This window comes from Apium graveolens, chromosome 6 (assembly GCF_009905375.1).
Source record: "Apium graveolens cultivar Ventura chromosome 6, ASM990537v1, whole genome shotgun sequence".
In the NCBI taxonomy this organism is placed as follows: Eukaryota; Viridiplantae; Streptophyta; class Magnoliopsida; order Apiales; family Apiaceae; genus Apium; species Apium graveolens.
In genome coordinates, this window is record NC_133652.1 from 22,027,106 (window position 1) to 22,099,194 (window position 72,089).

Sequence of the window (72,089 nt, forward strand, 5' to 3'; positions counted from 1 at the left end):
CAATAACATAAAGAATCTAGCATAGTAGATGTTATGTGGTCTATTAGCTTTGTTACCTAATCTGGAACCTAATTCTAGCATAACACAGTTGCTAAAATTAAAGTACCTATCAGAAACTAACATATAGAGCATATTAACAAGAGATGAAGTGATAGCATTAAAATTGCTAATCTTCCCAGAGAAAACCTTAATAAAGGCATCTCCAAGAAAACTCCATTCTTTCCTAAGGCCTTTCCTTCTAATACTACCTAAACTAGCAGAATCAAAAGCATAGCCTATGGAATCTAGCATAGCAGAGACATCTTTATCAGTGTGTGGTGTCATGGCATTATTCTCAGGCAACTTAAAGCAAGATTGTAAATCATCACAATTAATGCAATAGTCCTTACCTTTGAGAGAGAAGGCAATAGTCATATCTGTGGAGTTGAATTCTGCAGTTGTCCAAATCTCCTCAATCACCTCACAGTAGATGGTTGGGGCTTCCAGCATTGCATAGCTTAGTTTGCAGTTTTTGATGAAGTCCATCATCTTGTGATAATCAGAATGGGCTTCATTCTTTTCAACCAAGGCTATGAAATTATTCTTTTCATAAACAAATCCTGTTTGAGACATAATTTTGACTACTGGTGCCATTGTTGTGAGTAGAGGTTGCAGAGAAAAACTTGAGAATTTAGAGAGAAAGAGAATAAGAATTGCAAGAAAGCGTAAAGTGAGAATAAGAGTTCAATTGGGCTTTTATACTTTCTTGAATTAAAACGTAAATAAAATGATTGAATGATAATTTTAAGTAAGTTACAGCCGTTCAAGAACAAATAAAACTGTAGAAATTCTGAAAACTACCTTAAATACAATTACATACAATACTGTATATCTGTATCAACGGTTGAGTAAAAGAATCAACGGCTGTGACTCACTTATAGTAACTGACGTGACACTTCAACGGATAAGGGAAATAGTTATCCGTTGATGAACAACACCATTTTATCCGTTGAAGGATAAAATTACCAGAAATGTATTTGTCTTTCAACGGATAATGAACATCCGTTGATAGAACAATTTTGGCTTTCAACGGATAGAAAATATCCGTTGATAGGATAAGTCTTAATTAAAGCCAACTTTGTTCTTGCAGCAAATTTCATTTCAGGCTTCAAGACAGATTATATAGATGACATAGATTATGAATAATTAAGCATACCTAACTCACTTACTAATCTTGTGAATGTTGATTCATCAACTGGCTTGGTAAATATGTCTGCAATCTGCTTTTCACTTGGAACAAAATGAAGTTCCACTGTACCTTTCATCACATGTTCCCTAATGAAGTGGTACTTGATATCAATGTGCTTGGTTCTTGAGTGCTGCACTGGATTTTCAGTAATGGCAATGACACTTGTGTTGTCACAGAATATTGGAATTTTGTCAACAGTCAGACTATAGTCAAATAGTTGATTCCTCATCCATAGTATCTGTGCACAGCAACTACCAGCAGCAATGTACTCAGCTTCAGCTGTTGATGTGGAAACAGAATTCTGCTTCTTGCTGAACCATGATACAAGCTTATTCCCTAGAAATTGACAGGTGCCTGTTGTGCTTTTCCTGTCTATTTTGTAACCTGCATAATCTGCATCTAAGTAGCCAATTAGATCAAAACCAGACTCTCTAGGGTACCAAATTCCTAGATTTGGGGTCCCCTTGAGATATCTGAAAATAATTTTAATAGCCACTAAGTGAGATTCTTTAGGGTCAGCTTGAAATCTAGCACAGAGACATGTAGAAAACATTATATCAGGTCTACTAGCAGTTAAATATAAAAGTAAGCCAACCATGCCTCTATAACTTGTAATATCCACAGACTGTTCAGCCTTGTTTAATTCAAGCTTAGTGGCAGTGGCCATGGGAGTTTTTGCAGGTGAACAATCCATTAAGTCAAACTTCTTTAAAAGATCATAAATATATTTAGTTTGACTAATGAAAATTCCACCACTAACTTGTTTAACTTGTAAACCAAGAAAGTAAGTTAGCTCTCCCATCATGCTCATTTCATATTTACTTTGCATTAATTTAGCAAACTTTTTACAAAGCTTATCATCTGTAGATCCAAATATAATATCATCTACATAAATTTGTACAAGTATCTTAGAGCCATTAACATTTCTAAAGAAGAGAGTTTTGTCAACAGTACCTCTTGTGAAGTGATTATCTAGAAGGAACTTTGACAAAGTCTCATACCAGGCTCTAGGTGCTTGCTTTAGTCCATAGAGTGCTTTCAACAGATAATACACATGGTCTGGAAAATTTGGATCTTCAAAACCTGGAGGTTGGCTTACATAAACTTCTTCCTCCAATTCCCCATTTAGAAATGCACTCTTGACATCCATCTGATAGACTTTGAAATTGGCATTAGCTGCATAGGCTAGAAAGATTCTGATGGCTTCAAGTCTGGCAACTGGAGCAAATGTTTCATCAAAATCTATTCCCTCTTGTTGAGAATAGCCTTTAGCAACCAATCTGGCTTTATTCCTTATGACAATGCCATTTTCATCCATCTTGTTTCTGAATACCCATTTTGTGTCAATAGAACTCTTGTTCTTTGGCTTGGGTACCAGCTTCCATACTTTGTTCCTCTCAAATTGGTTTAGCTCCTCTTGCATTGCTAAAATCCAATCTGGATCCAATAGAGCTTCTTCTACTCTCTTAGGTTCCTCCTGTGATAGAAAGCTACTATATAGACATTCATCTTGAGTAGCCCTTCTAGTTTGTACTTTTGATGTAGCATCACCAATGATCAGTTCAAAAGGGTGATTCTTGGTCCATTTTCTTTGAGGTGGTAGATTAGCCCTAGATGAGGTTGCCTCAGTATTGTCATGATGTGAGATAGAATGTTGATTTGTTGAAACTCCCCCTGAGTTGCTGATCCTTTGAAAGGAATTGGGAGCTCTATCAACTGATGAAGTGAATTGATTATCCGTTGATAGACTGCGATCAACGGATGCTTCATTATGAACTTCAACGGATGATGCACTTTGTCTTTCAACGGATGCTGCATTCTGTGCATTATCCAAAGGCAGATTCTGAATTCTTCTTGAGATGCCTTCTTCATCATTCTCACTTTCACTATCATCACAGTATATCTCAATGTTGTCAAATTTGAGTCCTTCATGATGTCCCTCATCCGTTAGTCCATTAATCTTTTTATCATCAAACACAACATGTACAGATTCCATGACAATGTTGGTTCTTAGATTGTAGACCCTATATGATTTTCCAGCAGAATAACCAACAAATATTCCTTCATCAGCCTTTGCATCAAACTTCCCTTTGTGATCAGATTGATTCCTTAAGATGTAGCATTTGCAACCAAAGACATGTAGAAAGTTTAAAGTTGGTTTTCTTCTCTTGAATAATTGATAGGGAGTCATGCATTTTGCCTGATTGATTAGAGAAATATTCTGAGTGTAACATGCACAGTTAACAACCTCAGCCCAAAAATAAGTTGGGAGTTTTGACTCTTCAAGCATTGTCCTTGCAGCTTCAATTAGTGATCTGTTCTTCCTTTCCACCACACCATTTTGTTGTGGAGTTCTTGGAGCTGAGAACTCATGCATGATCCCACTTTCTTCACAGAACAACTTCATGGTTGAATTCTTGAACTCAGTTCCATTGTCACTCCTAATATTTCTTACTTTGAAATCAGGATGATTGTTGACTTGCTTGATATGATTGATGATGATTTCACTAGCTTCATCCTTTGATTCAAGAAAATAAACCCATGAAAACTTTGAGAAATCATCTACAATCACTAGGCAGTATCTTTTCCTTGAAATTGACAATACATTGACTGGTCCAAAAAGATCCATGTGTAGAAGTTGTAGTGGTTCATCAATTGCAGATTCAAGTTTCTTACTGAATGATACTTTCTTTTGCTTTTCTTTCTGACAAGCATCACACAGCCCATCCCTTGTGAATTCCACTAGAGGCATTCCTCTAACTAAGTCCTTTTTGACTAGATCATTCATTGTCTTGAAATTCAAATGGGACAGCTTCTTGTGCCATAGCCAACTTTCAACTGGACTTGCTTTGCTGAGAAGACAAGTTATGGATTCTGCATCTGTAGAGTTGAAATGAGCTAAGTACACATTCCCTTTTCTAACTCCAGTTAGAACCACTTTATTGTCCTTTTTACTTGTGACAATACAGGCTTCAGAATTGAAGGAAACAGTATTCCCTCTGTCACATAGTTGACTGATGCTCAATAAATTATGTTTGAGACCATCAACCAATGCAACTTCATCAATGATGACATTTTCTTTTGAAATCAAGCCATATCCCATAGTGAATCCTTTGCTGTCATCTCCAAAGGTTATGCTAGGGCCATCTCTTTCCTTAAACTCTGTGAGCAGGGTGAAATCTCCTATCATGTGTCTTGAACAACCACTGTCCAAGTACCATAGATTTCTTCTTTGTCCCTGCACACAACAAAATCAATCAAGTTGATTTTGGTACCCAAGTTTCCTTGGGTCCAGCCTTGTTAGTCTTTTTCCTAGACTTCATTCCTCCTGCATCTTTTGACTTAGGTAACTTTGGGTCACCCTTGGTCTCAGATGTGGTTGGTTGAAGTGTAGGGTTAGTCACAGAATCATTTAACACATTTGTTTGAATTTGATAAGGCATAGGTTGTGCATACATGTTATTCCACATAGGCATATTGTATGGCATTTGAGGCATACTAAATGCAGTAAAATAAGGATTGTTAATATATGGCATGTTTGCAAAATGTGCATGGGGATTCTGGTGAGACATAACAGACATAGCATGCAGAGGTGACATAGACATTTTAGGCATGGAGGGATTTGAAGGCATGGGAGCATTTTTAACAGATTTGCAATTATCAGATAGGTGATTAACACTTTTACAATGCACACAGCTTTTTCTAGGAGCATACCTATTAGGTGTGTAATTGTTATGTTTATTAATCCCTACCTTCCCATTTCTTTTAGATTTTCTTTTAGTTTCCTTCTTATCCTCAACCAACTTAAGCCTATCTTTTAGCTGATCTAAAGTCATGTGTCCTATATTCACCTTACTGACATCTCTGGATGTGCTAGCTCCTTCTTTGACAAAGTTCTTGAGAGTTGAATATAGGACTTGACAAAGTTCTTTGACAAAGTTATTTTTAAAAGAACTTGCCTATTTTAATTGATGAGCCTTCAACGGATGCTCCTTTTCTTCCTTCAACGGATAACTTTCATCTTCCGTTGATTCCACATCCGTTGAAAATCCATCAATTAATTCTAACTCCTTTTTGTTTTTCTTCCAGGCATCCTCACAGAATGATTCAATTCCCCGAACCTTTGCAATCTGAGCACTAACATCCCTAGATGTTTTCCAGGCCTTGATTACCTCTTGCTCACTTTCTAACTGTGTAGAAAGAATTTCTACTTTCTTAACAACTTCTGCTAGTTCACTCTCAACAATCAAGCATTTAAGTTTCATATTTTCAAGCTCAATTACCTGATCCTCTAACATAGCATTCCTATCACTTAAAAACACATTATTCTCCTTGATCCTAGTGTTTTCTTTTGCTAGTGATTTAAGGGAAACACACAAATGATATAATTCATTGGTCATATCATTTATGGCTTCATTGCATTCATGTTTAGAAAGCTGAGAGAGATCAGTAGTAATTACCTGGTTGCTTGATAAACTAGTTTCATTTTCATCAGAATTAGCCATCAGGGCTAGGTTGACATATTCCACATCATCATCTTCATTTACCCCATCTGCTGTCCAATCATCTTGAGTGAGAAAAGCTCTTTCCTTTTGTTTGAGCAAATCAAAATACTTCTTTTTGTAATCAACTTGCTCAAATTTCTTTTTCTCAGAATTTGGCTTCCTACACTCACTTGCAAAGTGTCCACTAATGCCACAGTTGTAACATTTGAACTTTGATTTGTCCACCATATTTTTGTTTGGCTTAGTGAACTTTGTGTTTTTCCTGAACTTCATTTTTGCAAACCTCCTGGACAGAAAGGCCAAATGTTCTTCAATATCATCAGATTCATCCTGACTGGAATTATCTTCATCCTCAACAACTTGCTCTTTACCCTTGCTTGATTCTGATTTGCTTGTGCCAATTTTGAGACTTGGCATTGTCTTTTCCTCATTCCTGGCTTCCATCTTCTCACTGTCAGCTACAAGAGCAACTGTTCCTCCTTTTCTCTTTCCCTTTTCCAACAGCTCATCCTGCTCCATTTCAAGTTCATAAGTCTTCAGAATTCCATATAATCTTTCAAGTGTGGAGTTCTTATAATCTTGAGAATTTCTCAAAGAGACAGTCATGGGCTTCCACTCCTTTGGCAGAGACCTAAGAAATTTTAAGTTGGAATCCTTGACTTGGTACACTCTACCATACAGCTTCAATCCATTCAACAGCTTCTGAAACCTGTTGAAGGTATCATTTAGTGATTCACCTTCTTCAAAGTGAAAATATTCATACTGTTGAATAAGAAGCTGCATCTTGTTTTCTCTGACCTGCTCAGTACCTTCACAGATGATTTGTACAGTATCCCAAACTTCCTTTGCAGTTTGGCTATTGATGACATTATCAAACATATCTTGATCTAAGCCATTAAACAAAATGTTAATGGCTCTCTTATCCTTGCGGATTTCTTCCATGTCTTCAATAGTCCATTCTAATTTTGGCTTGGCAATGGACTGTCCAACATCAACTGTTGCAGTAGCAGCTGTGGCTACTTTGTGAGGGATGTGAGGACCATTTTCAATACAGTTGATGTAGCTTTCATCTTGAGAAAGAAGATGTAAATACATCTTCACTTTCCAGTGATGATAATTATCTTTTTCCAGGACTGGGATCTTTACACCAATATCCTTCCTATTCATGATGTTAGCAGGAGGATTCTTCTGTGCACTCATGATGTTAGCATAATAGATCTTTAAACTCTTTGTATGTTAAGAGCTTGCTCTGATACCAATTGTTATTCCCAGTGGACTAACAATGAGATTTACAGAAGGGGGGTTGAATGTAAATCTCAAAACTTTTTCAAGTTTTGAGCAGTTTCTAAGGCTGAGTGTTTGAGTGATCAAATGTGTGTGAATTGCTTGAAGCTGATGCAGACAGATATATATTCAAACACAAATGTAATGAACACAAAGAACTTAAAAACTTTTCTGGTGGATTTGTTGTTCCACCAGAGATGTGTTATTTCAGAAAATCTGTGATTCAAAGAATTAAATCACAGCTGCTTCCTAGTACAAACTAGATGCTTTCCTCTTTTGATATTTCTAAACAGCTCAATGAAAATTCATATCTAATTACTAGCTGCTACTTGGTTTATATATCACCAAGTTTACAAGTGAAGACAACCTGTAAAATACAATTGAAAAGATTCTTCACATGTTTCTTCTTCATTTCTCTATCCAATGCAATCTAGGATAATCTGTAAATCTTTGAATACTTCCTTGTTTGCATCAGAATGGAAATGCTGCATTTTCTTGATTCCTCCTAGAGGCTTCCACATTCCAGTATGTCTCTGTCAACCCATGTGCCTCTGTCAGCTTGTGAATTGACACTATCAACTGCTAATGAACTAAGCATCCGTTGAAGCTTTTATACGTTGATGCCTTATCCATTGAGGCTTTATCCGTTGAAGCTTTATCCGTTGATGCATTATCAGTTGAAGTCTTTATCCGTTGAAGCACTTATCCGTTGATGGATATTATCCGTTGAAGCATTAGTGACATCCGTTGAAGCTTTGTTTCTTATCCGTTGAAGGTCTTCAATATCCGTTGACACTTCTTCACTTATACAAAATTACAAGGCATGAAATATTTACAATTAGCCCTCCTATTTGTACATCCATTAGTAGTCAACATGACTGATTATTTCCTAACAACATCTAAGAATTACAGCTTGATACCAGAGAGTGAAATGTGCTACAATACTAAACTTATTGCTAAGTAAAGCTACTCCTTCAACGGATAGCCAAGATGGTCTTATCCGTTGAGGCTACAAACACTAGATTTCTACTTAAGTGTTTTGCTTAACTTATCATCAAACTAATACACATATTCCTAACAGCTCCACATAGAGGCTTGGTGAATATATCTACTACTTGCTATTCTATTGGAACAAAGACCAATTCCACTGTACCAGCCTCTACATGTTCCCTTATGAAATGGTACCTGATACTGTGCTTAGTTATTGAATGCTGCACTGGAATTCCTGTCATTGCAATAGCACTTTGATTATCACAATATATAGGAATAGAAGAATAGTCTAACCCATAATCCAGCAGCTGATTTTTCATCCATAGAATCTGAGCACAACAGTTTCCTACAGCAATGTATTCTGCTTCTGCAGTTGATGTGGAAATTGACTTTTGTTTCTTACTATACCAAGAAACCAATTTTCCACCAAAAAATTGGCAGCTTCCAGAAGTACTTTTCTTGTCTATTTTGCATCCTCTGTAGTTAGTTATATATACTGAAGAACCAATATTTAAATCTAATTTGGTTGCAGTGGCCATGGGAGTTGATGCGTCGAGCAGTCTTGCATTCCAAATCTTTTGAGTAAATTCCAGGTGTATTTGGATTGATTTATGAAGATCCCTTCATCAGTCTATTTAACTTGTAACCCCAGAAAATAACTCAATTCTCCCATCATACTCATTTGATACCTGGACAGGCCCTTGGAGCTTACTTAGTCCATAGAGTGCTTTATCCCGTAAGTAGACATGATCTAGATATTTTGGATCAATGAACCCTGGAGGTTGTTCAACATAAACTTCCTCTTCAAGTTCTCCAATTAGAAATTCACTCTTCACATCCATTTGGAACACCTTAAACTTCTTGTGAGCAGCATAGACAAGAAAGATTCTTATTGCCTCTAGTCTTGCAACTGGAGCAAATATCTCATCATAATCAATGTCTTCTTGTTGTGAGTAACCCTTTGCAACCATTCTTGCTTTATTCCTTGTGATAATTCCCTCACTGTCAGTTTTGTTTCTGAACACCCACTTTGTGCTAACTACAAATCTATTCTTTGGTCTTGGCACAAGAGTCTAGACTTTGTTCCTTTCAAATTCATTTAGTTCCTTTCAAATTCATTTATTTCCTCTTGCATTGCTGTGACCCAGTCAGCATCTTGCAAAGCTTCTTCAACCTTCTTAGGTTCAGTTTGAGATAGAAGAGAATGGTAGAGACATTCATTCTGAGTTGTTTTTCTTGTTCTTACTCTACTGTCAGGGTTTCCAATGATTAAGTCAGGTGTGTGTGACTTAGACCATTTTTTTGCAGATGGAAGTTGACTCCTTGAAGATGAACCTCCCCCTTGATCCATGAACTCTCTGTTATTTCTTTAATTTATACCACTATTATTTCTGATGCTCCCTCTGAATCAGTGTTCTCATTGTTATCAGTATTTGACTCATCAAAATTTGTGGAAGATGAGTCTGATGATCTTTCTACTGATGTTTCTTGAGTTGAATCACTTGTAGTAGTCTCTGGATTTGAGTCATGTTGCTCCCCCTCAACATACGCTTCAGTGTTAGAAGAATTTCCATTGTTCTGTGAAATCTCAGAGTTTTGAGTGATATCAAGATTTACTGTATCCGAGTCAGGACTTAAAAATTCAGCATAAGGTACTTCATTTTAAAATCTCAATTTGTCATGGTCATATGCATCTTCTAGACCTGTTATCTTCTTGTCATCAAAAAATACCTGTATAGATTCATAACTGTTCTTGTTCTCAGATTGTAAACTCTGAAGGCTTTTGTAGATAATCGATATCCCACAAAAATTCCTTCATCAGCTTTCAGATCAAATTTGGTCAGCTGCTCCAGATGAGTTTTGAGACCAAAACACTTACAACCAAAAATATGAAAGTAATTCAAATTTGGATTCTTTCCCTTCACCATCTCAAATGGTGTTTTTCCATGATTGTTGATCAATGTTACATTTTGTGTAAAGCAAGCAGTTTGCACAGCCTCAGCCCAGAAGTAGGTAGGCAATCTTGCTTCCTCTAGCATGGTTCTTGCATCTTCTATCATAGTTCTTTTCTTTCTTTCAACAACTCCATTATGTTATGGAGTTCCAGGAGCAGAAAACTCTTGTTTTATCCCCTTGAGTTTGCAGAACTCTTCCATAGAGCTATTCTTGAATTCAATTCCATTATCACTTCTGATGATCTTCACTTTGTATGTTGATCCTTTATCCAGCACCCTCACATGATCAAGAAGAATGGATGGAGATTCATCCTTGGTGTGCTAAAAACACACATATGTGTATCTTGTATATTCATTAACAATTACGAGTGCATACCTCTTCTTGGCAGTTGACATAACATTCACTGGACCAAAGAGATCAACATGAAGTAGATGATATGGTTCAAGAATGGAGGATTCAGCTTTACTCTTGAAAAATATCTTCCTTTGCTTGGCTCTCTGGCATGAATCACATAAGCCATCAGGAGTCAACACTGCATTGGGCAATCCTCTCACAAGTGCATTGATATTGTTGAACTTGAGATGAGAAAGTCTTTTATGCCAGTTCCAGCTGTCTTCCACAGATGCTCTACTCAGTAGACAAACTTTTGAATTATCAATTCTTGTGTAGACCCTGGCTTTCATATAAACTACCATGTCTTACACTAGTCAATATAATCTTTCCATCACACTTACTGACAATTTCACAATGCTCCTTATAAAAATTGACATGATAACCTCTGTCACAAAGTTGACTCACACTGATCAGATTATGCTTGAGTCCCGCAACTAGAGCTATATTTTCAATTATGACGTTTCCAATTTTAATTTTACCATATCCCAAGATTTTTCCTAAGTTGCCATCTCCATAAGAAACGCTTGGGCCAGCCTTCTACTCAAATTCTGATAGCAGGGATTTATAACCAGTCATGTGTCCTGAGCACCCACTGTCCAAGACTAGAGCATTCCTCCTGTCACCCTGCAATCATTAATTTGAATCAGTCAGTGTTTTTAAGGACCCAGACTTGCTGGGATTCTTTGTCCTTTATAAGTTTATTAACATATGCAGCAAAAGACTTTTTATCAGAGTTTATGTTAGCATCCTTACTATCAGTATTTATACATGCAGAAACAGATTTTGCTTTAATTAAAGAGGGTTTCAGTTTATAATAATCATTATACAAACTGTGATACTCTTTACATGTATAACTAGAATGACAAACACTACAACAATGAAAACAAGGACTATGTGGTTTATATCTAATTGTTTTATTCCTAAACTCTGATTTGGAAGAAACATCATTTATCTTTTTATTCTTCTTGCAAGAGTTAACAAGATCATTAGTGCTACCACAGTTTGAACAGGTCTTTCTAGGTGCATTAGGCGGAGTTACATAATTTCCATTCTTATTTAACACCTACCTTGACATTCCTATTTTTCCTAGACCTTTTCCTCTTGTCTTTCGTGTGTAGATCCTTCAGCTTTTTCTTAAGCTGTTTCTGAGTCATTGAACCAATATTTACTGATTTTGTGTGAACTTGTTCACTCTTATCAGTAATTAAGTTTGATCTAGGTGCTGAGGTTGTACCTTCCTCATGGATTGACTTAACTGTATTAGTAATAGGATTAAACTTAATGGTCTTTATTTGTACCTTGTTCAGTTTGACCTTGCTATCAGTTTTTATTGGTTCTATTCTCTCAGTTCCTTTTCCACTTTTCTTATCAGAATTAGATCTAGCTGAATATCATAATCCTGATCCCCAAAATCTATTCTCTAGAATTTCCTGAGTTGACTTTTCTGAGTTAGTCCAAAGTTTAATGACTTCTTTTTCTTTTTCTAGCTCCTTCTCTAGATAAGCATATTTTTCTAACAAATTTTCCTTAACATAAACAACATTATCTCTTTCTTTTTGATTTTTTAGCATGGAAAGCAACTCAATTTCTAGGTGATCATTCCTTTTCTTTAACACATACTTTTCACTCTTGATTCTATTATTCTCTAAGGTTTGATCCCTAAAACTAACATGCAGAGACTTAAGAAATAATCTTAATTCATAGATAGCATTAGTATCAATAGCAAGAGTAGCCTGAGGTACCTTTAATTCAACATTGTCATCCTCAGTATCAGCCTTTGTCATGGGAGCATAATTGACTCCATTATCTGAATCTGATGAATCATCCCAGCTTCTCTTCCTTGAGATCAAGGCTTGTTTCTTCTCAGCTCTGGGTTTTCTACAGTCAGCTGCAAAGTGTCCAATTCGATCATAGTTGTAATATCTCTCTTTTGACTTGTCAAATTTTTCAGATCTGGATTCCTTCCCATCAATATTTCTCCTGTTGTTCCTCTTATCAGAGTTTGAGGAACTAGAACTGTTAGGTCCCAATTTGTTTGTAGAAGGGGGGGGGGGTTGAATGCAAACAATACCGTTTAGTCGAATAAAATGCAGAATAAAATTGTGAAACAAAATTCAAGTTAAATAAAACTTTTATTAAACTTGAAAGGTGTTACAACTACGGTATCGGTTACAAGGGATTAATCTCAAATCAATTATTACAAATCTAGAATAAATTCGACATGAACTTTTTCTATTTTTGTAATTAAAAGATCAAATGCTAAATGCGATTTGAGATTAAGTTCTAGGGATTTTAATCCGCTAGATTGATACACAAGAACAAGATAAGTATTTCTAGTTGATTGGATTTAACTTTACAATCTAGAAATTGATCTTGAAGTTGCAGATGAGATGAAATATTTTTCTGCTCCTTTTTCTTTTGTTCTTGAGTTTTTGTTCTGTTTTTTCGATAGTGAAATAATAGACTTCTGCTCCTTTTTATCAAACAGCCGAATGTAAACATGTACTGGCATGACAATCTCTTTGGCTAGCAAGACTTTCGGTATGACAAAATTTACAACTAGCAAGACAATTAAAATGAGCTAGCAAGACTTTCGGTATGACTATTGATTGTCATACCGATTGTCATATTAGTTCAAATAAATTGTCTTGCTGAATTAATAACAGATTTTAATCTAAACAGAAATTCTAATAAGACAATTAAATGTATTGGCATGACTTTCGGTATGACTATCAATTGTCATACCGATTGTCATACTAGTTCAAATGAATTGTCTTGCTGAATTTAAGCAGATTTTAAACCAATTAAAATCTTGTAAATCCTTAATATTAATTCTAAATTAATTAATCAATTTAATTCAATTAATCAATAAATTAATCTTTGCAGATATAATTTATTTTCTTAATTAAATTATATGACTTAATTAATTAATAGAGAATTAATACTACCCTGAGCATCATCCATTCTTCTGACAATCTTCTGAAAGTCACTGAGACTTATGAATCAATTCCGCCACTTCAATGCTGACACTCGATGTACTGTCTGGTTCATGAGTGACTAACTTCCGTGACGTTTCTTCATGTTTTGACTTTGATATTCTGATTGAATCCTTGTAATAAATGATACCCTGACGAGATCTCTGTCACTTGATTAAATCCACGATCTTGATTTATATCACTGAGGCATGATCAAATTCTTGAACTTCTTCCAGTGAATCTTCAAGTCTGCAGATGAACAATGTTTCTTTATTCTTTGACAGATGTTACTTTGTGAGATCTCTCTGATGATAGATCCACTATTTACTTATTACATTCTTATTTGAGTTGAGTTAAATACTCGAATAAACGAGTAGGCTATGACATATGCCATTCAATCTCCCCCTATTTGCTTGTTAGACAATAACAATAAATACCTAGAGGATAACTCAACTAACAAATAAGAAAAAGATATAAACAGTAATGTAAAGTAAATAGCAGAAAAGTTCTGGATTATATTTAACATTTTCCAGATTCCAAATGAAATTTACAAGTGAATACAAGATAGATGTTCCTCTAGCCTGAACATATAACTACATTAGACTATCTTGATTCATAAAGCTCTAATCATATTACATTGAGTTTTGAGCTAATTGACTTCAGTTGTCTTCTCTTCTGACTTCACCTTCTTCTAAATCTTGAAGCAATTCCTTGTCAAAGACACGATCCTTTTCTGAAGTGAAGCTTGCTGGTCTGACTGGTTGAACTCCAACTGACTTCAGCTTATTCTTGAGTTGATTGTACCTTTTAACATTCTTTTCACAATAAGCTTGAATCAAGTCAGCAGCTTGAGTCTTCAACATGGATGAATATCCAGCAGTTCTCAAATGATGTTCCATCCAGACCAGATGCTTAGCTGAGTAGTCTTTAAGAGATTGTACATCTAGCTGACAGATTTGAAGACAATCAGACTTAAAGAATCTCACCTGATGAGGATTGTTGACCACTTGAGGACTAGCCCTGCTGGCAAACTCTTTAAGCCTTTCTCGAAGAACTTCATTCAATTCTGAGCTTCTTTTGACTTTGTTTAAAAGAACCCAAATCTCTGACAAAGAACGATTCTCAAATAGATGAAGTGACACCTTGAATGATCCTTCACTCTAACAATATACAAAAATGCTCATCTCATTTAGGGATCTATCAAAAGCAGTTGTGATCCTTGAGACTTCAGTCTTGATAGCATTCATGTACATGTCATTGTTAGGATTTGAGATTTCCAGCTTGTCAAGAAGATGTAAGAACTGCCTATCATTGTTAGTGCTCAGCTGAGGCATATCAAGTACTCTCCTAGCTTCATCCCATTTTTCACCAATCTTTAGTCTGACATCTCTTCTCCTTTCTTGAGCCTTAATGTCATGAAGACGTTGCTTTTGAAGAGTTTCTGTTCTTTGAATGTCTTTTCTCATGTCAATGATCTGAGAGACCTTCTTGAGTTCAGCTTCTTTTCTTTTCATCTCTGACTGCTCCTTCTGAAATTCTTTCTCAAACATAGGATCCACTTGAGCTTCTTCTTCCCATTCTCCAAAATCACTTTCCTCTTCAGCTTCAAATAACCCATCTTTATCTTCCTGAACTGGTTCAGTGGGAATGTCAAAAATATCAAAGTCATCCTGTTCTCCACTGTAGTAGACATCATCAGCCTTTCCTTTGTTTCCAGCAGAGGTATCTTTTTCTTTCCCTTTGGCACTACTCCCTTTCTTCTCCCCCTTAGTTGAGGGATCCTCTACTGACTTTCCTTTGGAACCTCCATCACCTCCAGAGCCTGATCCTCCACCAGACGGTCCTTCAAAATAAGTTCTTTGTTCTTCATTAGGGCAATGAGAATTCTTGATCATGAAATATAGGTGCTTCATCCCTTCATTGAGATGTTCCATGCCCGTCTCTATCTTTAGAAATCTTGAGGAGTCCAGTGAATGATTCATCTCAACGAGGTCTTCAAGAGAAGTCATTCTTGTGTGTAGAGAGCAGAAGTTGGATATGTCATCAGCTGATAAAGTTGGAGTGTCCTGAATAGAATTGAGCTTTGGTATTACAGTGGTCTTTAGATCTGAGATGTCATTCCTTATGATTGCAAGCTGATTGTTGACAGAGGTGGAAGAAGAAGACCGTTCAACCACTTGTGCTTTGAATGCTTGAGCTTCAGCTTGGCTTTTAGCAAGTTCTTCTTTTAGGGCAGCAATCTGAGCTAACAGGTTTACAGTATCAGTGTCTGTGTGTGCTCTCACCTGAATTTCACTCGTGTTTGGTTCACTCACCTCACGTGCATATGTTTCTCTCAATATAATTGCTCGTGAGGAGTCTTCCTGTTGCTGTTCTTCTGTACCTGCATTAAAAATCACCCTAGCCTCTTCAAGAGAGGTCAGTGGTGGTGCAATGGGAATTCGCGAGTCCCGATCCTCAGTCAATACTATCAAATCTTTTGGAATAGATGTCTGAATTGCTTCAGGGATAGATTGACCGAGTTGCCCTCCACTTTCTCCAGATAAATCTGCGAGTGGAGAATCCCATAAGGGAGCCAGAGGTGTTGGATCTGGGAGGGGAGAAAATGACTCTATTAAAGATGGCGGAGAGTCAGATTTTCCCTCTGAAGCATGTGACTGCTCTTCTGCCGTAACTATGGAAGGCACTGTAACCGACTCTACGTGCACTCCTCGCTGTGTGTCCTGAGTATGATCTGGGGAAGTGTATGGTTCCATTGTGAGTAATGGAATTGTGCTTGACTCAGTACAAGATGCCATGGCCCTATGACGAATTTCAATAGATGCATCCTGTTGAGAGAATGCCTCTAGTAACTGTTCATTGGCCATTTCAAAGTCCATGTCCTGTTGGGAGGACAAGGATGGGCTTTCAGATGCCTCAGAATATGTTCTTCTTTTCTTAGGAGGAGGCAGAGCTGAGGGTTCACTCATATTTAACAATGTACTACTTCCTAGTAATCTTCTGGGTAACATTTTAGACAGTGGGGGAGAGGTTGAGATAGAATGTGACTCTGTGTTTGGCTCTATGACCTGGGATTGAAGCTGTGGTTCTACAACTTTATGGTCAGCCCTATCAACCACTGGGGGTTTTTCAACAGAAGTAGGAAGGGAGTGAGAGTGAGGAATTACTACCTGTAATGGAAGAGCATCTGATGTTTGAGGAGCCTGGGTGGCTTGAACCACTGGAGGTTGAGGTTGCTGTTCATGGCCGGGAAGATTGAAAATAGGTAAAGGAATATAAGTGGCCATGAAAGCAGATACAAGTACTGGAACTTGCATGAATTTGAAGGTTGTGTCTTGGCGAGTGTAAATCTTTTGGCTAACTGGAGGGGGTTCGGTTACTGCAGAGTTAGCAAAAAGGGCTTTGTGTTCAGGTGTGAGAAGATGATCTGCTATAAGCATGAGAAAATGAGCATAGTAACATGATACCCTACGATTTGTAGAATGATCACGTAAAGCAGAAGTTAGACGTCTCAAGAGAATGGGAAAAAGTAGTTTGCCAAAATTGATCCTTTGATTGAAAACAACCGCCAGACCAATATACTGCAGAGTGGAAGTGATGTTATGAAAATTGGATTTTGTGCAGTTGGCAAACACTTTGGAAAGTGTATCGAAGAAAATATCCCATTCAGACACCAAATTTGATTTAGAAAGTTTGGTTAAATTGATCACCCCCTGATAGTGAATAGCATTGAAAAAATTTGTGATATCATTTTCAGAGGGTAAATTACAGAAATTGTCTAGTGGAAAATTTAACGCACGATTGACGACTGTTTCATCAACTACATACTGTGTGTTTGCGACGATGAATGAAAAAGATTTTGAATCATCGGCCACAGTAGAGGTTGTGCAAATCAGTCTAAGTAGATCGACGTTTAAAATCACATTTGATTTAATAGCAGAGCTAACAATCGAATGGTCATTTAAAAATCTAATCCATGGCTTAAATTTTTCAACATCACATTTTTCCGGATTAAAATAACCAACCTGATTATGCGCGACAATTTGGAAATTGAGAGCCATTTAAAATAATAATAAGACACACGCTTTTCAGAATTTTAAGAATAATATTAAGAAAATTCGAATTAATTAAATTAATTTAATAATTCGAATTAAATTAATTATAATCGAAAAATTTAGACAGAAATGTATCTCGTTAAAATTCTTAACTCACAAACGCAGTTTTGAAAAACCAAAAGACACAAATCAGAAATTAAAATAAAAATAAAAAGTTCAAAATCAACAAACAGAAATTGAATTTGAAGGGGCAAACTGATATATATAAAAAAAATTTTGAAAATTTTGACAGCACTCCTGTATGTATATATATGTAAGTATATATCACAGGAGTGAAGATTCAGTTTGCTGAGTAAAAACTCGAGCAAGGAAGGAAGCAGTTCGAAGAGAGAGAAGAGAGAAACTGAAGACAAAAACTGTTCGAATTTTTTTTGAGAAGAAATGAACTGTTGAAAATGGTTTAAAACAAAACAAACAAACTCCTTTATATGACAGCTGGTATGACAATCCTGGATTGTCATACCGATTGTCATACCAGGCAAAAGAAGGAAAAGAAAAAATCAACAGAAATAAAGGAAATAACAAAATAAACACTGAGTATATATAACTGGTATGACAATCTGATAGTCATACCGATTGTCATACCAGTATAAAATAAAAGAATATATATATATATATATTGTTTATAACTGGCAAGACAATTGATAGTCATACCGATTGTCTTGCCAGTATAAACTATACTGAAAAACACTAATATGACAATTATATAGCGAAATGACTTTCAGCAAGACAATTTCAATTGTCTTGCCGATTGTCATTTTAGTAGAAATACAATCAAATATGTACAGACTCTATAAATGTACTGAAATTATATTACAAAATGGTAAAACTGAAATACAGACCTATAATATTTACAGAAACAAAGACAATATATCAGAATTTATTATTTTTTATTCCAAAAATAGATTTCTATTGAATTTTAGCAAATAAAATTCATAGAAAAATATTTTTAGAGGAAATAAAATATTCTGAGATATTTTAAATTAACAAGTAGGGAAAATAAAAATAGATAAGATAATATATATTACATAGAAATAAGCAAGAAATATGATAAAATGATAAAATAAATTTGCAAATAAATTTTTCATTTATGAAAAATTCATTTGTAAATTCATTCAAGAACAGATCACAGATATTAACTAAATTAATCACTAAAACTATTCAACATGCCCAATTTACCAACTAATCTGGTAAATGTGGATTCGTCAAGTGGTTTAGTGAAAATATCTGCTATTTGTTCTTCTGTTGGAACAAAAAATAGTTCAACAGTACCATTCATGACGTGCTCTCTAATAAAATGATACCTGATGTCAATGTGCTTTGTCCTCGAGTGCTGCACAGGGTTGTTGGTGATGGCTATTGCACTTGTATTGTCACATAAAATAGGAATCTTGTTCAATACAGAGCCATAGTCTCGTAGTTGGTTCCTAATCCACAAGATCTGAGCACAGCAGCTTCCAGCAGCAATATATTCAGCCTCGGCCGTTGAGTTGGAAACTGTTTGCTGTTTCTTGCTGTACCATGAGACTAGCCTGCTTCCTAGGAATTGACAACTTCCTGAGGTGCTTTTCCTATCAACAACACTTCCTGCGTAATCTGAATCTGTATATCCAACAAGGTTAAAACCAGATTCTTTAGGGTACCAAATACCTAGATTTGGTGTTCCCTTAAGATATCTTAAGATTCGTTTAACAGCAACGAGATGAATATCTCTAGGATCCGCTTGGAACCTTGCACATAAACATGTAGCATACATAATATCTGGTCTACTTGCAGTAAGATAGAGTAACGAGCCAATCATACCTCTGTAGCTTGTGACATCTACCTTAATAGAGTTTTCACTTGGTCCAAGCTTGACAGCTGTAGTTGATGGAGTCCTTGCTGATGCAGAATCCTCTAGATTGTACTTTTTGAGGAGTTCCTTGAGATACTTGGATTGACAAATAAATGTTCCATCTAACCTTTGATTTACTTGTAATCCAAGAAAGAACTTCAGCTCTCCCATCATGCTCATTTCAAACTTGCTGTGCATTAACTTAGCAAATCTCTTACAGAGATTATCATTAGTAGACCCAAATATTATATCATCCACATAGACTTGGACTAATATAGTATCCTTCTTATGTGTTTTAGAAAAGAGAGTTTTGTCTATGACACCTCTAATAAAGCTATTTTCAATAAGAAATTCAGAGAGAGTGTCATACCATTTTCTTGGAGACTGTTTTAGCCCATAGATAGCCTTGAAAAGAAAGAAGACAAAATCCAAATGACCTGGATCTTCAAAACCAGGAGGTTGCTCTACATATACCTCTTCATCCAGCTTTCCATTCAGAAAGGCGCTCTTGACATCCATTTGATAAACTTTAAAGTTTGAAAATGCTGCGAATGCCAGAAATATCCTGATGGCCTCAAGTCTAGCCACTGGAGCATAGGTTTCATCATAATCAATGCCTTCAACTTAAGAATACCCTTTTGCTACCAGTCTTGCCTTATTTCTTGTAACCACACCATCTTCATCTAGTTTATTCCTGAATACCCACCTAGTACCAACAGCTTTCTTGTGTGTAGGTCTAGGTACTAGTTTCCAGACTTGTTGACTTTCAAACTGATTGAGCTCATCTTGCATAGCAATCACCCAATCTGGATCAGTCAGTGCTTCTTCAATTTTCTTAGGTTCCATCTCAGAAAGAAATCCTGAGAACAGACACTCATTTTGAGTAGCACGTCTAGTTCTGACTCCAACATCTGGATCACCAATAATCAACTCAAAAGGGTGAGCTTTATTCCAGACAGTCTGTCTTGGAAGATTTGATCTTGATGATTCGCCTTGAAATTCATTGTGATGTTGTGTCCTACTAGATGATCCTTCAGCATCTCCCCCTGAGTTGTTGCCATGTTGACTTGAAGATTCTCCGTCAGTAGCAGTGGTATCTCCATTGTTGCCAAAGTTTCCATCACTATTCCCTTGAGTATCATCAGGATTAACAGGTTCTTCACCAGCAACAACCTCAGGTACTTGACCATGTTCTGATTCTGAATCTGACGTATCATCAAACTTCAGTTTCTCAGAAGGATCTTCAGTTTGGATACTAGGGAGTTTAGTGTCATCAAATGTAACATTGACACTTTCAGTTACTTTGTGTTGATCAATGATATACACTCTATATGATCTTCTTCCATATCCAACAAAAATACCCTCATATGCCTTTGCCTCGAACTTACCACGACGATCATCTCCATCCTTGAGCACAAAACATCTGGCACCAAATACATGAAAGTATTTGATAGAAGGTTTCTGTTCATTCAAAATCTCATAAGGAGTTTTAATGAAGTCTTTGTTGATTAGAGTTAGATTCTGAGTATAACATACAGTATTGACAGCTTCAGCCCAAAAGTACATTGGAAGACCTGATTCACTTAACATCGTTCTTGCAGCTTCAATCAATGTACGATTCTTCCTTTCTACCACTCCATTTTGCTGAGGGGTTCTAGGAGCTGAAAATTGTCTGGTAATCCCTTTGTCTGTACAGAATCCATTGAGAAGTGCATTCTTGAATTCTGTCCCATTATCTGACCTTATTGCTCTAACAGGGACGTTAGAATCTAACTCAATCATCTTGATATGATCAATCACAACTTGTGGTGTTTCATCCTTAGAGTGAAGAAATAAAACCCATGTATACTTAGAATAGTCATCAACTATCACAAGACAGTAACACTTCTTTGACATAGAAAGGATATTAACTGGACCAAATAAATCCATGTGCAATAATTGCAGAACACCAGTTATGGAAGATGTGTCAGTGCCTTTGTGACTTGCTTTCTTTGACTTTCCTTTCTGGCAAGCCTCACATAGTCCTTCTGGAGAGAATTCCAGCTGAGGCAGACCTCTTACCAATTCTCTTTTGACAAGAGAATTCATTGTTTTGAAATTGAGATGAGAAAGTCTCTTGTGTCATAGCCAACTCTCATCTGACGATGCCTTTGCATAGAAACAATTGACTTCAAGATTGCTTCCAGAGTTCATGTCAGCTACGAACAGATTTCCTTTCCGGATTCCCATTAAGGAGGGTTTTTCACTTTTCTTGTGCAGAATCTGACACTTCAGCTTGTCGAATAAAACATTGTAGCCGTTGTCACAGAACTGACTAATGCTAAGCAGATTGTGTTCAAGTCCTTGCCCAACATATACATTTTCAATGATAACATTTCCAGCTAGCAAACAGCCATATCCCTCCGTTAAACCTTTGCTGTTATCTCCAAAGGTAACCACTGGGCCAGCTTTCTCAACCACATTTGATAGCAGGGCTCTATCTCCGGTCATATGTCTTGACGATCCGCTGTCAAGAATCCACACTACCGGTTGTACCTGTTTAATGCCCTCTTTTCTTGACGATGAGGTGCTTGCATTACTAGCCATGAGAGCAAGATTCCCAACTTCTTCATCTTCACTGTCAGTATCATCCCAGCTTCTTCCCTTTGCCAGGTACGCCCTTTCAGATTTACTCTTCTGATTAGAATCGTAAGAGTTCTTCCTAGCTTGTTTTGGCTTCCTGCATTCTGTGGCAAAGTGTCCCAACTCATTACAGTTGAAGCATCGAATGGTGCTTCGATCAACCATCCCTGTTTTATACCCACCACTGCTGGTGTTAGAGGATGAAGATCCACCTTTCAGGAATCTGTTGTAGTTGGACTTGTACTTGAACTTGGGATTCCTTTTGAATCTGACATTTGAGAATCTCTTGACAATCAGGGCCATTGACTCATCCTCCAATTGCTCCAGTTCTTCCAAGGAATAATAATCATCTCCTGATTGATTTGTAGTAGGAGAATCAAATTCTGCTACTATCACATTATCTTCAACCTTGGAAGACTGTACCATTCTTTCTGACTGTTGAGATTGTTGTTGATATTGTGGTTGTTGTTGTTGTTCATCAGCTACTAGAGCAGTAGACGTGCTGACCACTCTTCCTTTCCCGTAAACTTCCTTCTGCTGAATCTGCTCCAACTCATAAGTCTTTAACACACCATAGAGCCTTTCCAAAGAAATCTCACTCAGATCTCTTGCTTCTCTTATGGCAGTGATTCTATGTTCGAGATGAGTTGGCAGTATTAAAAGGAACTTTTTGTTGACCTCCCTGATGGAATAGTATTTACCATTAATGTTCAGGTTGTTGATCAATGCATTGTACCTCTCAAACACTTCAGTGATTCCTTCTCCTGGATTGGATTTAAAGTATTCATACTCAGAGGTTAGGATTTCTAGTTTGTTCTCCCTAACTTCCTCTGTGCCTTCATTAATAATCTCAATAGTTTCCCAGATATGTTTGGAATCTTTACAATTCATCACATGTCTATTCATCAGGGGATTAAGGGAATCTACTAAGATTAATTGAAGGCTAGCATCCAGGGAAGCTTCTTCTATTTCAGCAGGAGAGAAGTCCTCAGGATCCTTCACATAAGTTCTCGCTTTGGTGATCACCACATCATTTTCTATTACCTCTGGTTCCATAACCATAGGAATTTTTGGACCCTTCTTCAACACTTGCAAATATTTGGGATTAGCAACCTGTAAAAACAGTAGCATCTTCTTCTTCCACATAACATAATTTTCTTTATCGAAAAGTGGAATTTTAACGGTTCCAACTTTTTGTGTAGTCATTATGAATTTTTTGAGTGAATAAAAAATTCAAGAAGTGAAAGAAACACAAAAGTCTAGGATCTAGATTTGTACGTTAATCAGAAGGCTCTGATACCAATTGTTAGGTCCCAATTTATTTGTAGAAGGGGGGGTTGAATGCAAACAATACCGTTTAGTCGAATAAAATGCGGAATAAAATTGTGAAACAAAATTCAAGTTAAATAAAACTTTTATTAAACTTGAAAGGTGTTACAACTACGGTATCGGTTACAAGGGATTAATCTCAAATCAATTATTACAAATCTAGAATAAATTCGACATGAACTTTTTCTATTTTTGTAATTAAAAGATCAAATGTTAAATGCGATTTGAGATTAAGTTCTAGGGATTTTAATCCGCTAGATTGATACACAAGAACAAGATAAGTATTTCTAGTTGATTGGATTTAACTTTACAATCTAGAAATTGATCTTGAAGTTGCAGATGAGATGAAATATTTTTCTGCTCCTTTTTCTTTTGTTCTTGAGTTTTTGTTCTGTTTTTTCGATAGTGAAATAATAGACTTCTGCTCCTTTTTATCAAACAGCCGAATGTAAACATGTACTGGCATGACAATCTCTTTGGCCAGCAAGACTTTCGGTATGACAAAATTTATAACTAGCAAGACAATTAAAATGAGCTAGCAAGACTTTCGGTATGACTATTGATTGTCATACCGATTGTCATATTAGTTCAAATAAATTGTCTTGCTGAATTAATAACAGATTTTAATCTAAACAGAAATTCTAATAAGACAATTAAATGTATTGGCATGACTTTCGGTATGACTATCAATTGTCATACCGATTGTCATACTAGTTCAAATGAATTGTCTTGCTGAATTTAAGCAGATTTTAAACCAATTAAAATCTTGTAAATCCTTAATATTAATTCTAAATTAATTAATCAATTTAATTCAATTAATCAATAAATTAATCTTTGCAGATATAATTTATTTTCTTAATTAAATTATATGACTTAATTAATTAATAGAGAATTAATACTAACCCTGAGCAGCATCCATTTTTCTGACAATCTTCTGAAAGTCACTGAGACTTATGAATCAATTCCGCCACTTCAATGCTGACACTCGATGTACTGTCTGGTTCATGAGTGACTAACTTCCGTGACGTTTCTTCATGTCTTGACTTTGATATTCTGATTGAATCCTTGTAATAAATGATACCCTGACGAGATCTCTGTCACTTGATTAAATCCACGATCTTGATTTATATCACTGAGGCATGATCAAATTCTTGAACTTCTTCCAGTGAATCTTCAAGTCTGCAGATGAACAATGTTTATTTATTCTTTGACAGATGTTACTTTGTGAGATCTCTCTGATGATAGATCCACTATTTACTTATTACATTCTTATTTGAGTTGAGTTAAATACTCGAATAAACGAGTAGGCTATGACATATGCCTTTCAAGAACCTTTTCTGGAAAATCTTCTCTCTTTTCTGAAGTTCTTTTAAACCATCTTCTTGAAGCTTTTAACCAGTGGGGCAGCCATTTGATCCATATCTTCATTGCTGTTATGATCACTCTCAGTATCTGATTCAGTATCAATATTTGAATCATCATCAGAATTTGATGATTCAGTATCCGACTTTACAATCATGGCTTTCCCTTTGGAGTAGCTTTTCCTCCTAGCTTTCTCCTTTGGCTTCTCTTCAACCTTGAGTGCAACTGGTCTAGCTTTTGATCCTTTCCTCTTGCTTCTTTGCTCCATCTCTAGTTCATGAGTTTTCAGAACTTCATAGATCTTATCTAGAGGTGTGTTGTCAAGTTGATAGTTATCCCTTATTGATGTGACTTTAAAGTCCCACTTTTCAGGGAGAGCAAGTAGGAACTTCAAGTTTGAGTCCTCCAAATCATATTCTTTGTTGACAAGGGATAAGTCATTCAACAACTTCTGAAATCTGTCATAGATCTCAGTTAAGGACTTATTGTCCCTTGAGTCAAAGTGCTCGTATTCTTGAGTAAGTACTGTCCTCCTGTTCTTCTTGATAGTAGTTGTACCTTGACACTTTACTTCTAAAGCATCCCATATCTCTTTTGTTGTCTTACATCCAATAACTCTATTGGACATAAAACTATCAAGACTGCTATGCAAGATTTTTCTGACCTTAGCATCCTTCATGATAGATGAGATATCTTCAGGAGAGTAGTCATTCCTGTCTTTGTCTATCATCTTCTCTGGTTCTCCTGCAAGCGAAACAACTACCTTCATTGGTCTATGAGGACCATCATTTATCCTGTTCAGATATTCAGGACTTATGGCTTTCAAGCACATGGTCATCCTGACTTTCCATATTGGATATTCATGTATCTTCAAGATAGGCACCTTGATTGCTTCATACATACTCATGTTGCTGCTTATCTGTGATGTGGCTGGGGGTTGTGGCTTCAGATTCTGTGTTTCTTCTTCTTTGTCTGACATGGTTGATTAATTTTCAGATTTTAAACTGTTTGTACGTTAACAGCAAGCTCTGATACCAATTGTTAGGCCCTTAAACAACTGTAGGGGGTGAATAAAGTTAATACAATCTATTCGACAAAGTTTCAACAGAATCAACAGTTTATATATTAACTAATAAAAACTTACTACAAACGTACTCTCTTGAAAGGATGAACAAATATTCTTGAGAGCTCCTAGGTTATGCGAAAGATATAACAATGTCGCAATGCTTATAGCATGAAACTAATATGTGCTTTATATAGAGTACAGCTACACAATGTATAAGAAATCTTATTCTATTAACAACAAGAAAACCTATACAATTGCTTCTGAGATAAAGTCATTCACCGCCTTAAGTTCATGTTTCATTTTCCTTATCGAAGATCAACTGATGTGACAAATACTGATTTCATTATTATCCGTTGACATCATCATCCGTTGACAATTGACATCATCATCATTCGTTGATATAAGTTCTGAAGTGAACTTTTGATAGTTTCTTGATATTATCAATTGCTCCTAACATTAGTATTGACACTAATTAATCTAAAAATCTGGTCATATCAAGAATTGTAAATAATTTTTTTGAAAATTATTATGCATGAGTATAATTCTATTATGAAAAATAAACTATAATTAAAATAATATTTTTTGATTTATAGAAAAATAGATCATAACAAATAAAATATAAATATAAAAAATATGGACATATATGGCATTGTGTGAGAGGCCAAAAAGAGGTGAAATTATCGATTCATGTTGATATGCTGAGGTGGAAGGGACTAAAGTCATGGGCCATATATAGCCAATCGATCAAGAATGACTATTTTTTTAGCCAAGGGCGTCAATGGCCGATTGGATAAGAGAAATTATAAGGGAGTGACTATTTTTGATATTGTTTATCTTCCAGATTGTTCATCTACCGTTCATCTACCAGCTGTAGGATTTAGCTAAGAGTTCGGAAGTATTGGAGATGCTCTAAGTTTTTGAGATTTCCCCACGTTAGATATGATAATTTAATGTAATGTATTGTATTACATATTCATCGGATAACTGTGTAATTAATTATTTTGGAAAAAAATAGAGAAAAAAACGTAATCAGATATTCTGACAGGTGGACACAAGGACACGTCTTGTCTGAAAGCACTAGCTACTCTAATGGACCACCGACAGATATGAAAAAAATGGCATTAATTTTGTATCGTTTGCTTTTTAATCTTTCAGTGATAATTTTTATGGTTACAAGTGATTCAGAATGAAATACGTCATTCACAAGAAATAATTATCGTATCATAATTAGGCTGCTTCCATTTTTATGATCAGACTTCCGGTTTCTATACTTTATTTTTTCTGATTACTTAAAGAATAGAAATATTAAAACCTTTAGCCAGTTGTTGTTCATCAGCAGGGATACTAATTGTGTTAAAACATGCATATATATACCTTATTTTATTTTATTTTTTGAAATTGCTTAATAGATAATATGAAAATGTTATATATGTCAATTAAAATAGATGAATTTAATTGATTAAACATGCATACGAACAACCACCACAAAGATTTTCCAGCTGGGACTTCCTTGCGACAGTTGTTAAGAACGTCCAAGCTAAGAGCGATAGGAACATTTAAGTTAATTCCGAGAATGTTTGCTCTAATGGCAGTGCATAGACAAAGAGCAGCCTTCGAAGAAATTAACTGCAGCATGGCACATACTCCTTACTTCCAAGACTGTTAACATCATGAATACAGTTAACATATATTCCAAGACTGTTGCATATTTAGTTCGTAAGGATTAGGGAAGTGGTGTGCTGATGCGTGTTATATTACTATTGGTAGCTCGCGCGTTGCTTGGCTATAACTGCAACATAAAAAGTATATTCAATATTAGAAAATCATATAACAAAAACTGAGTACTCTAACAAATGTATAGATACACATATTATACAATAAAGATGTTAATGGCCAAACATTCAGGTGATCCGGGTCAAAAATGTTAGACAACGAATAGGGGCGCACAATTAAATATATATCAATAGAATGTATAATGCAAATTTATTTATAGACGTGCAAGGGTGTTTCTTAATAATCATTGCAAATTCTAATTAGTACGTATCCCGGAAAATCAAAAAATTAAATTGTTCTATAAACCAACCCACGAGGCTTCTGTCCCTAAAGACAACCTTATAAATATGTGCTCTAAATCAGCCAAAAACATAAGCAGTTCTTTCTTGTATAGCAGTTTCAGTCACTAATTTTATTAGAAATGGATACCAAGAATAATGTAGCAGTAACCCTGTCTCTCTCTGTGAACCTTCTCTTCTTTATTCTAGTCAGTGCATGTGATACAAATCCTAGTCCTAATATACCAAAGCCACCTACAACTCCTGCAGTACCATCTCTTCCTACTCCCACAATACCAGCTCCTCTTACTCCAACTTCAACTGATAATTCCAACAAAAAATGCTCACTGGATACATTGAAATTAGGTGTATGTGTAAATGTGCTTAACTTGGTTGATGTAGTTGTTGGATCTCCTCCAACGCTTCCATGTTGCAGTCTCATCCGAGGCCTTGTTGATCTTGAGGCTGCTCTTTGTCTCTGCACTGCCATTAGGGCCAATGTTTTGGGTATTAACCTCAATGTTCCAGTTGCGCTCAGCTTGGTTCTCAATAATTGTGGCAAGGAAGTTCCAAATGGTTTCGAGTGTTTCTAATTAAGATCATATGGGCTCATGCATGATGGGGTTGTTTACTTGTTTGAAATTGCATTGTTTAAATTTCTATGATTTCTATTTTTAATTTTGTCACTTTATTGCAGCTTATACCTTAATTCTTTGTCAATGTAATGATGTAATCTATGTATACTTACTGTGTCATTGTTTTATGTAAAATCTATTATTATATTATATTGTTAAGATATAAGTGATCAATTGGATTTTTTAGATTTCAAAAGTTACCAAAGTTTCGGGTATACAATTGGAATTTTTAAAATATTTATTAAATTCTGTGTATTTACCAAAGAATTTAAATAATTTTTTTAAATTTGATAATATTAATTCAGATTTAAAATATTGGGAGTCTTGAAACTGGATTCAAATATACCTTTTTAATCTAAAAATATTTGGTATTATAAACTATCTATTAAATATGATGGTTTAGATATTCTAAAAATTCATAAATTTTGTTGAATTTCATGATGCATTAAAAACTTTTTAAAATCTCAACTAAAAGAGTATACAATTGAAAATTTGAAAGATATTTCCTGGCTGATAATACTCGATGTGTTATCAAAGAGCATTATTGATTTGAATTCTATACAGAGTTGGGCAGACTTGATTTGAAATCAGTACACTCTACGCAGGGGTTGTTTAGTGAGTAAAGTGACGAGGGATTAATAAGAAATTGGGTCACGGTGATATTGTGATATAGGGTTGATGTATGATAAATATCTTGAGGGGTGAAATAAATATATTTAATTAAAATATTTTTAATTTTTTAATTTTTATTAATTTTAAAAAGTAATATTATTTGAAAAGTAATATAATTTTGATTTATTAATTTAACTTTGTATTAAATATTTAAATAAAATTGTATATAAAATGAAAAATATATTTGATTTAATTATATTTATATTCATATCCCCATTAAGTATAAAAACTCATGGAGATTTGAGGCGGAGGATCAAATTTTAGAGCAAAACATGGGTATGTGTTTGAAATAACATAAACTCATATTTATATCTAAAAAATCTGAACCAAATTACCCATATTTTTTATGATTTTAGTAGAATCCTTCAAGATCTTATTTAAAAATATATAAAAAATTCTAGCAAATTTGTCAAAATGTATCATTTATAGAATGAAAAAATTCATGATTTTTTAAATACTATAAAAATTTAAAGGATAATTCGAAGTTGCATAATCAGGCAGTGATGGTACGGATAAATTACTTGCCCTGACAAGTGACAAGAGAAGATTGAGTGAGGGAAGAAGGGTTAACAAAGTAGTCTTCTTGAATTTCTATTTCAAAAGCACCCTCTTGTACCATTCCTCAATAAAAACAATGTTATATATTTCAATAAATAAAATATCTTCAAATTTATTTTTAAATTATACTTGTATATAAATAATTTGATAATTTTGATTGCTCACTATTGAAATAAATTTTGTTCAGAAAGGTGTCAAAAATATAACAGAAATAATAATAATAATAATATATTAATATAATTGATAATAAGTTGGAAATATTGACAAAATTGGTTTAGTATACCTTTGAAGATGCTCTTAGGTACTCAAATTTTACAAAAGAGTAATTTCATAGATATCAAAAAATTGTTATCAAATTATGAGACATTAATAATTTCATTGATGTTATTGGTGTAGATATAAAAATATCACACACTTGATTTTATTATTATTTTATGAAAATTTTGTACCTTAATTATTTCTCTTTCACAAGATTAAGGGTGTGTTTGGTATTACTGTTTTAGCTGGCAATACCCTTTTTCCTGAAAGGTTGCTAAAAAATTGTTTTATAAAAAAGTGTTTTTACAGTAATACAAAAGTAAGGCACCCATATTTTTCATAAAGTTACTTTTCAGTTTTGACCATCAAACCTCATGAAAAGCATTATTTTTTATATTTTTTTATACCAAAACATATATATAAATTAAAAATATTACCAAATAATTATCTGATTTTTTAAAAAGTATTTTTTTCACAAACACTTATTTCAATAGCACAACAATTTTTAATAAAAATCTCAAATAGAGCCTAAGTTGATATTCCTGCCATATCAGGTTTTTACAACATTTTTTTAAAATTTAACTTGGTTAAAAATATTATTTTAAGTTTATACTGAACTATAAATTAGAGGCCCGATTGTTGTTGTTTGCAAGTTTCTCACAAATTAGAGGCCCGATTGATTTTGTAGCTAACTATAATTGTACATATATTTTTTTTTCTTTTGCCGAGCAGAGGGAGGAGCTGAATCCTCGACCTTTGGGCTTTGAATAAGAAGTCAAGAGCTCGGTCATTCCATCAGCCCTTTGTTCGGCTCGAGAAGTACATACTTGTAGGCTAGCGATAATCATGCAGATTTTTGCATAATTGATAATACTGTGCGGATTTCTAGAAAATGTTAAAAAGATTTGGGATCAGCTATGAGCTATATATGTTCCAACAGGAAAGGAAAGCACGTCCTATCTAGAGTGTAAATTTGCCTAGGATTATTTTTTTCATGAATGGAATATTTTCCGTTGGACAGCCTCTATAAGTTCCTTTTCAGATCTGATTGTAGTCAAAATAATATTGTCAGGGAAGCGGACTTCACATGCACTAGTATATTCATCAAATGTATACTGCATGTATATTATTTGAGACGTGCTAGGGTGTAACTTAAATAATCCTAGCAAAATCTCAGGATCCCAGAAAATCAAAAAATTAAATAGTTCTAGAAACCAATCCACAAGTCTCCTGTTCCCTTAACTACAACCTTATAAGTCTGTGTTCTAAACTAGCTAAACACACATGCAATCAGAAAAAAACATTAGCAGTTCTTCTTATATAGCATTTTCAGTCATTAATTTAAATTAGTAATGGATACCAAGAACAATGTAGCAGTAACCCTTTTTCTCTCTGTTAACCTTCTCTTCTTGATCCTGATCAGTGCATGTGACACAAACCTTAGTCCTAATATACCGAAGCCAGCTTCTACTCCCGCAGTACCATCTCTTCCTACTCCCACAATACCGGCTCCTCGTACGCCTAGTACAACCCCAACTTATTCCAACAAAAAATGCCCACAGGATGCATTGAAATTAGGTGTTTGTGTAAATGTGCTTAACTTGGTTGATGTGGTTGTCGGATCTCCGCCAACGCTTCCATGCTGCAGTCTCATCCAAGGCCTTGTTGATCTTGAGGCTGCTCTCTGTCTCTGCACTGCCATTAGGGCCAATATTTTGGGTATTAACCTAAATGTTCCTGTTGCGCTCAGCTTGGTTCTCAATAATTGTGGCAGGGAAGTTCCAAATGGTTTCGCGTGTTTCTAAATATCAGATGGTCTCATCCATTACGGGGTTGTTTTACTTGTTTGACATTGTATTGTTAGTTCTTCATTCATTTTTATTTTTAATTTTGTCACTCGAGTTGCATCTTAATTATAATTATTCTTGGTGTCAGGAATGATCGAATCCGTCTATTCTTCTTCTTTTTTTTTTGAAATGGGGAGATATATTAAAATCCGTGTATTCTTCTGTTCATCTGTTGTCATATTGAAAAAATACAAAGTATCAAATTTTTTAGCTAAGTGATTCTTGATTATGCATGATGATTCATAGGTGTTTTATTTTATACATATAGATATAGAGGAAAGTGATTGTCGAATTCGAACTTCAACTTCAATTTTTACCGAGTTAAATTTTTGTTTCTATAGTGTCAAAATAAGTAAAAAATATCATTCGCAGACATGTTCATGAATGCTCGCGTACACGTTTCAACGGTAAATTTTGCAAGACTAAGATGATCTCAAAAATGGTAAACGAGGAATATTTTGTAATTATATTTTCTTTTTGCTGCATGAATATTTGGTAATTTAATTTACTTGTAAAATGGATTATTCATTAAATTAATGTTTGCGACATTCTCCTCAATTAAATCGTTGCGGTGTCAAGTTATTTACCTATTTTCCTCTATATTTTCATTCGTTTTAATTTCTACTGAAACCCGCTAAGACTCCCGCTATTCTACGTAAGAACCCGTTCATTTGATTTATATACTATTATTTTTTGTGTTTAACATATATTATATTGTTATTATTTTTTTCAAAATATTTTGTGCTAAATTTGTTCAACATCTTTCCGTAATATAATGTTTTCATCTTTTCCAAAAAGTCTTTGTTCTAAATAATTTCTTTCTTACCTTGTTTTAACGTAGGTAAATGCATTTTCTTGGTTTTTTTGATTTTTTTTTCAAATTTTTGCATTTTAAAAATATTTTGTATATTTTAAAATGTAACTGACTTTTTCCGGAAATTGAGCTAAACACAAAAGTAAACTATTAATCTTAATTAACAAACACATCCTAAAATACTTAATATTTAAAACAGGGGAAAACAAATACAATGGTAGTTATGATTAGATGTAGTACATAACATGTTAGGAAATGAATAGCACAAGAGGAGGTGGATGTGTTTTACGGCTTTTCTTGAATTTTTTATGGTTGAACAAAGTAAATTAAATTCTGTAGTGAAAGTGTGTTCATGCAGAAAATAAATTTGCAAGAATAAAGAACACAGATCTTCAAAACTCACTTAATTTTATATTAAATTTAAGAATGTTTTACTATAAAATTTCTAGGCTCTTTGTTGATAAAGAGCTTAGCTTCTTCTTGAGAGTGTTACAAGATTTTCTATTTAAATTGTTACTCTGACTTAAGGACCAGTGTTAACTTTATAATTTAGTTAACTGCTAGTTTACACAATGTACAATAAGACATGCTATTAGCTTTAGTAAACAGTCACTTGTCATTTTCATTTATAGAAAAATATATCTTCTATTTCTGGCTTAGTATATCTTTAGCATCCTGTGATTATCTTGATCTTCCTTTGTCAGTTAATATTCACCATTGATCTTGCACATCCTTCAAACTGCTTTTTGTAGACTTGTCAATCCAGCTGTTTGGATTGTTTGTTGATTGTTAATCTTGGATATTGAACTGATCTGCAATTTTGTACTTTGAGATTTCACCTCGAGATCTCCAGTTTCATTTATAGAGAACTTGACTTCTCGATAAGTGTATTGGCTTATCGAGATCTCTACTACTCTATAGTTAATTTGACTTATAGAGGTCTACCGGTTCTCTATAAGAGAATTTGACTTGCCGAGATCTCTAGTCTTCATATCTTCACTTTGACTTATCGATATCTCTGAGTTCTCTAGCGGCTTCTTGACTTGTTGATAACTTAGAGTTCTCTAGTCAAATTTGACTTGTCGATAACTCAGAGTTCTCTAGTGGATTTTGACTTATCGATATATCTGAGTTCTCTAGTGGCTTCTTGATTAGATAACTCAAAGTTCTCTAGTCAAATTTGACTTGTCGATAACTCAGAGTTCTCTAATGGATTTTGACTTATCGATATCTCTGAGTTTTCTAATGGACTTTGACTTATCGATAACTCAAAGTTCTCTAATGAGTGTTGACTTGTCGATAACTCTGAGTTCTCTAGTGAAGAAATGACTTGTCGATATCTCCAATCTTCATGTTTTCAATTTGGCTTGTCGATATCTCTAAGTTCTCTATAAGCTTTCCTGAGTTCTCTATAAGTCATTCTGGAGTTCTCAAATGACTTCTCTATAACACTAAATCTGTGACTTGTAGAGATCTTGACTTAGAATATTTTTCCTAAAACAGATTTATTCAACTCCACGCTTCTTCATAATTCTTCTGAGGCAGGATCTTCTTGATCTTCTTCCAGAATTAATTCTTAGGTTTGACACTGTTTATAGAAAAAGGCTCCAGTCTGCTCCTTTGAAAATTTTATAGACTTTGAATGTTACAAGTACAAAATACAAATTAAGATAACAATACAACTTACTTAGGGTTGTCAATTTGACTTAGTCTTGTTAAAGTACAGGCATGTCTTGCACAACAATCTCCCCCAATTTGTGAGAAGATTGCTTAACACAAATTCATGCCTGTTAACAAGACCAACAACAAGTTTAAAATGATGGAAAATAAAATTGATACACAAAGCTTGATAGAAGTACAACTTTTGTACAACATAAGATTTACAGATTTCAATGGTTACAAGTATCAGGTAAAGACAGTTTTTGTATCTGCTTCTTCTCTAAGTAGATCCTTCATGTGATCTAGAATTTCAAGTTCTTCTATTATAGGTGTTCCACTTAGAACTTCTACAAGTTTTTGTCTTGCTACCTTGGGATAACCATTGTCTAGCAAATCTATTCTAAACCTTGAGAATCCACCAGTTTTGATGTTTAGAAATTTCTCATCCTTAGAAATTCTGCTCATTCCTTTGGGTTTTAGCTCTTCTGATCTTTTTATAAACATCTCAATTTATTCATCATACTTCCTTCATCTTTCCCCAGCTTCAACTTCATTTCTTTTTCTTGTTTATTCCCTTTCAATCATCCACTCAGCTATAACTGATCTACATGCCCTTGTAGCAGTATCCTTGTCCTTTAGCAAGCTTATTATTCTCTTAATTTATGTGGTTGAAAGAGAGTCCATCAAATCACTTCCAAGAAAGGTGAAGGAACCATCTTCATAGAAAATTCTAACTTTCCTAAGAGATACAACCCAGATTCTGAATATTTCCTCAGCAAGTTGTTGAAAATGATCTTCATCTGAGATGCATCAATTTAGAGGTAGAAATTCAGATTGCTTGAAACAGTTCCAGATGGCCCTTTCAGTGACTTCTCCTTTATTTATGAGTTTGGCTTTCTTAGGATTTCTTCCAACAGATTTGAGATTGACTTTAAGTGAAGGCTTGGTTAAAGGTAGGGTTGTGATTTTTTTGAGACTTGTTTGGCTTGAGGTGATTTTAATTTTTAGGAAAGAGTTAGTTGTTTGTTTGTGCAGAAATTTTGTCTTAGATGTTTGGGAAGGTTTGATGTTTGAGATGGTTGATTATGAAGGTTGAGATAAAGGTTGAGCTAGGGTTGTTTGGATTTTTAAGGCTTGTTGTGTTTCTCAGCTATCATGATTCTTTTTGCTCTTCCTCTCACTTATTCTCTTCTTCTCTTCATCTTTCTTATCATCCTCCTTCTCCTTCTCACCACCCTTGCTACCAGATGGCTTAGTGGACTGACTTGGATTTGAGCCAGAAGGAATTTGATCATCTTTCTTCTGCTCATCATCATCTAAATCATCCCTGTTGATTTGAGTTTTGGACAAGTTGGCTTCAGCATCATTCAAATACTTCCTCAAAAGCTTTATCATCTCCATGTCATCAAAGTTATTGTTCTTCTAGGTTTTTAAGCCAGTTTCTAGGATCATGATAAGCTTCTTGTTGCTCATGACACACTGCTTGGGGATCTGAAAATGTTTGAAGTGTTTGGAGTTTGGACAGATGTATGTTATACCCTTGTTTGGCTGTAGATATGCTTCAGGAAAAGTAGCCACTTGAGTATTTATCAATTCAGCTAATAGCAAGGTATCTTCATGAGTTATAACTTTGACTTTTTTGATGAAGATATCCAAGTCAGATGCCCTCCTTGAGACTAGGTAATTGAGGGACACCTGCATACATCTGTCTATACATGAGTCATTTGCATTGATCACTTTCTTCTTTTGCAAAAAGTTATCCTGATTGACCATGATCACTCTTATGAAATTAATTATCTTGTTCAGGGCCTTTTTGTATATGAAGTGATTATTATTGAGAGAAGTTTTTTGGGCTTTGAGTAGTTCATCAAATTCTCTGCTCATACTAGGTCTTTTAGCAGCCCTAATAAGTCTCTCCATGTCAAGATCTACTTCTTTATTCAATTTGTTTTCAGCACCCTGGACCTGTTGAGATGATCTTGATTGTGCAAATCTAGCCTCAATCTCTCCTTTAGTCTTGTTGGCAGGCATGAGTAGGGGAGTAGGGATTTCAGGCCTAACCTGTTCAGGTAGAGAAGGTAGTGGTATGTTGAGTTTGCCCATGATGGCTCCCAAAGCTATAGAATTCTGCATTTGAAGATGCTTATGAGAGTCCACCAGGGTTTGGATGTCTATTTGTTGGCTCCTGACAAGAGATGTCAAGGCTTGAACTTGTGCAGTGAGAGAAGAGTTGGAGTCTTGCAGTGCCGAGACTTGAGTCTGTAGAGACTGAATCTGTAGATTTGTTGAAGTAGATGCAGGTTGATGAGAGCTTGATGTAGAGATAGCAGTAGATGATCCAATTATAGCTTGCACAAATTTTTGAATCTCATTTATGACCAAAGGAGAAGGAGTGGATCTTGGAGTGTGCATCTGATCCAACTTCAACCTTGTATCATTGGAATTTGTGATACGATTTTGAACTTGATTGTAAAAGGCTACAAAAGAGTCCTTGAGTTGATTCACACTCTTATCAATCCCACTGAGATCATACCTAGACAGTTGTTCTGAGAAGGTTTTGAATTATTTTTTGATCTCAGTTTGAGAGGGAGTGATTTCATCCATCTTTTCCCTTACCATCTTCCTGATTTTGTCTTCATGACCAGTCAATCTCAGTTTTAGTACTTTTCCAAAGAGATGGAAAGCTTTGAGTTGAGCTTTTGAAACTTCATTGACTGCATCATAGACTTCACTAGGTGTCAGTGCCTTGGAATTGCTGCCCAGATTTGTCAAGTAATCTTCCTTGAACTTAGCTAACACATCCTCCATTTCCAGACTATAGTCCTTATTCAGCCAAGCATCACAGTTGCCATCATGTTCAGCTTCATTAATAATTTTATCTTGTTGTTCTTGGACATCTGATTGATAGAAGAGCATGATTTCCTGGTAATCCTGGTTAGACATGTCAGAGGTCAGCAATTATTGAGAAATTTATGCTAGGCCTGTAAGCTGATCCACCCTGAACTCTTCAAGATTTGATTATGGTGCAGCTTCATGGAGCCATGTAGAGACAAGGTGAGGTTGAGAAGTTGATGGTCGTCAAACACCCGTGACTAAGGTCACAGTTTTACTCACATATTGCTCTGTGGTTATGGCCAGTTGTTGTTCCACACTTGTTGTGGGAACCTCCAATTGAATTGGAGGGGATTTGACTGGGTTACTGCCATATGCACCAGTCTCTAACCCTTGTGTGTCTTGCAACACACTAACACTTGAATGTGCTATACTTGCCTCCCCTATGACAGGATCATTGGCAATTGTACTATTAGCATCAACTGCCAAGGTAATTTCTGCTAGGGTTTTAAGGGGAGTTGTCCCTACATGAGGAATCTCGAATTGAATTGGAGAGGATTTAGGTAACTCCCCCTCAGGAGTACTACCCTCAAACCTAATAGTCTGTGAAGACTGATTTGTACATGAAGGTGCAGTTTGAGTTTCCATGGGGTCTTCAGTGAAAACTAATGAACCCCCCATATTTGTGATGGTGTCATCAAGGTCTATCCCAGCTAGTAGCCTCTCACCATCTAAATGAGGTGTTTGGGTGGTGATCAAGGTGTCTAGAACCAAGTCACTTGTTTTTTGTTGTACTTGAGAAATGGATTAAAGTGCAATTGGAAGAGAATAAATTTTAGATATAAGAGATTGTTGCTCAGTTGTGAGTGTTGGCAACTCCCTCTGAATAGATGATGGAGCTTCAAGAGATGTGCTCTCACAATGTGTGTCATCCTTGTTTATTCTACCATACACTTGAATTGCTTCTTGTGCAGGATGTGCAGACTCACTACTAGGTGCTTTTACAACTGCATCATGTTTGGAGGATACAGAGGAGGCTTGAGTGATCAGCTCAGTTTTCTTACTCCTTTTAGATCTCTTGACCAAAGGTGACTCTTTATCAGCTATATCCTCACCACTCTCAGCTATGACAGTTAAGGTTGCCCCCTTTCTCTTCTTTCAACTCACCTCATCCTTTTGAGAAGATGAGGTGATTGGTTGCCTAGTGTAATATACGGGATATATCGTGTAATTATTTTTGCTAATAAATAATTAATATATGTGTTCAGTATCTATTCTGTGAATTATTTGTTAAGTGTCATATCTTCCTAATTATTTTTATGTTGATTTATGCATTTATAAGAATAATATGAAATTTATAAAATCTTTTTTCGGGTATTTAAAATCTATTTTATAAAAACGGGAACCAACCGACGTCAACCGTTGTTACGTTTTTAGAACCCGAAACTCTTCCGAGAACTCCTTCCTAACCTAATTGTAATATTCCGAGCATATTCCATGTTTCGACTTTTTCGATCCGGCGTACGGTTTGTCATGCGCGGGTCCCGGCGTAACATTTTCGATACAATATTCGTTTCGGTAAATCAATATAACCCGTATTTTCGATAAACGGGAGCTTTTTATTAAACTATCCCAATTATCACCTCGTAGTACGTGTAACCAGGCGCTGAGACCAAGACCGCAGTACAAATTGTACTGATTTCGATAATTATCCCGAAAACCGATACCGTTTGGATCTGTTTTTATAAATAAACGTACCGTTTTATATCCAGAATGATCCAACGGGATACTAATTTTTCGTAATTATAAATAGCCTTTTACCGTATTTTATTTCGTATCAAAATCATTTGCAGTCATCTAATATATAATTTTCCAGAGAAAAACCCTAAATTCATAAACCTTTCTAAGAATCAAACAGCAAAACGAAGGTGTTATTGATCTCTGTTTTCCAAGCTTAGTAACCAAAACGAAGGATTTGAGGAGTCCTATTCTGAGCTTCGTTTTACTGCAGAAACTAAGGTTATTTTTCTATATTTTTATTTATTTTCGAATTATTTTTATTAAAAATATGAATTTCTGTTCGGATGATTGTTTATATGTTTTGATGATTGCATGTTGTATAGCTTGTTTTTCTGATGATTTTCATATGTCATACGTCTGATTTGGAGTTCAATAACATGCTCAAAAGTGGTTTTAATTCTCAAATTTTAAAATTAGGGTTTATAACCCGTATGAATGTTTTCAATTGAAATTTGGGGCTTTTTGATTTAGGGGTTATTAGTTGTTGTGTTATAGTGGGTTATGTTCCTTATGAAATTTGCAATCGATTGGTATATAGCTCGTTAATAGAGGATTAGTGAATCGAAGGGAGTTGTGTTTTTAAATTTTCGATGTATCGCCGGAAACCGACGATGTTCTTGGCCAATTTCCGGCCAAGTCTGGGATTATTAGTGTGATTTGATTGCAGGGTTGTGTTCCTGGTGATGTGTAGTTCATATCTGGAGGTGTTGGTGGGGTAAGGACGCCGGGATCGTCTTCTCCGGCGAGACAGAACTTTTCCGGCGACCCCCTTGTAAAATTACAATTTAGTACCTTATCTTTTGGGGAAGAAACAGTTAGGTCCCTGAAGTTTCCAGAATTTGCAAAACTGCGATTCCTGTTTTAAAAATATTCAAAAATCATATTTCCTATTTATTTATATTATAAAATTCGATTTTAATTTCTGAAAATTCCAAAAATTATTATTTTAATTCCAAAAATTATTTTTAATTCAAAAATAAATCTGAATTAATTAGTTAATTAATTTTAGTTAATTTTTAATCGATCAATTAATTCGGAAATTAATTAATTAATTGATTTAATTAATTATTAATTGATTTTAATTAATTATTTAATTAGATTTAAATATTTAAAAATGATTTAAAAATTCTGAAAAATAGTTTCGAGCTTTAAAATATTATTCTAAATTATTTTCAAGGCTCGATAATTATTATAAAATTGTTTTGAAACCAAAATGGGCCAACCGAACCCTTTTTATTAATCCGAAATTGATTCAACGATCTGTTTTAATTCCGAAAAATATTTTAAAAATCATTTTAATATCCGAAAGCCTGCTTATGACCCGAGACTTCTCTATAAATGTTATATCATTGATTATGTGACATGTTATGTGATATATGTGACTTGTTGGTTGATTGTCGGTCTGTATATTCGATGTTTACTTGTTTATTGCGTAACTTTCAATCCGTTAATCGGATTTGGGTTAAACGAAGGGTAGATAGAAGTATGTGTCGAATAGAATCGTATGAGTTAAATATTGATAGATGCTTATGATATGTGAGCAGAAGAGGCAAGGCGTAACAAGGGAAACAGGTAGTCAAGGAGTAAGACAGTGGTGATTGAGAGCAAGTGCAGTGTAGTAAGCTAGTACCAGGCAAGTGTTCTGAACTTTCTCGAGATGTTGTATTGATTGATAATCTTATTTTATATTGCAAGTGCTTTGAAGCACTGAACCCAAAACCCTGATTCCAGTTATTGATCTTGAGCCGTAAAACTAATTCTTTCTAGACCATTGATTGTTGTATACCCAAATACGAACCTCAAATATACGATATCACTTCACAAATACATACAAACTAAATATCAAACACTGAACCAGATTGCTTACACACTCAAACCATTGTATCTTATGCTTTGACATGCCAAATCCTTGAAACCCTGAAACACTGATTCTTTTATTATCCAATTCTTTCATTACCTAACAGCCAAGCTTTGGAAATGCCATATTGATCTTTATGCAGATTGAAACCATTTTCATTATTGAACGTCCAATGTTGTTAATGATTCTGTTTATTGTTTATTACTGCTTATTCTGTTATTATGTTAGAATTGGATTGTTTTTTATAAAATTGTGGACCAGATTCGTGGTCAGACCATATAATGGTCAAGTTAGGCCAATGTGTGCCTTGGATCCAGTAGTTAGAGCAGTGTTGTGTGCTTTGCTCGGGGTTAGTGCGTGACTGATCAGCAGCCTAACCTTGGTTTTTAAAATGAAAGTATAATATCCAATTCTAAATCATAATTCATTGTTCACTTGATATCATAACCATTTTCACCTGACGATCATTATTCTCAGTTTTGTCATTGTGACTTGCTGAGCTAGTTAGCTCATTTGTGCGATGTTGTTTATGTTCTTTTCCAGTTAAGAAGGAACCGGTTGGTACCGAGGATCCCCAGTCCAGTGCGAGAGCTAGGGGTTCAGGTTGATCAAGTTGAGCTAGTAGGCTTCTTTTGGGATAATTTAAGTTTGTAAAAAGTTTGTAATAATGTTTAATACTCAGTTTTAAGTTGGAATAGTTGGGATTCGAATGTTTGTAATATAAGTAGATGTGTTTGGATTGTGTGCATACTTTAACCTGTTGCGGTCCGTGGTAGTTGGTAAGTGGGGTCACTACATATTATTATTACTATCTTTATTATTGTTATAAGCAGGTTATAAATAAGGTGTGTGTGTGGACCCCAAACTTCTGACCTGGGTTTGGAGGGTGCCACAGGTTTGGTATCAGAGCTACAGGTTATAAGTCACTGACACAAGCCTAGATTGACGGGAATGGGTAGAGGGTTAGGATTAGAAGTAAGGAATAGAAAGATAGAACGTCGAGAGGTTGAGTGCTATGGTATAACAGGTATTAGTGTAATGCGCGTCATGGTTCGAGATTCTTATATTGCGATATGATTTCAGATAGCAGCGATTGCCGACTTTTTTATCCCCGTATCAGCTGATCACTCAGAGCCTTCAGTTGGAGTACCGTCTTCAGACCCATGTCCTGTTGTTCCACCAGTGTTGGCTATACTACCTCCACCTGTGTTGCAGCCCGTACCATTGCAGGCTATTCCACCCCCAGGCATGAGGCCACCTATCAGAGGACCCCCACCAGCTGATTCAGATTCCACTGGGCATTCAGTTGCGAGTGCCCCATTCCAGTCTACATTGCCCCCAGTTCCTTACTACCGGTATGAGGCTCTTCTATTGGAGCGTGATTCCTTGTTAGCCCAGATCAGAGAGCTACAGCATATCATTAGGACTACTAATGTTGATCGTGGTGTGAGAGAGCTTCGAGAGGAGATTCATGTGACACGGAGGGTTCTTGAGGCTAGGCTACATGGAGCTACACTACCTGGCAGAGGCCCTGATGCACTGATGGGCTGGGCTACTGAGGTGATGAAGGACTTTGAGAGGCTGGCAGGACCAGAGTTTCCTTGGAGTTGAGTCAGAGATCCAGAGATAGAGATGATGAGCAGTGTTGTTATGTTTGTGTAGTATTTACAGTAGTGTGTAATGTGTATCAGTAGACTTTTGGGTTATATTTATAGACTAGCTATGCTGACTAGTGAGTAGGTTGTTGTGCCCTTTTGCTTTTACTTTCGAAGTGTCTTTACGCTTGTACTACCCAAAACTTTTGATCTATATATATCAGTACATTTTTCCTTTCCAATATTGTCATTTATTTTACTGCACCTATTTTACTTTACCTTATTTATTGTACCAGTTATACCCCTGTGATACCATGTACCCTGTTTTCCATAACTGTTTATATTCTATAAAGAAGCATGCAATTTACTTAGTTACAACTGTTTTCAAAAAAAAGATATTTCTGTTTTACAAAACTTTTCTTTTCTACAAAGAATTTGGTTTAAAAGCTAAATAAGTTGTTTGATTCTTTACAGAAAATGCCTCCCAGAAGAAATACCCGCACCAACACCCAGAATGAAGAAACCAACAACAACAATAACAACCAAGATGATACAAATCAGAATGTGAACCCAGGACCTATAGACCCAGCAATAGCCCAGATTTTTCAAATCTTGGCCCAACAAACAGTTCACCTGGCACAACAACAACAAAGACAGACCAATCCCCAGGTAACTTTCAAAACTTTTCAGGCTGTAAACCCACCAGAATTCAAGGGTTCCTTAGAACCGATTGAAGCAAATGTTTGGTTAAAGGAGATAGAGAAGGCATTTGCCTTAGTAAAAGTAAAGGACGAACAGAAGGTTGAGTTTGCAAGTTACTATTTGAAGAATGAGGCCACCTATTGGTGGGAGATGGTGAAGACATTGGAAGGTACAGATGTTATTACTTGGGAGAGATTTAAGGAATTGTTTTTAGAAAAGTATTTTCCTCAGTTTGTCCGGGATCAGATGGAGTTGAAGTTTTTAGAACTAAAGCAAGGAAACATGTCGGTGACAGATTATGAGAGTAAGTTTGAGGATTTGTCAAGGTATGTGCCGTCATATGTGGATACTGACAGGAAGAAGGCTAAAAGATTCCAGCAATGTTTGAAACCTTGGATCAGAGGGAAGGTAGCCATTTTTGAATTGGATACCTATGCAGGAGTTGTACAGAAGGCTATGATTGCAGAGACAGAGAGTGAGATGTCACAAAAAGAGAAAGAAAGCAAGAAAAGGAAATTTGAAGGAAGTGAAGGTCAGTCACAACCAGGGAAGTTTCCAAATTTTAAGAAGGGCAAGTTTCAGCCAGGGAGGAATTTTAATTTCAAGAGACAAAATGCAAGCGATGGAGGCCAGGGCAACCGTCCAGTTACTGTGAATCAGCCAAATCAGTTGAGATTAACTTTTCCAGATTGTCAAGTATGTGGGAAGAAGCATGGAGGAGTTTGTAATAAGTTGAATGTAGTTTGTTTCAAGTGCAATCAGAAAGGGCACTATTCAAGGGAGTGCCGAAATCAGCCAGCAAAAGAGCCAGCAAATAAGGATCAACCCATCCGGAATCCAGCAGTGAAGGTTCCAGCCATTGGATTACGTGCTTTAAATTCGGAAAGCCAGGACATATAGCCAGGGATTGCAAGACACCAGCCCCAATCAGTAATGCATTGAGGATTATGGGATCTACCCCAGCAGTGAATGAGACTCCAAGGGCTAAAGTTTTTGACATGACTGTGAAGGATGCTATCCAGGATACGGATGTCGTGGCAGGTACGCTTAATGTGAATTCTTTATCTGCCAAAGTGTTAATAGATTCGGGAGCAACTCGATCGTTTGTTTCACAAGATTTTGTTAGTAAGCTAAATTGTCCAGTTAAGTATTTAAATGAAGTAATGACTGTGGAATTAGCAAATCAAGAACGAGTATCTGTTAATCAAGTTTGTGGGAATTGTGAGATTGAGATTTATGGTAGTAAGTTTTGCGTAGATTTGGTACCATTTAAGTTAGGAGAATTTGACGTTATATTAGGAATGGATTGGTTATCTAAGCACTATGCCCAGATAGATTGTCGAAATAAGAAGGTAATGGTGAAGACGCCGGACGAAAGAATAGTAACGTTCAAGGGCCAGAAACAAGTAAAGAAGTTCTTAACGATAATTTAAGCCAAGAAGTTACTACGACAAGGATGCGAGCATTTCGTGGTATATGTGATTGATAGGAGTCAGGAGCCAGCGAAACTTGAAGATATTCCAGTAGTGAATGAATTTCCAGACGTGTTTCCCGACGAGTTACCAGGACTTCCTCCATATAGAGAAATTGAGTTTGCAATTGACTTAGCACCTGAAACAGAACCGGTATCCAAGGCCACGTATAGAATGGCGCCCATTGAGATGAAAGAGCTAGCGAAGCAATTGCAAGAGTTGTTAGAGAAATGAGTAATCAGACCCAGTGTGTCCCCGTGGGGTGCACCGGTATTATTTGTCAAGAAGAAAGATGGAAGCATGAGACTGTGCATTGACTATAGGGAGCTCAACAAGCTTACAATCAAGAACAAGTATCTGTTACCCAGAATTGACTATCTATTTGACCAACTGAAGGAAGCCAAGTACTTCTCCAAGATTGATTTAAGATCGGGATATCATTAACTGAAGATTAAGCCAGAATATATACTAAAGACAGCTTTTTGAACAAGGTATGGACATTATGAATTTTTAGTGATGTCTTTTGGATTGACCAATGTCCCGGCAGCGTTTATGGACCTGATGAATAGAATTTTCAGGGAATACTTGGATAAGTTCGTTATTGTGTTTATAGACGATATTTTGATTTATTCAAAGGCGGAAGGGGATCATGCGGAACATTTGAGAACAGTTTTGGAGATTTTAAGGAAAAAGAAGTTATATGCTAAATTCTCGAAGTGTGAGTTTTGGCTACAGGAAGTTCAGTTCTTAGGACACATAGTCAGTAATGAAGGGATCAAAGTGGACCCAACAAAGATTGAGGCAATTACAAACTGGAAAAGACCGAGAACACCCACCGAGGTAAGAAGTTTCTTGGGATTAGCGGGATATTATCGTCGATTCGTTCAAAAAATTTCAAGGATTGCAATACCACTGACAAAGCTTACACAGAAGGATGACAAGTTTATATGGAACGACAAGTGCGAAGAAAGTTTTCAGAAATTGAAGCAACGATTAATCACAGCACCTGTTTTATCACTTCCAGACGATCAAGGGAATTTTGTAATTTATAGCGATGCTTCTCATAAAGGACTAGGATGCGTTCTAATGCAGCACGATAAGGTGATTGCGTATGCATCAAGGCAATTGAAACCACACGAACAGAAATATCCTACTCATGATTTGGAGCTAGCAGCCATAGTTTTTGCTTTGAAAATTTGGAGACATTATCTGTATGGAGAAAAGTGCGAGATTTACACGGATCACAAAAGCTTAAAGTACATATTCACACAGAAGGAGCTTAATATGAGGCAAAGGAGATGGTTAGAATTGATCAAGGATTACGACTGCTCGATTAATTATCATCCCGGTAAAGCGAACGTTGTAGCAGACGCATTGAGTCGGAAGGAAAAGTTAAATGTGTTATCAGTACCTGAAGAGATATATAAGGAATTTCAGAAACTGGAATTGGAGATTAAAGTTTGCAGGCCTAATGAAGCAAAAGTGTACAGTATGACTTTTCAGCCGGAGTTGCTAGGGAAAATAAAGAAGTGTCAGGAAGATGTAATGGATCAAGATATAAATTGTTTGGTAGGTGAGGAATTGTGCACGCAGAAGGATGACCAAGGTATTCTTAGGTTTTCTTCTAGAATTTGGATTCCACCGGTGACGGAACTGAAGAATGAAATTTTACAGGAAGCTCATAGTTCGAGGTATTCAGTCCATCCAGGGAGTACCAAAATGTACAGAGACTTAAATGAGAATTATTGATGGCCAGACATGAAGAGGGAAATTACGGAATAGGTTAGCAGATGTTATACATGTCAGAGAGTTAAAGCCGAACATCAAAGACCAAGTGGATTCCTACAGCCATTGGAGATTCCAGAGTGGAAGTGGGAACATATTGCCATGGATTTCATAGTTGGATTACCAAGGACAAGGGCTAATCATGATGCCATTTGGGTTATAGTAGATAGACTTACCAAGTCAGCTCATTTTCTGCCTATAAATGAAAGATTTTCACTCGACAAGTTGGTCCATATGTACCTGAAGGAAATTGTAGTTCGTCACGGAGTCCCGGTGTCTATCGTATCTGATAGAGATCCAAGTTTTAATTCAAGATTTTGGAAAAGTTTTCAAGAATGTTTGGGAACAAGACCGAATATGAGTACAGCTTACCACCCACAGACGGACGGCCAAAGTGAAAGAACGATCCAGACAATCGAGGACATGTTACGTGTTTGTGCTATTGATTCAAAGGAAGTCGGGACGAGCATTTACCTATGGTAGAATTTACTTATAACAACAGTTATCATGCCAGTATTGGGATGCCACCCTAAGAAGCCCTTTATGGACACAAATGCAGATCTTCAGTGTATTGGGATGAAGTAGGAGAACGCAAAATACTTGGACCTGAACTAGTACAGCAGACAAAAGAAGTGGTTGAAATTATCCAAAAGAGATTGATAGCCGCACAGGACCGTCAAAGGAAATATGCAGACCAGTCAAGGAAAGACATGGAATTCAAAGAAGGAAGCTTGGTATTACTGAAAGTATCACCGTGGAAGGGACTAACGAGGTTTGGAAAGAAAGGAAAGCTGAGCCCAAGATATGTCGGACCTTTTGAGATTCTAAAGCGCGTTGGCAAAGTAGCTTACGAATTGGCGTTACCTCCGCACATGGAGCACATTCACAATGTTTTTCACGTATCGATGCTTAAGAAGTATAATCTAGACGCCAGGCTTGTAATAGAATATGAGCCAATAGAGCTTCAGGCAGATTTGTCATATTTAGAGAGTCCGATAGAGATTCTAGAGGAAAGAGAGAAGGTATTGAGGAATAAAGTGGTAAAGCTGGTAAGAGTGTTATGGAGAAACCCAAAGGTTGAAGAGTCAACCTGGGAGTTAAAAAGTGATATAAGGGAAAAGTACCCTCATTTGTTTTCTTAGGAGATTCTGAGGACAGAATCCTTTTAAGGGGGGAAGGATGTAATATCCGGGATATATCGTGTAATTATTTTTGCTAATAAATAATTAATATATGTGTTCAGTATCTATTCTGTGAATTATTTGTTAAGTGTTAAATATGTTTGGATGTTTAAAAATATTATTAATTGAGTATTTTAATTTTTACATGTCCAAAATAAAATATTGATAATTGTCATATCTTCCTAATTATTTTTGTGTTGACTTATGAATTTATAAGAATAATATGAAATTTATAAAATCTTTTTCCGGGTATTTAAAATCTATTTTATAAAAACGGGAACCAACCGACGTCAACCGTTGTTACGTTTTAGGAACCCGAAACTCTTCCGAGAACTTCTTCCTAACCTAATTGTAATATTCCGAGCATATTCCATGTTTCGACTTTTTCGATCCGGCGTACGGTTTGTCCTGCGCGGGTCCCGGCGCAATATTTTCGATACAATATTCCTTTCAGTAAATCAATAAAACCCGTATTTTCGATAAACGGGAGTTTTTTATTAAACTATCCCAATTATCATCTCGTAGTACGTGTAACCAGGCGCTGAGACCAAGACCGCATTACAAATTGTACTGATTTGGATAATTATCCCGAAAACCGATACCGTTTGGATCAGTTTTTATAAATAAACGTACCGTTTTATATCCGGAATGATCCAACGGGATACTAATTTTCCGTAATTATAAATAGCCTTTTACTGTATTTTATTTCGTATCAAAATCATTTGCAGTCGGCTAATATATAATTTTCCAGAGAAAACCCCTAAATTCATAAACCTTTCTAAGAATCAAACAACAAAACGAAGGTGTTATTTATCTCTGTTTTCAAAGCTTGAGTAACCAAAACGAAGGATTTGAGGAGTACTATCGGATTTTGAGCTTCGTTTTACTACAGAAACTAAGGTTATTTTTCTATATTTTTATTTATTTTCGAATTATTTTTGTTAAAAATATGAATTTCTGTTCGGATGATTGTTTGTATGTTTTGATGATTGCATGTTGTAGAGCTTGTTTTCCTGATGATTTTCATATGTCATACGTCTGATTTGGAGTTCAATAACATGCTCAAAAGTGGGTTTAATTCTCGAATTTTAAAATTGGGGTTTATAACCCGTATAAATGTTTTCAATTGAAATTTGGGCCTTTTTGATTTAGGGGTTATTAGCTGTTGTGTTATAATGGGTTGTGTTCCTTATGAAATTTGCAATCGATTGATATATAGCTCGTTAACAGAGAATTAGTGAATCGAAGGGAGTTGTGTTTTTAAATTTTCGATGTTTCGCCGGAAACCGGCGATGTTCTTGGCCAATTTTCGGCCAAGTCTGGGATTATTAGTATGATTTTATTGCAGGGTTGTGTTCCTGGTGATGTGTAGTTCATATCTGGAGGTGTTGGTGGGGTGAGGACGCCGGGATCGTCTTCTCCGGTGAGACAGAACTTTTTCGGCGACCCCCTTATAAAATTACAGTTTAGTACCTTATCTTTTGGGGAAGAAACAGTTTGGTCCCTAAAGTTTCCAGAATTTGCAAAACTACGATTCCTGTTTTAAAAATATTCAAAAATCATATTTCCTATTTATTTATATTATAAAATTCGATTTTAATTTCTGAAAATTCCAAAAATTATTATTTTAATTCCAAAAATTATTTTTAATTCAAAAATAAATCTGAATTAATTAATTAATTAATTTCAGTTAATTTTTAATCGATTAATTGATCAATTAATTCGGAAATTAATTGAAATAAATTATTTAATTAATTATTAATTGATTTTAATTATTTATTTAATTAGATTTAATTATTTAAAAATGATTTAAAAATTCTAAAAAATAGTTTCGAGCTTTAAAATATTATTCTAAATTATTTTCAAGGTTCGATAATTATTATAAAATTATTTTGAAGCCAAAATAGGTCAACCGAACCCTTTTTATTACTCCGAAATTGATTCAACGATCTGTTTTAATTCCGAAAAATATTTTAAAAATCATTTTAATATCCGAAAGCCTGCTTATGACCCGAGACTTCTCTATAAATGTTATATCATTGATTATGTGACATGTTATGTGATATATGTGACTTGTTGGTTGACTGTCGGTTTGTATATTCGATGTTTACTTGTTTATTGCGTAACTTTCAATCCGTTAATCGGATTTGGGTGAAACGAAGGGTAGATAGAAGTATGTGTCGAATAGAATCGTATGAGTTAAATATTGATAGATGCTTATGATATGTGAGCAGAAGAGGCAAGGCATAGGAAAGGGAAACAGGTAGTCAAAGAGTAAGACAGTGGTGATTGAGAGCAAGTGCAGTGTAGTAAGCTAGTACCAGACAAGTGTTCTGAACTTTCTCGAGATGTTGTATTGATTGATAATCTTATTTTATATTACAAGTGCTTTGAAGCACTGAACCCAAAACCCTGATTCCAGTTATTGATCTTGAGCCGTAAAACTGATTCTTTCTAGACCCCTGATTGTTGTATACCCAAATACGAACCTCAAATATACGATACTACTCCACAAATACATACAAACTAAATATCAAACACTGAATCAGATTGCTTACACACTCAAACCATTGTATCTTATGCTTTGAAAGGCCAAATCCTTGAAACCCTGAAACACTGATTATTTTATTATCCAATTCTTTTATTACCTAACAGCCAAGCTTTGGAAATGCCATATTGATCTTTATGCAGATTGAAACCATTTTCATTATTGAACATCCAATGTTGTTAATGATTCTGTTTATTGTTTATTACTGCTTATTCTGTTATTATGATAGAATTGGATTGTTTTTATAAAATTGTGGACCAGATTCATGGTCAGACCATATAATGGTCAAGTTAGGCCAATGTGTGCCTTGGATCCAGTAGTTAGAGCAGTGCTGTGTGCTTTGCTTGGGGTTAGTACGTGACTGATCAGCAGCCTAACCTTGGTTTTTAAAATGAAAGTATAATATCCAATTCTAAATCATAATTCATTGTTCACTTGATATCATAACCATTTTCACCTGATGATCATTATTCTCAGTTTTGTCATTGTGACTTGCTGAGCTAGTTAGCTCATTTGTGCGATGTTGTTTATGTTCTTTTCCAGTTAAGAAGGAACCGGTTGGTACCGAGGATCCCCAGTCCAGCGCGAGAGCTAGGGGTTCAGGTTGATCAAATTGAGCTAGTAGGCTTCTTTTTGGATAATTTAAGTTTGTAAAAAATTTGTAATAATGTTTAATACTCAGTTTTGAGTTGGAATAGTTGGGATTCGAATGTTTGTAATATAAGTAGATGTGTTTGGCTTGTGTGCATACTTTAACCTGTTGCGGTCCGTGGTAGTTGGTAAGTAGGGTCACTGCATATTATTATTATTATCTTTATTATTGTTATAAGCAGGTTATAAATAAGGTGTGTGTGTGGACCCCAAACTTCTGACCCGGGTTTGGAGGGTGCCACACCTAGCTTCTAAAGGTTTTGAAAGAATGGTTGCAGCTTGGGAAGATCCCTGTGGGTGTTCCTGTGTTTGTACTTCCATAGGTTCAGGGATCATAGATGTGCTAGATTGATTACCACTACTTCTCGTGTCTGGCATTGAATAAGGGTAAGTCTTAAAATATTTCTATCATAAAAGGTGTTAACTTAAGACTTACTGGAACCTTATTCTTAGTATGAAGTGATCCAAATAGAATTTTAGATACTTGCTTACAATTGTCAATTAGTATCCTGTTTACACCTTCTAGCAAATGTATGTCATTTACTTTATAATTTAAAGCTGACATAATGAATCTAGGCAGAAAGATCTCCTTACATCTTGACTCCAATGGCATTATCAACCTGGTGCTCAGCTCATCCAATATGTAGTGTCCTATATTTATCTGTTTGTTGTGAGCCATGGAGTAGACCGGCTTCTGAACAACACTGGATATGTTGTAAAATCCTGACTTTCTGCAAGTAAATGCCCTTATCACTGAGTCAAACAAGAAAGACCATTCTCTCCTCAAGTTCTTCTTGTTCATGCTTGCCAGATTAATCCTCTCTGAATAATTGATGAAGTCCATGAACTCATGCAGCTCATCCTGAGTTGGAGCCTCCACTAGATTGTCAATAGGAATGCCCAAAGCCTTGTTGACATCATCCTCAAGAATCTCCACCTTCTATCCCTTGATTGTGCAGTTTATCACTATAGTTACAGCTTGATTCTCATGCACAACTGTCCTGGTTGTTGCTGTATTCCAGAAATTACCTAACACATCTAAATACAACACAGTATTAGCAGTTAGAGCACCTACAAAGTAGGTCTCCGAAAGGAACTAAACAAAGCACTGAAAAACTTCAAGTGCTTGATTTGCATCTAGAAATGCAAGAAAATTGGTTTCAGTGGGGATAAAAGGTACAAGATTGTTGGATGCCATTAATATGAGTATGAAGTTTAGTGGGTAAAACAGATTTGTGAGAAAGAAGGAAAAACGATAGAGAAATCAGTTTTGGATTGAAAGCTGCGTCACTTGAGATCCCGAAAGTTGTAAATATGTACATGTATCGAGAAGTCTAGGTATTTATAGTATAAGAAAATGATTTGTCGAGAACTCAAAAATAGACGTTTGGAATTTATCTATCGAGAAGTCATTTTAAGAAATGAAGTACATATCGAGAAGTCATTTTAAATTACTCTTATAGAGAACTAAAAATTGACTTATCGAGATGTCAAATAAATACCCAGTTTGTCCAAAAATAGACTGAATTAATTCCAACTTTTATTTGAATAAATTCAAAACAAAATTAGAATACATTTACCAAAAGTATTTTACTAAAATAATTAATTAAATTAAATTATTTCAGTTCTGAGTTATTGATAAGTCGAAAATTATACTTGTAGAGAATTCTGTGAATTAACACTACTGGAGAACTCTACAAGGACTTATCGATAAGTCATATTTAAGCCTATCGAGAAGTCACTCGAGAAGTCAATAAATTGACTTATCAAGAACTCACTCGAGAAGTCTTAAAATGACTTGTCGAGAAGTCAATTAGACTTATCGAGAACTCAGTTCTCTATATACTTTTGATCAATTTAATTATGCCTTGTGTTAATTTTACATATTAAGGATGTAAATTAACAATTGAGCAGTTTACTTAGAATTTGAAGAATGCCATGTTGAATTTTGAATATTAAAAAGTAAATATGCAGAGATTTCTGAAATATTTATAATTCATATTTCATTTAATTTCTAATTTAAATCAAATAAAGATGGATTTATTAGAAATTAATCTACTGCAAAATATTAGCTGAGTTCTTGCCTTAGGATGAAGAATTAAGCATTCCAATTTCACCTACATGTTTGGTGAAAGTTGCTTCATCTAAAGGTTTAGTAAAAATGTCAGCTAATTATTTTTCTGTTGGAACAAAAATGAGCTCAATGGTACCATTTGTAGCATGTTCTCTAATAAAATGGTACCTTACATCAATGTACTTTTTTTAGAATGATTAACTGGATTAGCTAATATAGATATATCACTAGTATTGTCACACATGATAGGAATTTTGTGTAACACTAGGCCATAATTATTAGCTGATTTCTAATTCAAAGCACTTGAGCACAACAACTTCCTGCAGCTATGTATTCAGCCTCAGCTGTAGAAATTGATACAGATTGTTATTTCTTTCTATACTAGGATACAATTCTTTGTCCAAGAAATTGACAGTTTCCACTAGTACTCTTCATGTCAACCCTGCATCCAGCAAAATCTGCATCTGTGTAACCAACAGCTTCAAAACCCATTCCCTTAGAATACCATAATACCAAGTTTGGAGTTCCCTTCAAATATCTGAAAATCCTCTTCACAGCCATCAAATATGATTCTTTTAGATTGGCTTGAAATCTTGCACATAGACATGTAGCAAACATGATGTATGGTCTACTTATCAATGATCCAATCATCCCTCTATAGCTTGAGATATCTACACTCTTGCCCTTTTTATCTTCATCCAACTTTGTTGCAGTAGATATAGGTGTAGATGCAAGTGAACAATCAACCATACCAAACTTTTTCAATACAACCTTGACATACTTAGTTTGGCTGATGAAGATACCATCACTTCTTTGACTGACTTGAAGTCCAAGAAAGTAACTCAGTTCCCCCATCATACTCATTTCATATTCACTTTGTATAAGCTTGGAGAATCTTTGGCAAAGCTTCTCATTTGTAGAACCAAATATGATATCATCCACATAGATCTGAACTAGGAACATATCCTCACCATGTTTCTTGTAGAAGAGAGTCTTTTCTATAGTACCTCTAGTAAAACCATGCTTCAGTAGGAATTCTGAAAGTGTGTCATACCAAGCTCTAGGTGCCTGTTTTAGTCCATATAGAGCCTTAAGTAGCTTGTACACAAAATTTGGAAATTCTGGGTCTTCAAAACCAGGTGGTTGTTGCACATAAACTTCTTCTTCTAGCTCACCATTCAGGAAGGTACTCCTGACATCCATTTGATACACTTTAAATTTTGAGTGTACAACAAATGCTAGAAAAATCCTTATTGCTTCAAGTCTTGCAACTGGAGCAAAAGTTTCATCATAATCAATTCCTTCTTCTTGTGAGTAGCCTTTTGTAACCAACCTTGCTTTGTTTCTGGTAACTATACCATGTTCATCCATCTTGTTCCTGAACACCCATTTTGTTCCAATAATGCTTCTATTCTTTGGTGCAGGAACCAATTCCCATACTTTGTTTCTTTCAAACTGATTCAGCTATTCCTGCATGGCAGATATCCAATCAGGATCCAGTAGAGCTTCATCAACTTTCTTAGGCTCTATTTGAGACAGAAAACATGCATATAGGCACTCATTAGCAGTTGCACTTTTAGTCCTTGTTAGGGCGAAAACACGCGCTAATAACACACGCAAGTATACGCGTTCGCAAGTAATATAGAATACTTTCTAGATCGTTCCCACAGAGACTCAGACTAATTATGTTCAATTAAACTCACTCACCAGTATATGATTATTTCTCAATGTTAAGATACTAATTATTAACTACAATTAACTACTAGAATTAAGCACTTAATTAACACTTGAATTAACAATATTAAAACACCCATGAGATCACAACTTCATTACTACTTCTTTCAATAGTTATTGTTATTACCCTTAGCATGCAACAGTGATGATATTAATCGAATAACACGAAACTGATAAAAGCCAACTTTCATTGTACTAATACCATTCTACCAAGCATCCACAATTAAGATAGAAGTTGAATAGGCATCAATTATGTTGAGTCCCTATATGTCTACAGAAATTGACAATATAACAATTTAAGCATAAGTTATTCCTTTTGATTACATAGGGCGAATAAAACGGTTAGAGTTACCCACTAATTATGCATACTCGTACATGAACCTATGCTAACATGGCAAGTTCTAAATCTCAAGATCTACCGTCGCTTCACAAGAGATTAACACCCTATCTTATATGTTCGTGACGCACATAAGACGAATACACACAACCAATACTGGATATCATACAATCATCACACACTAAGGTATTAAACAACTAACTAAAGAATTCCATAGTAAATCCGTTACGACCCCATGATCACGATTAGCCCATGATAGCACTCATCGTCATCATGGGTTCATATGAAAACATGATAATAACACACGAGAATAATAACTAAAACTACTTATATTAAACCAGAGTACGTCACAATAGTAAATAGGTTCAAAGTAAAGAAAACTAGCATCCAACGTTACAACGAAATAAAGAATTACAAGAAAAAATGCTTCCTCTTCGTTGCGGTGTGCTAAAACGGTCTTCTTCCTTATCTCCTCGCTCTTCGATTAATACTACGATCCAACCTTTGTAAAACGTCTCTGAAATCTACTTATATAGGAGTCCCATAAAGCCCAGCTAACTCAGAAGTTGGAATTCAAACAGAAATAGGAGTCTAAAATATTAATTCTGAAAATCCGTCCCTGCGCGGCCGCTCAGCATTCCTGAGCGGGCGCTCAGCTTCCTGAGCGGTCGCTCAGCAGAGCTGAGCGGGCGCTCAGCCCCCTACTGGAAACTGATCTATTTTTCTCATGTTTCTTCGCTGCAATCTGCTCCTATCTTCCCACTTGCAATGCTAAACACATGCCAAGGCTTATTATTGATGAAATCTCTTCCGAAATATAATTAATACCCTGAAATGCACAAACACTAGAAAAACGCATCAAATACACAAAATACTTGATTTGATTTCAAGACATCAATTCAAGCCATTATAAGACGTTCTAAGTGGTATAAAATGCCACTTATCACACCCCCAAACTTAAATCGATGTTTGTCCTAAAAAACAAAACAAAAACATGCATGAATGCAATCTATATGAAATGCAGCAATCCCCCTTACTATGACCAAACCAACCAACTTATGATATCTCAACAAATGCAATTAGGCGAATAAAGATCAATCAAATCATGCAAACTAACATACAGCCAGAAACGTGGTGTGTGCAGATGCTTAACAGATATGCTTTGAAACTAGATCGACTATCATAACTCGACTATCCTCAAGGCAATCGCACGATTATACGAAGAATAAAATTCTAGGCACAAAATGACATATAACACTTCAAGATTTCTGGAGCTTATTGCGGAATCATGCTTTTTATTTATAACAACAAATGCTTATTTGACCGTGCAATGAGTGAGGTACACAAAAGACTTGTGCAATGGCATCCATGTAGCGAGCGTTAGGTTAGCGTATCCTAGACTATAAAAGTCTTAGGTCACTAGGCACAAAGTCCCCTAAGAACTTAATAACTCGAATACCAAAGAGCCCACTCGTGATCAATTATGCATTAACTCTCTTTTTTTCTATTTTTTTTCTATTTTTTATTTTTTTTTTCAAAATTTCTGAGCAAGTGCATTTCGCTCCCTCTTGCTCAACCCTAGACTACTCGCATAAAAATACGAGCCGACTACTAGCCATTTGACGCCTAGCCACAATTAGCAATGAATTCCATTTTTCACTCCATTTTTTCTTTTCATGCCTTTTATCACTAAGAACCTATTATAAAATTCTAAGCATAATCAATAGATTAACCTCGAAAACCATCGAACCATAACAACAATCTAGTCCTTAAGCATTCTCTAAGACTTAGTGAAATTACAAGTGTTTTTAGCATGCATATCAACTTACACGACTCAACATCACTTCAACGCTATCACTACACTCGCATCAACATCACAAATTAATTGGTAAATCAGCGCAAAAGGGATCATGGTATATGCATGAGCTACATGACATGATAAATAAAGCTATAAATAAAAAAAAACTATATGACAAAAAAATGCAATTATATGAACTAAACTATCATGAATATGCAACTATATGACACACACACAAAATATTCCTTAACTACCACCCCCAAACTTAAAATCTTCACTGTCCCCAGTGAAGGTAGTAGAAAGGAACACAGGGTATACCTACTCGGAGAAATCATCATTATCATCATCACCCTTAGAGGGTGGTGTATCAGGAGGCAGATATGCAGAGTCCTCACCAAAAACTGGCCACTGGATGTCAGCTCCAAGGCCTCGAAAAGTAGTCCCAAGTGCAAGGGTGAGCTCCTGAGCAAACCTGCTCTGTGTCTCGTACATAGCATCCATCCTCCTCGACAGCCTCCTATACTGGGCATCAGCCATCCCAGCACCCTCCTGAGCTCTTGAAGAACCAGCCTCATCCCGCCTTGGCCTCACCATGGTAGCACCTCGTGCTGGACGCCCTCCTGGAAGATGATAACCCAACCCATGCTCCTCGGGCTCACCACCAGTCCATTCCTGTATCGCATGCAGAGTCCCGGAGTTGATAGGAGCGGCCAGCAACTACAACTGCTCATGAGACGGCCACTGAACTCCCACTGCTCGGCAAAGCTTTGTAATTGTGGATGCATAAGGGATGTTCATGTGCTTAGCTCCCCTCAAAAACTTCAGAATTCCTTGGTAGATGAATTCACCAAGGTCCACATAGTACTCCTCATTCAAAATTCCCCATAACAACTGTGCTCTCTCAACTGTGACCTCATGTGCATGTGAAGTAGGCAAAATATTAGCACAAATAAAAGCATTCCATGCACGGGCATACCTGTTCATCGCAATCGCCGGAAAATGGTGATACTCGTTAGTCCCAGTCTTGAAAGTCCAAATTGTGCCCAGCCTACAGAGAGTAGCACAAATCAAATCCAAGTCAAAATCCTCAGCAGTCTTCTCGTTCCAATTCTCCTCCGTGGGCTTCCTCTATCGTTGCCTAATCACACGGCGAATCGTCGCAGGGTGATAATCCACCGTCATCCCCCGAACAACAGAATACCCATTCTTCTCAGCCTTCACGTTCGCATAGAACTCGCGAACCACGCTCATCGGAACTGCTTCAGGAGACTCACAAAAAGCAATCCAACCCTTCTCAGCAATCATAGGCAACAACTCACCATCCCTCCCCGATGGTAAGAACCCCCTCTCCTTCAAAATCGGCTTACCTAGAAGCCTAATATACTCTTCCTCAGCAGCCCAATCATTCAAATGAGGCCTCGCAGCAGTACCCCTTGAAAAATCAGCAGTAGGGACAGTGTTGCTGCTATCAATAGTCCTGGATCTCTTGGGAGCCATCGAAACTGAGAAAAAGTGTTTAAGATTTGTGTTTTTTTGGGTTTGAGAGAGAGTTTTAGGTTTGAAAGTGTATGGGGAGTATATGGAATAGGTGTATGTATATATAGGGTAGGGATTAGGGTAAAATTGGATTAGAAGTGGGTTTGAGGGTTAAAAACATGGGATAATGGGGAAATAAGTCGTGGGTAATGGGCTGTGATTTGTTTTTTTTATTTTTCAAATTTTTTTTGGATTTTTATTGGACTTAAAAAATTTCTCCCAGTCGGCCCCTGAGCGGTCGCTCGGCAAAGCTGAGCGGGCGCTCAGGGGTCTTCTGGAATTTTTTTTTCCTTACCCTGTTTTTCTGATTTTTTTGTGGTTTTGGATAGGTTATTAACTTCTAAGGGTTCCTGTAATAACAAATCATGGGTTGCCTCCCAAGAAGCGCTTCTTTTTTGTCATTAGCTTGACGTACCGTACCTTACTCAAGTTGACAATAAAACGACACTAACCACTTCCCGGTTTGCCGTGTCCCCATAGTAGTGCTTCAAACGCTGACCATTAACCTTGAATGCTTGGTCCGGATCATTCTCAAAATCTCCACCGCTCCATGTGGAAACACAGTTTTGACAATAAAAGGTCCAAACCACCTTGATTTCAACTTCCCAGGAAAAAGTCGGAGACGAGAGTTGAATAAAAGAACTTGCTGCCCCGGCATGAATAACTTAGGATGTAGCTTCCTGTCGTGCCACCTTTTTACTTTTTCCTAGTATATTTTGTTGTTCTCGTACGCTTGAAGTCGAAATTCATCAAGTTCATTAAGCTGAAGCATTCGCTTCTTTCCAGCTGCATCTAGATCCAGGTTCAACTTGTTCAACTCCTAATAGGCCTTATGCTCAAGCTCCGCAGGTAAATGACATCCCTTACCATACACAAGTTGAAACGGGGACATCCCAAGTGGAGTCTTATATGCTGTTCTGTAAGCCCAAACAGCTTCATCGAGCTTTAAAGACCAATCCTTCCTTGACGGACAAACAACCTTCTCTAAAATGCATTTGATCTCTCTGTTAGACACTTCCGCTTGACCATTTGTTTGAGGATGATAGGCAATAGCTTCACGATAATTCACATTATAGCGCTGCATCATAGAAGTAAACTTACGGTTGCAGAAATGCGACCCTTCATCACTTATGATTACTCGTGGCATTTCAAACCTTGTGAAAATCTGCTTATGAAGAAAGTTCAACACTGCCTTTGCATCATTCGTCGGTAGAGCTTTGACTTCTACCCATTTTGAGACATAATCGACTGCCAGCAAGATGTACTGATTATTGCAGGACGAGATAAAAGGCCCCATGAAATCGATTCCCCAAACATCAAAGACCTCGACTTCAAGCATCACATTTAACGGCATCTCATCCTTTCTCGTAAGATTTCCCACTCTTTGGCAACGATCACACCTTAAAACGAACTGATGAGCATCCTTAAACAAAGTCGGCCAAGAAAAACCTGCTTGCAGAATACGAGCTGCCGTCTTCTCACCACCATAGTGTCTACCATAAACTTTGGAGTGGCAGTCTCGTAATATCCCCTCCGTCTCACAGAATGGGATACATCTCCTAATGATCTAGTCAGCTCCCTGTCTAAACAAATACGGTTCATCCCACATATACCACTTCACCTCATGCAGAAACTTCTTCTTTTGAACTGTGGTCAAATTAGGAGGCATTATATTGCTGACAAGATAATTCACAATATCTGCGAATCATGGCTCTTCCTCCTGAACTGCGAACAACTGCTCATCCGTAAAAGATTCGTTGATCAATGTCTTATCACATGAAGTAGACTCGGGATTCTCCAATCTAGAGAGATGGTCAGCTACTTGATTCTCAGTACCTTTTCGATCCTTGATCTCTAACTCAAATTCCTGTAGTAAGAGCACCCAACGAATGAGTCTCGGCTTCGAATCCTTCTTGGAAACCAAATAGCGAATGGCCTCATGATCAGTGAACACTGTCACCTTTGTCCCAAGCAAATAAGATCGAAATTTTTTAAAACCAAAGACTATAGCCAAGAGCTCCTTCTCAGTAGTGGTGTAGTTCATTTGGGTCCCATTTAAGGTCTTGCTAGCATAGTAGACCACATGAAAGAGATTATACTTGCGCTGCCCAAGAACTGCGCCCATCGCATAATCACTCGCATCACACATCATCTCAAAAGGCTCTGTCCAATCAGGTGCTGTAATAACTGGTGTAGTTATCAAACTCTTCTTGAGAGTCTCGAATGCCGTCAAGTAGTCATCATCAAATTTAAAAGGCACATCCTTCTCAAGCAAGTTGCACAACGGCTTAGATACCTTCGAAAAGTCCTTGATGAAACGCCGATAAAAACCCGCATGACCAAGAAAACTACGGATTCCTTTCACAGAAATCGGTGGTGGAAGATTTTCAATGACTCCCACCTTGGCTTTGTCCACCTCAAGACCCTTGCTAGAGACCATATGCCCAAGAATAAAGCCTTCACGCACCATAAAATGACATTTTTCCCAATTGAGCACCAAATTAGTTTCCACACACCTTTTGAGTACTGTACGAAGATTATTCAAACATTCATCATACGAATTTCCAAAGACGGAGAAGTCGTCCATGAACACCTCGACATTATTTCCAATCATGTCATAGAATATAGCCATCATACATCTCTGAAAAGTGGCCGGTGCACCACATAACCCAAACGAAACTCTGCGAAAAGTAAACGGGCCAAATGGACAAGTGAAGGTAGTCTTTTCTTGATCCTGTGGTGCAATACAAATCTGATTATACCCTGAATAGCCATCCAGAAGACAATAATACTCATGACCGGCCAACCTGTCAAGCATCTGATCAATAAACGGATGAGGGAAGTGATCCTTCCTTGTGGCCTTGTTCAACTTTCTATAGTCCATGCATACCCTCCATCCTATGACTATTCTCGTGGAGATGAGCTCGTTCTTCTCATTTGCTACCACAGTGATACCTCCTTTCTTAGGTACACATTGCACGGGGCTCACCCAAGAACTGTCAGAAATAGGATAAATGATTCCTGCATCCAGCCACTTCAGAATTTCTTTCTTCACCACTGCTTTCATGATAGGATTAAGTCTGCGCTGTTGCTCAACAATCGGCTTACTACCCTCCTCTAGCAGAATCTTATGCATGCAGTATGAAGTGCTGATCCCTTTGATGTATGCTATAATCCAACCGATAGCCGATTTGAATTCTCTCAAGATCCTTAAGAGCTTGTCCTCCTCACTACCTGAAAGGTTAGATGCAATAATAACAGGTAAAGTAGATGCATCACCTAAAAAAGCATACCTCAAGTGTTTAGGCAATGGTTTAAGCTCCAAGGTAGGTGCTTCCTCAATAGATGGTTTGAGCTTTTCTTCAGCATTTTTGAGGTCAGAAGTACCAAGAGATTCAAATGGCATGTCTAGCTTTTGCCTCCAGGGAGAAACATTTAGATATTGTAGTTGCTCATTGCCATCCTCATCATCATTGTCAAAATTCCCCACTAAGGCTTTCTCTAATGCATCAGACATTAGCATATGATCAAGTTCTGAAGTAACCGCAGAATCAATCAAATCCACTTTTAAGCACTCCTCATCTTCTGTAGGGAATTTCATTGCTTTGAAAACATTGAATGTCACATCCTGATCCTGCACCCGCATAGTAAGTTCACCTTTCTGCACATCTATCAAGGTATGGCCTGTAGCCAAGAAAGGTCTTCCCAAGATTATAGGAATCTTCTTATCATCCTCGAAATCCAGAATAACAAAGTCTGCAGGAAAGAACAGCTTATCCACCTTTACTAGCACATCATCCACTATGCCTCGTGGGTAAGTAATAGAACGATCAGCCAATTATAGAGACATTTAGGTGGGCTTTGGATCAGGCAAATTCAACTTTTTGAAGATCGACAACGGCATCAGATTGATGCTTGCTCCCAAATCACAAAGGCACTTGTCAAAAGACAACTTACCAATGGTGCAAGGAATGGTGAAGCTACCTGGATCTTTAAGCTTTGGAGGTAACTTTTGTTGTAGCACAGCACTGCATTCCTCCGTTAGAGCAACGGTCTCAAGATCATCCAGTTTCACGTTCCTTGAAAGAATACTCTTCATAAATTTCGCATAACTAGGCATTTGCTCCAGAGCCTCAGCGAAAGGTATATTGATGTGAAGTTTCTTGAACACCTCCAGAAACTTACCGAACTGCTTATCCAGCTTTTTTTATTGCAATCTCTTAGGGAAAGGTGGTGGAGGATAGAGTTGTTTCTCCCATGTATTACCCTCAGGCAGAGTGTGTTCAACAGTAGTCTTCCTTGGTTCCGCCGCTTTCTCCTTTTGCTTAGCTTCTTCATCACCAGCTTCAGCTTCTCCTTCTTTTGCTTTTTCAGCATCAACAACTTTTCCAGACCTTAAGGTAATAGCCTTGACTTGCTCTTTAGCTTCCTTCCTGCCTGGCACTTCAGTATCACTGGGAAGTGTGCCAGGTTGACGATTGAGCACTGCATTGGCTATTTGACCGATTTGATTTTCCAAGGTCTTGATAGAAACCGCCTAACTTTTGCACAACAACTTAAGTTCCTCAAAATCAGCACTAGAGGGTGGAGCTGCACCTCCTTGTTGAGGATATGATTGTCTTTGAGCATAATGTTGTGGTTGCTGGAATCCAGGTGGATTAAACTGTTTACTTACGCCTTGCTGATATGGTTGCTGAATAGCATTCTGATTATTACTCCAGCTGAAATTTGGATGATTTCTGTTGTTAGGTTGATACGTAGCTGGCACAGGCTGCTGCTGTCGCTGATAATTGTTCACATACTGAACAGATTCATTAACAAGAGAACAATGATCCGTAGCATGAGAACCTGCACAAAGCTCACATACCATAGCTATCGGATTGACCCCATAGGTGGCTAGAGAGTCGACCTTCATAGACAGCGCTTGGAACTGCGCTGCAATAGCTGTAGCTGCATCGACTTCCAGAATACCTGCTACCTTCCCAGGCATCATCCTTTGAGTTGTGTTTTAATGCTCATTTGCAGCCATAGTCTCAATAAGATTATAAGCCTCAGTATAGCTTTTGGCCCACAAGGCGCCTCTAGCTGCTGCATCGAGCATGGGCCGAGATTGGGCCCCCAAACCATTATAGAAACCAGTGATCACCATTCAATCAGGTATTCCATGATGTGGACACTTTCTCAACATCTCTTTATAGCGCTCCCAAGCTTCGCACATAGATTCTGTAGGTTTCTGCGCAAACTGAGTAAGAGCACTCCTCATAGCAGCAGTCTTCGCCATTGGATAAAACTTCACCAAAAACTTTTGCGCAAGATCTTGCCAAGTAGTGATAGACCCAGCTGGTTCAGAATGTAACCAGTCCTTAGCTTTATCCCTCAGTGAGAATGGGAAAAGCCTCAGCTTGATAGCCTCATCAGTCACACCATTATATTTGAAAGTACTGCAGATCTCGACAAAATTCCTTATGTGCATGTTGGGGTCTTCAGTCGCAGCACCTCCAAAAGAAACAGAATTCTGCACCATCTGAATAGTGCCCGGCTTGATTTCAAAGTTATTGGCCTTAATAGCTGTGTGCATGATGCTAGACTGAATGTCATCAATTTTGGGCCGAGAAAAATCCATAAGAGCTGGATCTGCCGGAACTAAATGATCACCCATGGTTAATGGTTCTTTCTGCTCACTTCCTGAATCCGAATCTTCAAAATCTATCTTCTCCAGAATATCAAGAACTTCGTCTGTCTCCTCAGCAGTATCTAAAGTCCTCTTGCGAGTACGAGAACGAGTTTGCATAAATGCTCGCTAAAGTACCTGAAACACACCCGGAAACAATAAGTAACATGACTTAATCACAGAGTCCTAATGACCAATGATGGTAAGTACATAAACTAAACAAATACGCCGAGTCCCCGGCAACGGCGCCAAAAACTTGTTAGGGCGAAAACACGCGTTAATAACACACGCAAGTATACACGTTCGCAAGTAATATAGAATACTTTCTAGTTCGTTCCCACAGAGACTCAGACTAATTATGTTCAATTAAACTCACTCATCAGTGTATGATTACTTCTCAATTTTAAGACAATAACACTTAGATTTGATTAACTAATTATTATTTACAATTAACTACTAGAATTAAGCACTTAATTAACACTTGAATTAACAATATTAAAACACTCATGAGATCACAACTTCATTACTACTTCCTTCAATAGCTATTGTTATTACCCTTAGCATGCAACAGTGATGATATTAATCGAATAACACGAAACTGATAAAAGCCAACTTTTATTGTACTAATACCATTCTACCAAGCATTCACAATTAAGATAGAAGTTGAATAGGCATCAATTATGTTGAGTCCCTATATGTCTACAGAAATTGACAACATAACGATTTAAGCACAAGTTATTCCTTTTGATTACACAGGGCGAATAAAACGGTTAGAGTTACCCACTAATCATGCATACTCGTACATGAACCTATGCTAGCATGGCAAGTTCTAAATCTCAAGATCCACCTTCGCTTCACAAGAGATTAACACCCTATCTTACATGTTCGCGATGCACATAAGACGAATACGCACAACCAATACTAGATATCATACAATCATCATACACTAAGGTATTAAACAACTAACTAAAGAATTCCATAGTAAATCCGTTACGACCCCATGATCACGATTAGCCCATGATAGCACTCATCGTCATCATGAATCATATGAAAACATGATAATAACACACGAGAATAATAACTAAAACTACTTATATTAAACCAGAGTACGTCACAAGAGTAAATAGGTTCAAAGTAAAGAAAACTAGCATCCAACGTTACAACAAAATAAAGAATCACAAGAAAAAATGCTTCCTCTTCGTTACGGTGTGCTAAAACGGTCTTCTTCATTATCTCCTCGCTCTTCGATTAATACTATGATCCAACCTTTGTGAAACGTCTCTGAAATCTACTTATATAGGAGTCCCATAAAGCCCATCTAACTCAGAAGTTGGAAGTCAAACAGAAATAGAAGTCTAAAATATTAATTCTGAAAATCCGTCCCTGCGCGGCCGCTCAGCATTCCTGAGCGGGCGCTCAGCTTCCTGAGCGGTCGCTCAGCAGAGCTAAGCGGGCGCTCAGCCCCCTACTGAAAACTGATATGTTTTTCTCCCGTTTCTTCGCTGCAATCTGCTCCTATCTTCCCACTTGCAATGCTAAACACATGCCAAGGCTTATTATTGATGAAATCTCTTCCGAAATGTAATTAATACCCTGAAATGCACAAACACTAGAAAAACGCATCAAATACACAAAATACTTGATTTCAAGACATCAATTCAAGCCATTATAAGACGTTCTAAGTGGTATAAAAGGCCACTTATCAGTCCTCACACCAACAGTAGGATCACCAATTATTGCTTCTCTAGTGTTACTTCTATCCCACTTTCTTGTATGAGTTTGTTGACTTCTGCCTTCATCATTTTATTCTTTATTGGTACGACTACTAGATCCTTCTTCTCTTTCTCCCCCTGAGTTTGTGCTATCAAATTCAGGTGTTTGAGATGAGCTTTCATTTCCATGATTTTCTTGTTCAATAGACTCTTCATTTGTCTTCTGTTGTGCATCAACTTCATTTTCCCCATCAGAATCACTATCAATGTTGAGGTTTTCAAATGTAAGGGCTTCAGCTTCATTATCATCAAGGCATTCCTATCCTGGACACTTGTCATCATCAAAAGTCACGTCTGTGTTCTCCATAATCTTCTTTTGGTCAATCACATAAACTTTGTAGGCTCTTCTTTTTAGTGAATATCCCAGAAAAATTGCTTCAAAGACTTTTGAGTCAAATTTTCCCACATATTCAGAGTTGTCTTTTAAGATGTAACACTTGCTTCCAAACACATGAAGATGCTTTATAATAGGCTTCCTTTTAGACATGATTGAGTAAGGTGATTTTCCATGTGCCTTGTTAATAAGGTATCTGTTCTTAGTGTAACATGCAGTGTTAACAGCCTCTTCCCGGAAACTTGTTGGCAACTTGGCATCTTGCAGCATTGTTCTAGCATCTTCAACTAATGTTATGTTCTTTCTTTCAACTACTCCATTTTGTTGAGGTGTTCTAGCAGCTGAGAATTCTTAAACAATGCCTTTACTTTTGCAGAATTCACTCAATATTGCATTTCTGAATTCGGTTCCATTATCACTGTTGAATCTTTTTACACAGTTGTGATCTTCAGCCTGTTTTTCTATCTTCTTGATGTGTTCAATTATGATGTGTGGAGTTTCATCTTTAGAGTGCATGAACTCTACCCAGGTATATCTTGAGAAATCATCCACCATCACAAGTGTATATTTGTTCCTTGAAATTGATAAGACATTTACTGGCCCAAACCAGTCCATGTGAATAGGTTGCAATGATGCACTTATGGAATCCACAGTTTTTGACTTGTGATTTGATCTCTTCATTTTTCCATCCTGACAAGCTTCACAAACTTCAACTTGAGCAAACTCCAGTTTAGGCATGTCTCTTACTAACTCCTTTTTGACCAAGGTGTTAATTGTCTTGAAATTCAAGTGAGACAGCTTCTTATGCCATAGCTTGCTTTGTTCTTTTGATGCCTTGGTATAGAAGTAACAAATTTCATCCTTATCTGTTGAGTCTAAGTCTGTAACAAACAAGCTTCCTTTCCTTGCTCCTTTCAGAGCAACTTCACCAGTTTTCTTGCTGATAAAAGTGCATTCTTCTTTGTTGAATAAAACTTCAAGGCCTTTGTCTGCAAATTGGCTAACACTGAGAAGATTCACTTCAAGACCAGCTACTAGTGCTACATCATCAATGACAACATTTTCAGAAACAATCTTTCCATATTCCATTGTGAATCATTTGTTGTTGTCTCCAATGTACACCAAAGGGCCAGCTTTCTCCTCAAACTGTGATAGCAGGGCTTTATCACTGTCATATGCCTGGAACATCCACTGTCTATGATCTAGATGACTTTCTTCACTTTGCCCTGCACACAATGAATTTTAAGTATGTTTAGCAACCCAAACAGTGTTGGGTATTGTCTTCTTGTTAACTGATTTAGCAGAAGTAGAATTAGTAGTTTCAGATAAAATAGAGTTCATTGACTGTTGAGCATTTTCTCTTTCTGTTGTAGACCCAATTCTTGTTTCTTTGAGGTCTACTCTCAGTTTGTGGCAACTTTTCATCACGTTCAAGTTGCAAGAAATGCAGTCAAACTTGTCACAGAAGGAGTATGGATCATTTGCATTTGCTTCATTGTATTTGCAGGCTCCTTCAGTTGGCTTGCTAACTACCTTTTTACAAAGGTGAGTTAGATGATTCACAGAGCCACATTTTTCACATTTCTTTCTTGGAGCATCTACAATATAAGAAAAATTGTTGCTTTTGTTTATCCCTATTTTCCCATTTCTATTTTTCTTTTTCTTTCTTGCATCTTCGGTTTTGGTTTCTTTAACAGGTGTCTTGAGACTTTGTTTGTCCATGAGCTTCTCTTCAGTATTGGAAGACTGAGTTGATTCTGCATTTTTCTTTTCTTTGCCCTCATTAGCAATTTCTTACTTGATAATCAATTCTTCTTCACTGAAGTTGACTTCACATGCCTTGAACATAGGTGATACAATCTTTTTCAGCATAGCTAAAACATTTTCATTGGTTGTTGCTTTTCCTTTGTCACATATCTCTTTCTTTTAGCTGTTCAAGGCATCATAGTCAAGATCAATAGCAACATTTGCACATGGTTTATTTTTATCATGGTATTTTCCAATCAGCTCAGATGCATTTCTGAAAGACTTCAACTTCACCTCATTCTTTTTCAGCTTCTCCCTTAGCACTGCTTCAATTTCATTTGCACACTTGAGCTTGTTCTTGAGATAAGCATTATCTTGCTTTACAGCTTCAAGCTCCACCAATAACAATTCAGTTTCTTGCTTCTCACTTTCAAGCTTCTCATTTATCTTTGTTAATATGCTAACTTCTTCATTAGCAGCAACCATGCTTGTGTGAATGTGAAACATTTATGTGCTCATCTTCTCTACAGTTTCCTTACATTGACTCACTTTTAAATTAATGGTGGTAAAAGTTGGTACCTGTGATTTAGATGAAGATGAATCTCCTTGCTCCAAGGCCATGAGTGCATAATTTCCAAATTCTTCATCTTCATCATTTTCAGAGTCATCCCAACTTTTACCCTATGCAATATAAGTTTGCTTTGCTGTTTCTTCAGAAGAGTTTCATACTTTGCTTCCAATTCAAGATAAGATTTATCCTTCTTTGCTTTCTTGGGTTTCTCGCATTCTGTAGCAAAATGACCCAACTCATCACATTTGTAGCACCTTATCTTAGATCTGTCAACAGATCCAGTTTTGTAACCATTCTTGCTATCAGAAGTATACTTCCCTTTTCCTTTCCAGCTATTGTCTTTGTTGAAAGATTATCCCTTACCCTTGAAGTATCTTGGCTTCTTTACTCTAATGTTAGAGAATTTTCTAGCCAAATAGGCCATTGACTGATCTAGCTCATCCAGTTCATCAAGAGTATAGAACTAATCTTCTTCCAATTCCAGAATGACTTGTTCCTGTGAATCATTTATTCTTTGCTCACTTGTTGAGGCAGCTGGAGTTTGAGATCTTGGCTCTTCATTTGATGTTTGGCTTTTATTGATAATTAAAGCACTTGAGCCATCTACAACATGTCCTTGACCAGATCTTAATGATTTCCTTTGAATCATTACTAGTTCATATGTTTTGAGAATTTCATATAGAACTTCCAGTGTTATTCTGCTCAAGTTTCTCCCTTCCCTGATTGCTGAGATTTTTTGTTCCAAATGATCAGGGAGAGTAAGCAAGAACTTCAAGTTCACCTCTTCAGCTTCATAGAATTTGTCATGGAGCTGCAAGTCATTTATTAGCTTGTTGAACCTTTCAAACACATCTGTTATACTTTCTTTTGGCTTGGCCATGAAACCCTCATACTGTGAAATCAGTATCCTTCTTTGATTTGATTTAACTTCCTCAGTTCCCTCACAGAGTATTTCAATCTTTTCCCATATTAGTTTGGCAGTGTCACAGTTGAAATGTTGTTGTACATCACATTGTCAAGTGACTCAATCAGTATTAATTGCAAACCACTATCCAGGGAAACTTTCTCCTTTTCAGGCTCAGAATACTCAGAAGGATCTTTTGGAGCATAATGAGCTGAAATGACCATATCACCATCTGTTGATTCTTCAACTCTAACCATAGGAATGAAGGGCCCATTTTTTAGTATCTGAATATAGAGTGGATTGGCCATTCTGATGAACAGCAACATTTTCTTTTTCCAAAGAGTGTAGTTAGCTTTGTCAAAGGTAGGAATTTTGATGCTACTGATTTTCTGTGTATTCCTTCTTCCAAGATCTTGAATCTATTTACTTTTAGATTTTTCTCTGATACCACTTGTTAGGAAATGAATAGAACACAGAGGGGGGGGGTGAATGTGTTTCACTACTTTTAGGCTTTTATTAAATCTTTTATGGTTGAACAAAGTAAATTAAATCCTGTAGTGAAAGTGTGTTCATGCGGAAAATAAATTTGCAAGAATAAAGAACACAGATCTTCAAACCTCACTTAATTTTATATTAAAATTAAGAATATTTTACTACAAAATTTCTAGGCTCTTTGTTGATAAAAAGCTTACCTTCTTCTTGAGAGTGTTACAAAAATTTCTATCTAAATTGTTACTCCGACTTAAGGACCAGTGTTAACTTTATAATTTAGTTAACTGCTGGTTTACACAGTGTACAATAAGACATGCTATTAGCTTTAGTAAACAGTTACTTGTCATTTACATTTATAGAAAAGTATATCTTCTATTTCTGGCTTAGTATATCTTTAGCATCCTGTGATTATCTTGATCTTCCTTTGTTAGTTAATCTTCACCATTGATCTTGCACATCCTTCAAGCTGCTTTTTGTAGACTTATCAATCCAGCTGTTTGGATTGTTTATTGATTGTTAATCTTGGATATTGAAGTGATCTACAATTTTGTACTTTGAGATTTCACCTCGAGATCTCCAGTTTGATCTATAGAGAACTTGCCATCTCAATAAGTATATTGGCTTATCGAGATCTCTAGTACTCTATAGTTAATTTGACATGTAGAGGTCTCCCAGTTCTCTATAAGAGAATTTGACTTGTCGAGATCTCTAGTCTTCATATCTTCACTTTGACTTATCGATATCTCTGAGTTCTCTAGTGGCTTCTTGACTTGTTGATAACTCAGAGTTCTCTAGTCAAATTTGATGTCGATAACTCAGAGTTCTCTAGTGGATTTGGACTTATCGATATCTCTGAATTCTCTAGTGGCTTCTTGACTAGATAACTCAGAGTTCTCTAGTCAAATTTGACTTGTCGATAACTCAGAGTTCTATAGTGTATTTTGACTTATCGATATCTCTGAGTTCTCTAGTGGAATTTGACTTATCGATAACTCAGAGTTCTCTAATGAGTGTTGACTTGTCGATAACTCTGAGTTCTCTAGTGAAGAAATGACTTATCGATATCTCCAATCTTCGTGTCTTCAATTTGGCTTGTCGATATCTCTAAGTTCTCTATAAGATTTCCTGAGTTCTCTATAAGTCATTCTGGAGTTCTCGAATGACTTCTCTGTAACACTAAATCTGTGACTTGTAGAGATCTTGACTTCAAATATTTTTCCTAAAACAGATTTATTCAACTCCAAGCTTCTTCATAATTCTTCTGAGGCATGATCTTCTTGATCTTCTTCCAGATAGAATTCTTAGGCTTGACACTGTTTATAGAAAAAGACTCCAGTCTGCTCCTTTGACATTTTTACAAACTTTGAATGTTACAAGTGCAAAATACAAATTAAGATAACAATACAACTTACTTAGAGTTGTCAATTTGACTTAGTCTTGTTAAAGTACAGGCATGTCTTGCACAACACAACATGTTGTTAGGATAGTGGTTGATATGGATAGAAAATATATCTGAAAAACACTATTACATTAGTTACACTTGGGATTCTTGTCCAAGGTCCAGTGTAGGCCTGTCTAGTCTAAGCTCATAACAGAATCGAGATGACCCATATAGTCAAGGCCAACAGCAGGGATCGTCAAGTTCCCTGAAGGTTAATGAGTGATTTGGGCCTGTTAGCAGTTTTCACTCTGTAATTAACCTTGACGAAGGTTAATGGGTGATTGACACTCGCTTTTTATTCTCGATTAAGACCGTTTAGTGTCAAACACCATTCAATTAGCCTGTGCAAAGGCCTCAAGTGTATGTACTCACACTATATAAGTTGTTGTAAATGTATAAGTCGCTCCACATTTTATGATAAAATGGCGACACCCATGAAGGGCCGAAACCCAGGAAGAGCCGACACTTATGTAGGGCCGATACCCGAGAAGGGTCAAAATTACCCCGAGTCGCGAAAAGACCATTATAACTTTCATGAAAACTCGAGCAATATTCCCGGAAGTTGGGGGAAAATGATATGGATAGAAAACACATCCTAACGACACATTAAATGTCACATTAATTACACTTGGGCTTCTTGTCCAAGGTCCACTGCAGGCATGTATGGTCTAAACTCCTAACAGAATCGAGACTACCCTTATAGTCAAGGCCCACCAGCAGAGGTCGTTAAGGTCCACGAACATAAGTTGTTCATGGAGTAGGCCCAATACGGCTGGAGTAGTAAAGACATATGTCCAAAATGGACTCAAAGTCCTACATAGAAGGTTATACAGTTCCTTCCCTTATAGAACTCCTAATTACCATCTAAGTTGGAGACTTGTCCACCAAGTCTCCCAACACAAGTCTAACCCTAGACTCACCTCTATATAAAGGGCTCTACCCCTCAACCTAGAACTATGTTCTTGGCTTGATTCTCTACAACACAGAGATACGTAGGCATCTTGCAAGGACAGATGGTCTCGAATATGAGAGCAGCCATTAAAGCTCGAAGCTCACAAACCCTAGCGTTAATTACTAACACACTCTAGTTTTTATTCCACAA

The 72,089-nt window shown here is 36.4% G+C and overlaps 2 protein-coding genes across 2 annotated transcripts; both read left to right on the forward strand.

The window, feature by feature from the left end:
* The first annotated feature begins 27,853 nt into the window (after positions 1-27,853).
* LOC141664744 (14 kDa proline-rich protein DC2.15-like) lies at positions 27,854-28,303 on the forward strand. The gene has a single exon (XM_074470697.1). It carries the CDS (start codon positions 27,854-27,856, stop codon positions 28,301-28,303), a length of 450 nt encoding a protein of 149 aa, XP_074326798.1.
* Positions 28,304-31,185: 2,882 nt separating this feature from the next.
* On the forward strand, positions 31,186-31,638 carry LOC141664745 (14 kDa proline-rich protein DC2.15-like). The gene has a single exon (XM_074470698.1). It carries the CDS (start codon positions 31,186-31,188, stop codon positions 31,636-31,638), a length of 453 nt encoding a protein of 150 aa, XP_074326799.1.
* The last annotated feature ends 40,451 nt before the right edge of the window (positions 31,639-72,089 follow it).

What these genes read in the sequence shown, in the direction of transcription:
- LOC141664745 (XM_074470698.1), top strand. Translation starts at nt 31,186, where the DNA reads ATGGATACCAAGAACAATGTAGCAGTAACCCTTTTTCTCTCTGTTAAC.
- LOC141664744 (XM_074470697.1), top strand. Translation starts at nt 27,854, where the DNA reads ATGGATACCAAGAATAATGTAGCAGTAACCCTGTCTCTCTCTGTGAAC.